Source organism: Homarus americanus, unplaced genomic scaffold, assembly GCF_018991925.1.
Source record: "Homarus americanus isolate GMGI-L3 unplaced genomic scaffold, GMGI_Hamer_2.0 scaffold46973, whole genome shotgun sequence".
Classification (NCBI taxonomy): domain Eukaryota; kingdom Metazoa; phylum Arthropoda; class Malacostraca; order Decapoda; family Nephropidae; genus Homarus; species Homarus americanus.
Window position 1 is genome coordinate 999,693 of NW_024735516.1, and position 57,808 is coordinate 1,057,500.

A 57,808-nucleotide genomic window follows, 5' to 3' on the forward strand; every position below is an offset into this window, starting at 1 on the left:
GTGGAGCGTCTCGCTTACACTCCTCTTTATTGGACTGTTACGTCGTGTTGTGGTGTGTTTAAGAGACTGCCGCAGAATTCACAAGCGCTTCTTGGAATGTTTTGACGGTAAATGATATGACATGGTACGCTTCGCTTTAAAGAATTCTTCTATTTGTTGACTATTCTCTCATTTTGCGCACACTCGCTCTTTCTCTGTGTATAGTTTATAAAGGTAATGTATAAAATGTAACACACACACTGGTCAGGTGCAGGGTGACCGGGTAGGTGTTAAACTCCATTATTGTTCTGAGGCAGCAGCTATAGTCGCCATACAGTACGGTAGTATACAGTACAAGCTCCGTCTGCATAATCGAGCGTGTGGTTGACCTCCATATATATTTACTCACGGTACGATTTTAACAACAACTTTGATGCGTATATGACATATTTTTTTATATATTTCTCTAAGTGAATAATAGTTGTAGATGTGAGTGTTAAGGTCCCATAGATTCATACAATTGTCTTATGTTAATAAGGCTTCAGGAATAGACACTAGTGTAGCTCCCATCCAATGATTAATTAGTTACCCAGGGATATGATGGGTGGAGCTCAGATATCCCCTGGGCTTATCTACGAGCATTATAGTGATTTACCTCATCCCACGGCAGGATATTAGTCTACTGAAGGTTGTTCAATCCTCGGCAGCAGTATTCCCAATTGTATAATCATCATAAAATGTATAACCCGTTTTGACAGCTGACAGAGACAAATTTTGAGGCTTTCGCTGAGGCCTCTTACAAACAGTTAGTAATGGTAATTTTGGTTATCCCTCTATAAGTAGCAGGAGAGACTAAACCAATTCTCTCTATTCATCTCTATCGTCAAGTCTTCAAAAGGAGTGTCGCCGTCAACAACACTTTCTAAAGTAGTATTACAGTAACTTGTAACAGACACACACATTCACACTAGTTATTATAGAACGGAGAAACCATAAAGATAAATACAAAGACAAACACTGTATCCTCAACACCTCACCTGCAGGATGACTTACAACAATAATCACTGGGTTCATTATTATTATTATTATTATTATTATTATTATTATTATTATTATTATTATTATTATTATTATTATTATTATTACTAATATTATTATTATTACTATTGTGTGTGTATTATTATTATGATTGTATTATGTTATTACTATTTATTATTATTAGTATTATTATTATTATGATTATTATTATGTTATTACTATTATTATTATTATTATTATGTTATTACTATTATACATTATTATTATTTATTATTATGATTATTATTATTATTATTATTATTATTATTATGTTATTACTATTATTATGTTATTATTATTATTATTATTATTATTATGATTATTATTATTACTAATATTATTATTATCATCATCATCACCATCATCATCATCATCATCATCATCATCATCATCATCATCATCATCATCACCTGTCTAGAGCATCATATGGACTGTTCTCAAAGGTTCTTACGATGGATATTCCTCGTAAGTGGAGACGAAGAATACTGTACCTTTAACTGGCTGTCTTCATCTATACTACACAAACAAGGTCCAAATAGACACCGGCATTATACTGTGACTTTACCTTAATGAGCTACGTTCACTTATCACCGGAAACGATACAAAATGAACCCCCTGACGATTAACCACCCAGCTTATTTCACCTGACGATTAACCACCCTAACGCTAACTTAACCGAACTTAATCTAATCTGACCTGACATTGACCTAATTTAATCTAACCTTACCCAACCTAATCTAATTTATCCTAGCCTAACACAACCAAACCTAACCTAACTTTACCTAATCTAATCTAACCTAGCCTATCATAGCCTAACCTAGTCTAACATAACCTAATTTAATATAACCCAGCCTAACCAAACCTAAACTAAACTAATCTAACCTAATCTGGTCTAACCTAACGTAACGTAACCTAACCTAACCTAACCTAACCTATCCTAACCTAACCTAACCTAACCTAACCTAACCTAACCTAACCTAACCCAGGTATAGCATAAAGATATTGAATCAAGAGGTGAAATAAACTCGTGGGGAGGGTGGCTAATTAAACCCATTCTATTCGGTAGAGAGATTTATGAGGAAATTACGAGACTATTTTTAGGTGTTGTGTTGTAAGTGTGTTCTTCTGTTATTTGTTACGTGGGATTATTTTGTTTTTTCTTTCTCTGTCTCTCCCTTTCGTTTGCATATTCTTTCTCGTCTGGTGTTTTTTTTTCGTGTTTTTTATTTCTTTGTGTCTGTTTCTCTTTTTTCGATTTTCTTTCAAAAATTTCTTTCTCTCATCCTCTCTATTTTCTTTCTCTTCCTCTCTCTCTTTCGCTCTCTTTCTCTCCTTCTCTCTTTTTACGTGTGTTATTTGTGGCAGTACTGTTAACAATTTGCGTATGATACATATATATATATTAAACTAAAATATTAGAAGTATTTTTTTGAAGTTTTACAAATCTGACCAATTTATGATATCATTTAATTAATCCACATATACATAGGTTAAATATATAATAAAGTAATAATAGTTAAAAATGTCCAATAAATGAATAAAGAGACAGGTAGATGTTTAGCGTCCAGGTGTGACCTTTCATCCGCTGCGCACAACACTCCACGCGGCTCGCCCTAAAAACCTGACTTAATTAAAACATGTTTGGCTTCACAACTTGCTATGTACACAGGTCAGCGTCCCCCACCCCCCCTACCTCGCGTGTTGACACTCTAGGGGCACCCACCCACCCACCCACACACCGTCTTGATGGATCTCGCTGGTAAACATGTTTTCTCATTATTTGTCGGGGGGAAAAAAGCTATACAATGTACTAGTGTTTGTATCTCTCTACCAGTCAATCCACTGCTCTCCTCAGTACCAAGCTCCTCTCAACTCCACCAAACATTACACAGTCTTTACCACCAAACCCAAGTGTGTTTTAGTATACGTGTTTGTGTGTGTGTGTGTGTGTGTGTGTGTGTTTGTGTGTGTGTGTGTGTGTGTGTGTGTGTGTGTGTGTGTGTTTGTGTGGTGAGATTGCTTATGTGTGTGTCTGCTTATGTTTGTGTGTGTGTATGTGTGTTTTAGTGTACGTGTGTTTGTGTGTGTGTGTGTGTGTGTGTGTGTGTGTGTGTGTGTGTGTGTGTGTGTTTTAGTGTACGTGTTTGTATGTGTGTATCTCTCTCTCGCGTCTATGTGTTATCCTTCTGTCATTTTTCCTCTTTTTTTTTTTAAGGAGAGGCACTGTCTATTCCCGTCTCCGTTTTCTGTTGACTTTCCATCCTCTGCTGCCCGCTTCTCTTCTCATCCTCTGCTGCCCGCTTCTCTTCTCATCCTCTGCTGCCCGCTTCTTCTCATCTGCTGCTGCCCGCTTCTCTTCTCATCCTCTGCTGCCCTTCTCTTCTCATCCTCTGCTGCCGCTTCTCTTCATCCTCTGCTGCCCGCTTCTTCATCCTCTGCTGCCCGCTTCTCTTCTCATCTGCTGCTGCCCCTTCTTTCATCCTCTGCTGCCCGCTTCTCTTCTCATCCTCTGCTGCCCGCTTTCCCATCTTCTGCTGCCCGCTTTCTTCTCATCCTCTGCTGCCCGCTTTCTTCTCATCTGCTGCCTCTTCTTCTCTGTTTCTCTTCATCCTCTGCTGCCCGCTTCTTCTCATCCTCTGCTGCCCGCTTCTTTCTCATCTGCTGCCTTCTTCTCTTTCTCTGTTTCTCTCTTCATCCTCTGCTGCCCGCTTCTCTTCTCATCCTCTGCTGTTTCTCTTCATCCTCTGCTGTCCCTTCTCTTATCATCTGCTCTCCTCTTCTGTTTCTCTTCATCCGCTGTCCTCTTATCATCCTGCCCGCTTCTCTTCTTATCCTCTCCTGTCCCGCTTCTCACACTTCTTCCCATTCCTCATGTTTTTCTTCAGCTTTCTACCCACGTCTTATTTACTCTATGAAATAAACTTTCTTTGGCCCACACTTCACCGGTCTTCAGGATTCGTGGCGTATATTTTTATAGCTTCATCTAACCTTTTGATAACTATTATAACAACCTTAACTTAACCTAAACTAACTAACCTAACCTTTTGATAACTATTATAACAACCTTAACCCAACCTAACCTAACTAACCTAACCTTTTGATAACTATTATAACAACCTTAACTTAACCTAACCTAACTTACCTAACCTTTTGATAACTATTATAACAACCTTAACTTAACCTAACCTAACTTACCTAATCTAACCTAACCTTTTCATAACTATTATAGCAACCTTAACTTAACCTAACCTAACCTAATTTAACTTAGACTAACCTGTGGGTAATTTTTACGTTAACCATAACCTAACCTAATCTAACCTAAACTAACCTATTGATAATTTTTTCGATAACTATAACCTAATCAACCAACCTAACCTAACCTTCGGAAAATTTTAAACTGTAACTTAACCTAACCTAACCTAACCTAACCTAACCTAACCTAACCTAACCTAACCTTACCTGATCTTATCTAACATAACCTTTCCATAACTTACGACAACCATAACAGTAGTTATAACTCCTCGTATGTTGTATACAGTATAGTACCTGCAACATACCTATAAGCGCCACACAGGGATATGACACTACCACACTGTTCGCCACACAAGGATCTGACATTACCACACCTCGCCACACAAGGATCTGACATTACCACACACTTCCCCACACCACGAACTGACACTACCACACTATTTGCCACACTGGATCTGACACTACCACTGTCATACTCCACCACACAGGGATCTGACATTACCACATTTAGCCACACAAGGATCTGACATTACCACAATTAAGCCTCACGTCACCTTGTCTCATGTGTATCGTCTTCGTACTGTCCACAATTACCATATATAATCCCTTAACACACACCCCCTCCCACAAGTTGTAGTACATAATCTGTTTACAGTACAACAGTTAAGGGACATGTACTACACCCCCTCCCACAAGTTGTAGTAATAATCTGTTTACAGTACAACATTAAGGGACATGTACTGACCCCCCAGTTGGTATACTTAACAGTAAGGACATACTTACCCCCCTCCCACAAGTTGTAGTACATAACTGTTTACAGTACAACAGTTAGGGACATGTCTGTACACCCCCCTCCCACAAGTTGTAGTACATAATCTGTTTACAGTACAACAGTTAAGATGTACTGTACACCCCCCCACAGTTGTAACATAATCTGTTTACAGTACACAGTTAGGACATGTACTGTACACCCCCCCCAAGTTGTAGTACATAATCACAAAAGGACATGACGCCCCCCTCCCACAAGTTGTAGTACATAATCTGTTTACAGTAAACAGTTAAGGACATACTGTACACCCCCTCCCAAGTTGTACATAATCTGTTTACAGTACAACAGTTAAGGGACATGTACTGTACACCCCCTCCCACAAGTTGTAGTACATAATCTGTTTACAGTACAACAGTTAAGGGACATGTACTGTACACCTCCCAAGTTGTAGTACATAATCTGTTTACAGTACAACATAGGACATGTACACACCTCCCACAAGGTAGTACATAATCTGTTTACAGTACACAGTTAAGGACATGTACTGTACACCCCCTCCCCAAGTTGTAGTACATAATCTGTTTACAGACAGTTAAGGGACATGTACTGACACCCTCCCACAAGTTGTAGTACATAATCTGTTTACAGTACAATAGTTAGGGACATGTACTGTACACCCCCTCCCACAAGTTGTAGTACATAATCTGTTTACAGTACAATAGTTAAGGGACATGTACTGTACACCCTCCCACAAGTTGTAGTACATAATCTGTTTACAGTACAAGTTAAGGGACATGTACTACTCCCACAAGTTGTAGTACATAATCTGTTTACAGTACAATAGTTAAGGGGACATGTACTGTACACCCCCCTCCCAAGTTGTAGTACATAATCTGTTTACAGTACAACAGTTAAGGGACATGTACTGTACACCCCCTCCCACAAGTTGTAGTACATAATCTGTTTACAGTACAACAGTTAAGGGACATGTACTGTACACCCCCTCCCACAAGTTGTAGTACATAATCTGTTTACAGCAACAGTTGGACATGTACTGTACACCCCCTCCCAAGCTGTAGTACATAATCTGTTTAGTACAACAGTTAAGGACATGTGTACACCCCCCTCCCACAAGTTGTAGTACATAATCTGTTTACAGTAATAGTTAAGGGACATGTCTGTACACCCCCTCCCACAAGTTGTAGTACATAATCTGTTAATACAACAGTTAAGGGACATGTACTGTACCCTCCCCAAGTTGTGTACATAATCTGTTTACAGTACAACAGTTAAGGGACATGTACTGTACACCCCTCCCACAAGCTAGTACATAATCTGTTTACAGTACAACAGTTAAGGGACATGTACTGTACCTCCCACAAGCTGTAGTACATAATCTGTTTACAGTACAACAGTTAAGGGACATGTACTGTACACCCCCTCCCAGTTGTAGTACATAATCTGTTTACAGTACAATAGTTAAGGGACATGTACTGTACACCCCCCTCCCACAAGTTGTAGTACATAATCTGTTTACAGTACAACAGTTAAGGGACATGTACTGTACACCCCCTCCCACAAGCTGTAGTACATAATCTGTTTACAGTACAACAGTTAAGGGACATGTACTGCACCCTCCCCACAAGCTGTAGTACATAACTGTTTACAGTACAACAGTTAAGGGACATGTACTGTACACCCCCTGCCTCCACCCGCCCACATGTGTACGATGCTGTGTGTATATTTTTGGTTCACCTGAAGATTGAACACCTGAGGCTATTTCTGATGATTGAACATTCTAACCTAACCTAACCTAACCTTATCTAACCTAACCTAACCTAACTTAACCCAGTGATCACCTTGAGATTAGACACGAGCATATTTCACCTGATCTTTTTTTTTATTTATTTGTGTATGTGTGTGTGTGTGTGTGTGTGTGTGTGTGTGTGTGTGTGTGTGTGTGTGTGTGTGTGTGTGTGTTTCTCTCTAATAGAATTCAATAAATTTGGCCCACTCCTTCCCCCCCGCCACAGCTCAGGGGTTGAGGTCGTGAAGGCAACTTGCCGAGGGGTCATAAGAAGAATTTATAGCTCACAGTCTTAACACTCTCCAACTTTTTCGCACCAGATTTTTTTTTAGTTAAGAGTGAACGCAAGTCGGTAGCGGCAGAGGTAACGGAAATACCAGTCGGTGATTCTGATTGTTCGTGGTCCTCAGCCCAATCAGGTTCATAGGTTATTAAAGGGTAATGTACAGTATACCCCCTCCCACACACACACTCAATCCCCACTGTAAGAAGGAATGAAATGGGTTATACAGGTTAGGGACTTATCGCGGTGCAGTTTGGAGTGAACCATGTCGTATTGTCGTAACTTAAGGCCTCCAGTTAGATATGTTCTCTCCCTGCTAAAGTTAAGTTGAAAATATATTACAAATCTCTTGAGAATATAAGCCCAGCGGATAGGACAGAAGGCCAGCGAGATCACTCAGATATTCATGAAAATATTCTATTTCTCTAGACTAAGTAAACGTAAGTTAGTTCATGTATACATTATATGTGTTTGTTGCTGTCAAATATTGCGGACTGTTGGCAATACGATAAAATTACACTCTAGTATTATAAACTGAAGATAAATGGTGATTCTGTGAAATTTTATGACTGTCTGCCTGTCTCTGTCTGTCTGTCTTATCGTTATCCCTGTCTCGTTTTACCAACCCAAGCATCAGTCTGTAAATCTCCCGGTCTGTCCAACTCCATCTCTCTGTTTCAATCTGTCAGTGTGTCTGTCTGTAGTGAGCTTCCCTGGGCTATACCTTGATTGAACCGACTTACCGTGTACCAGTGTTTGTATAGCTGCCTGCATTGTCTGTGTATATACATGATGAACCAGTGTGAGGTTATATGTTGTTATTACTGAGTACAGAATATTTTGTCTGTCTGTCTGTCTGTCTTTGTTAGTTACACACAACACCCAGGTCCACGTTTGCATTCTTGTTCTCCCTCGTCTACAGGTTCACACTTTTGTTCTTCTCCACACACACACACACACACACACACACACACACACACACACACACACACACACACACCTAAAGTTTACTCTGTTGGATCGTTTCTTTTTAACGCCCGGTGGCCAAGTGGATACAGCGCTCGCCTCCTGGTCCCTGGTTCACGCCCAAGGCACCTTCCAGTCCACCCCGGCTGTGAATAGGGTATCCTGGTTTTAGAGTTAGGGGGGAGGGGGAATGAAGGTGGATGAATAGCAGGCTCGGCTCACACTGCTTCTCTGTGTGTATACCGATGGTTGATAGGTGGTTCAGTGTGCTATATCCCCACCGTTCGCCCCTGAACGTCCCCGCACGCGTATCAGGCTTTTTCAGAGCTACTTTTAATTTTGATGGTTACTTTCACTTTTGAGAGCCATTTTCACTTTTGAGATCTGATTTCACTGTTTTTCGTCGCCGTCTCACAGCCTGCCTGTTTCTCTCTATCTCACTATCTCTCTCTCCCTATCTCATTGTCTTTGTTTCTCTCTCCCTCGTTATCTCACTGTTTTTTTCTCGCTATCTCACCGCCTCTCTCTCTTTCTCTTTTTTGCTATTTCATTTTTTAAGTCTTTGTGTTATCTTCGCGTCCTCCTCTTCCTCCATGCTCAGAGGTAGTGTGGCGGTCTCAGCTGGTCTGGCCAACCTTCTGCTTAGTGTGGAAGTTTATCTCTGTTTTAATCCATCAGGCGGTGTTTTAATCTGTTAGTCTCTCTTTTAATCTGTCAGTCTCTGCTTTAATGTGTAAGTCTGTCTTTTAATCTGTCTGTTTCTTTTAATCTATTATTCTTTTCTAATCTGCCAGTGTTTGTTTTAATCTGTCGGACTCTGTTTTATTTTGTCGGGGTCTGTTTTATTGTAATTTTCTGTTTTAATCGACCAGTATCTGCCTTTTAACCTGTCAATCTGTTTAATCTGTCGGTATCTGTTTAATCTGTCGGAATCTGTTTAATACCGTCGGAATGTTACAATATTCTTTCTTTGATTTAGCTTCGCCCCCACGCAGCGAGGGGCTAGTTTATTGGGCACTCTTTACAGCGCACAACAGGGAAGCATGCGGCGCTCATGATTACCTTCTTTAGTGTAGATAATGGATGGGTGAGAGTGTGAGGGGCCATGGATGATAGGTGGGTGAGAGTGTGAGGGGCCATAGATGATAGGTGGGTGAGAGTGTGAGGGGCCATGGATGATAGGTGGGTGAGAGTGTGAGGGGCCATAGATGATAGGGTGGGTGAGTGTGAGGGCCATGGATAGATGGGTGGGTGAGAGTGTGAGGGGCCATGGATGATAGGTGGGTGAGAGTGTGAGGGGCCATAGATGATAGGTGGGTGAGAGTGTGAGGGGCCATGGATGATAGGTGGGTGAGAGTGTGAGGGGCCATAGATGATAGGTGGGTGAGAGTGTGAGGGGCCATAGATGATAGGTGGGTGAGAGTGTGAGGGACCATAGATGATAGGTGAGCAAGAGTGCCTGAGGAGCCATTGGTTTTGTTTGCAAGATACATGTAGTGAAGTAAGAATAAATGTACAGGTATATAGAGAAGAGTCCCTGTCCATATTTTTACAAGGCGTGGTAGGTAATAGGGAAGGAGGAGGAGGATGAGGGATATTTGGCCGGGAAAGGATATACAGTAGGGGGATGGTCTCGCTGGTAGGGGTGAGGGAGGTACATTAACTTTTGACTATGTAGTGAATCCTCTCAATAACAGACTTCTCAATGATTGGATGGGATGGTCAGGTTGATGAAAGGAATAAAGGAGTGTGTGTGTGTGAAGGGAGGAGGGATGGTAGAGAGCCAGGGAGGAAGGGTCTGTATATGTGACAGATCGATGTGGGGAATGTCAGATGGAACGGAACGGTGGAACTAACATCACATTACCTAGGGTTCAGTGGATCAGTTAGGGGCAGCGTGGATATAGTACACTGTAGTCTAAGTTTTTTTTTTTTTCAGTACACGAGGAGACAGTTTGACCAGCACTATACTGCCTTCACTTCCCCATCTATAAAGTCAGGTACCACATCACAGTTTTTTTCGACTGGGAGACCATAGCTCAAACCAATGACCCTTAGGATAGGCAGGGAATGTTGTATCCACTCGACCACCACATCCCCCCAAAAAATCACACATAGGGTGAAATAGACCAGTGAATGAAACATGCCTACGTGTATATATTGACTTAGTTTATTGGAGAACAAATATGGATCACCTGAAGATTAGCCATCCGTCATCTGATTAAACACTAATGCTACTTGTGGTGTTATGTTTGATATAAGGATGTTTATTATAGGTTAGTTTTAGCTTAGGATATGTTTATATTATGTAAGATTAGATTATGTTTAATTAGATTAGTTTAGGTTAGGTTAACGTCAGGGAGGTCACTTTCAGGGTGAATATACCAGGATATCTAATCTACAGGTTTATCCGCCCCCCCAAAAAACAATAAAGAGAGCAAAAAACAAGATAACACTAAAGCCAAAAAAAGCACAAAAAAACGAAAATATGGTGGAGCAGCGTGTTGTAGACGGATGGACACACACACACACACACACACACACACACACACACACACACCTCACACACACACACACACACACACACACCTCACGAGTCACGCCACCTGAATATTACATGAGAACACCTCGACGCTGCCCTGTTTTTACGAGGCCCTGTTGTAAGGTTGGTGGTGGTGGCAGGTAAGGGAAGGTAAGGGAAGGTCCTCCGTTATCACCCATAGAGCGTACTAGGTCTCCCCTCCTCCCCCTTCTGCTATCCCTTCGTCGTCCCTTCAGTGTAATTACACAAAAAAAGCGTGTTGGTGGTTACAGCATTTCCTGCTGGGTAAGGTGGCCACAGTGTCCTTGAGTAATGTGGCCACAGTGTCCTTGGGTAAAGTGGCCACAGTATCCTTGGGTAAAGTGGCCACAGTGTCCTTGGGTAAAGTGGCCACAGTGTCCTTGGGTAAAGTGGCCACAGTGTCCTTGGGTAAAGTGGCCACAGTGTCCTTGGGTAAAGTGGCCACAGTGTCCTTGGGTAAAGTGGCCACCAGTGTCTATATTATACTGTGGTGTTTCGGGACTGAGTTAGTTATAGTTCTTATATACTGTAATTGAGTGACTAGGAGTGAGTTACTAGGCTGGGCGAATGGTGTGTTGTGATGTTGGTGTGTTGTGATGTTGGTGTGTTGTGATGTTGGTGTGTTGTGATGTTGTTGTGTTGTGATGTTGGTGTGTTGTGATGTTGGTGTGTTGTGATGTTGGTGTGTTGTGATGTTGGTGTGTTGTGATGTTGGTGTGTTGTGATGTTGGTGTGTTGTGATGTTGTTGGTGTTGTGATGTTGTTGGTGTGTTGTGATGTTGTTGGAATGTTTTTGTGTGCTATAGGGCGTTGTTTTGTGTGTGTGTGTGTGTAATGATAAGCAACACTTGGGTGGTCATGAAATAGGGTCCTTGATAAGGTTAGACAAAAAAAAAAGGTTTAGTTCCATATTTCATCCCAATTAGTTTTATTTTCACTTTAACTTATAGAGGAAATGTTGTTTTACTTACCGAGTTCTATTAGAAAACCGTCTGAAACTTTCCAATTCCAGATATATAAACATTGTAAAATCGAATGATAATTGAATCACCAGCCGCTCGGAATGTTTACCCAACCATCTTGAACGGTTTGTCGTCTCTCTCTCTCGGCCACCGTCTTCCCTTTAACTCTTTCTTGACTTCGGGGAATCAAAACAAACCATCACTGAACTGAGTCATTTTAGTAGGAACGGACCACTGAGCTTGACTAATCATAATCCTTTCCTGGCAAACTCGGACACAGTAGAGTTATGGTTTGGTGCCCAGTTGTGGAAGGAGGTGAGTGGCTGGGGGTCACTTACTACTGGGCTTAAAGTTACTAGGTTTACCGGCGACATTTTACATAAAGTCACTGTTTTAGGAAGAGCATAAGTGTGTTGGTATAAGACGAGGGAGAGAGGGAGGAAGTGTGTGTGTGTATAACGAGGGAGGTAGAGAAGTGTGTTATAGGAGAATATAAGTGTGTGTATAAAGAGGAAGGAAGGAAGGAGGGAGGGAGACTGCCATGGGAGGACGTGGGTGTGTGTATAATGGGGAGGGAAAAGTGTGTGTATAACGAGGTGGGGGTGGACGTGTGTGTATAACGAGGAGGGGGGGGGGAGGATGATATAAGTGTATGTATAACGAGAAGGAAGGTGGAGGTGAATGGCCTGGGTGCGACACAGGTGCAGCTCGACCTACTGACCTCTTGACACCTGCACGACACATGTGCCAGCAGCTCACACACACACACACACACACACACACACACACACACACACACACACACACACACCTGTGCCACAGTTATGTAACCAATCCTAACAATTGCTTTGCCTGTTGTACATATATAGTTTCCCCCCATTTTTGTCGAATTCACCTATACACAATTCTGTATTTAAATTCACATACACGTATTTCCTCTCTGTGAAAATTCTATTCAGTTTTCCGCCTGTATACAACTGTTGCTATACCTGTTGGCATTTTTGTTGATATCGAATTCAACAGTTTTGTTTTAATTTCCTTTTGGTATCATTTGAGTTGATTGCATCATCTCACCCGCATTTCAATCGAAGAAAATAATGCTTTATGTGAAGATTAGACCATCAACTTATTTCAATTGGTAATTAAACACCTTAATATTACTTGGTGGGGTTAAGTTAGGTTAAGGTTGGATTGGATTAGGTGAGGTAAGGTAAAATTAGATTAGCGTTAGGTTGCTCAATACTCAGATGCTCAGATGATGTAAACTAAAGGTGATAATCTTCATATACTCGATTTAGTTCTGTCGAACAGAGAAAACCTCATCAGCAGTGTCGAGGTAGGGAACGAACTTGCAAACAGCGATCACAAAGAAATTAGATTCCAGCTAGATTTTCAGGGCGGACGAAAGGAAAATTCCACTAAAGTCCCAGATTTCAGAAGGGCAAGCTTTGATAGTTTGAAGAGGCAGTTGAGGGAAGGGGTATCACGACCTCACCCCACCCCTGAACCTGACGGTTGACACCGACCTGATAACACGATCTGAGATTGCACAAAGGCAGAACATACAATACAAAAAACTCAGATCAGACAACAATGACCCTAAATGGATAAATAATTATTTAAAGAACATTATTAGCCAAAGGAAGGCTATAGGTAGAAGGATAAATCGTGGCGAAATTTACCCCCGGGATTATTATAAGGTATTGGCAAGTAGGGTTAAAACCGAGATAAGGAAGGCCAAGAGGAATAATGAGGTAAGGATAGCAAGGGAGGCGAAGACAAACCCCAAAGCATTCTACCAAATGTATCAAACTAAAACACAAGAAAAGATTGGACCAATACGGTCAGACACCGGCGAGCTCACTGATAACGACGGAGAAATGAGCAATAATCTGAATAAATATTTTTCATCAGTTTTCACCACCGAAAATTTAAACATGATACCCGAGGCACCGACTCTATTCAGAGATAGTGAAGAAAACAAATTAAGCGAGATAGTAGTGATTAGTAACGATGTTAGTAAGCAAATAGACAAACTAAAGCCTAATAAGTCACCTGGTCCTGATGAGATATTTGCCAGAGTATTAAAGGAATGTAAGGAAAAGCTTAGTATGCCCTTAGCCAAGTTGTTTAACATGTCATTAAAAATAGGTGTAGTACCAGAATCCTGGAGGATAGCGAATAAAGACGAAAGCTAAGGTGCTCCGTTGTTTCCCTTTTCCCGTGTGATTTTATCAAGATATATATATATATATATATATATATATATATATATATTGCTTTCTACGGCCTTTTGATCTCCCGCTATCAAGTGTCATGCTCGAGTTATCAGTCGGTTCATTGTCTCTACTGTGTACCTTCATTGGGAAATCGTGAATTGAGAAAGAATGTGTTGAAAAGTCACTGCAGGTCATGTTGACACCCGCCTAGCAAACACGGTCTTAATGGGTTGGGTTGTCGAGGTACAGGGTGATCGAAAACTCTCTGTGCACCAGAAATAGATAATAGTATGAGTAGGTGCACAGGGACTTTTCGATCAGTGTACAGCTACCACCCACCTCACTAAAATACAAACATCACATGACTTAAGGTTGAGTTGTCAAGGTACAGGGTGATCGAAAACTCTCTGTGCACCAGTAATAGATAATAGTATAAGTAGGTGCACAGGGACTTTTCGATCAGTGTACAATTTAGTTACCTCCTCACTTATACTACGACTGGAGGCTGTGTGTATAACTAATGTATGTATTCAAGACACACACAATACCATGTAATAACTGATGTGTATATTATTAATGTTAATATTCAGTCAGGTTATGTTTACCCTATGTTAACTTTGTACAGGATTGGTTGAGAATTAGTTATGGTTCGTTAAAGTCAGTTTAATTAAGTTATTACACAGTTGTATTTAGTTTGTTAAAGGCCTCTAGACAAGCGTATTATAGCACTTAGGTTATTATTATATATCAGTAATATATATAAGAAGTGTTGTAGGAGAAATACGTACAGGGAAACCTCTATTTTAACGGGCTATATGGTGATGAAAGTCCGTTATATCGAGGATCCATTAAATGTGAAGCCCCCCATCTAACGGATTATATGGAGAGAGGTGTCCGTTATATAGAGGTTTCACTGTAGATACTGGATCGTTTGATGATTAGACCATCAGTTAGCGTAAGGTTAGGGTAGCATTAGCTTAAGTTAGTGTTTGGTTAGGGTAGCATTAGCTTAAGTTAGCGTTAGGTTAGGGTAGCATTAGCTTAAGTTAGCGTTAGGTTAGGGTAGCATTAGCTTAAGTTAGCGTTAGGTTAGGGTAGCATTAGCTTAAGTTAGCGTTAGGTTAGGGTAGCATTAGCTTAAGTTAGCGTTAGGTTACGGTAGCATTAGCTTAAGTTAGCGTTAGGTTAGGGTAGTAGTAAAGTTAGGTCAAGTAAAACTGTGTGAGGAGAGGTAAAAACTGTGTGTGCTGAGGAAAGTGAAGTTGGCTGAAAGATTTAGACATAATTGAGACAAATTGATGTTATGTAAGTAGGAGTGAAATAAGAAGAGTGATGAAGAGAAATGGACGAAGATTAAGATAATTAGATGTAATAATAATAGTAATGACAACACGTCTATTTATAAAAGCTTGATATGTGAAGTCTATTGAGAGACTTACAGACGGAACATAGGATTAAATAGAACATTAATTCATAAACAACAACTACACAGATGAAATATAAAACTCATTATATTGGTACAGAAATGCTAAGGAATCCAGCAGTGTTGTTGTTGAGAGAAGACCAAGCGATTACATGTCAATAAAACACAATGAATAATGTTAGTTTGTGATATAGTTTAATCCCAAAAGGATTTATTACGTAATTTGGGTAATGACAGAGTGGCGGCCTGGGTCTTGAAGTTATTGTGTGTGGAGGCTGAAGGTGCAGCAGGAGACGTGAGAAATTGTAGCACCGGGCAGGTGGTGAGGGAGGGAGGCAGCACGACCTGCCAGATGGTGAGGGAGGCAGCACGACCTGCCAGATGGTGAGGGAGGGAGGGACGACCTGCCAGATGGTGAGGGAGGGAGGCAGCACGACCTGCCAGATGGTGAGGGAGGGAGGCAGCACGACCTGGCAGGTGGTGAGGGAGAGAGGAAACAGGTGATCACAACTTAACATCAGCTCTTCAGTGTTTACAAATAAAACTCCTCTCGTCCAGACAAGTAAAAATACAGTATTGTAGTGTGTTCCTGTAATGACTGTGACAGCCCTTTTCGTTATTGATTCCAGTGAGGACGAACTATTATACAACAGGACAAAACATTACACGAGAGAACGAAAAATTTCACGAGTGGACGAAATATTACAGGAGGACGAAACTTCCTTGGCGTTGTTAGTGTGGAAGAGCCGCTTACACAACTTATTAGAATAGTCTCTATAACATCATGCTAATTGAGTCATGACTTCAACTATGACTCCCAGCAAATTTTTTAAGACGTGACGCAGGACCGAGGAGAGCTTCAGGGACTGTGGGTGTCGTGGCGAAATGAATAATAATGGTGTACAGTGATTCCTCTATTTAATGGATTTAATAGAGGGATAATTCCGTTAAATCGAGGGCTAATTAGATGTGAAACTTTCATCTCACGGACTGTATGGAAAGGGAAGTCCGTTAAATTGAGGGTGCGTTAGATGTAATACCTCCATCAAACGGACTATTTGGAGAAGGAAGTCCGTTAAATCGAGGCTCCGTTAGATGTAATACCTCCATCAAACGGACTATTTGGAGAAGGAAGTCCGTTAAATCGAGGGTCCCTTAAATGTGAAACTTTCATCTCACGGACTGTATGGAAAGGGAAGTCCGTTAAATCGAGGGTTCGTTAGATGTAATACCTCCATCTAACGGACGATTTGGAGAATGAAGTCCGTTAAATCGAGGGTCCCTTAAATGTGAAACCTCCATCTAACGGATTATTTGGAGAAAGAAGTCCGTTAAATCGAAGATTGTGTTATGCCGACGAGTTCACTGAGCACTGTTATAAAGTCAGTCTCCTTTAACTACATGCAATTTACTAACACAACCAATGGTCCGTCAGGCAACCACACCCGTAAATTGTATAACTGAAAGAAAACAATCATGAACTGCGCATATTTCCCCGTTGGCCGCTGTAATACCTCTGTGCTTCGCCTTACGTAAGATATGAAGGGGTGCCCAATAAACTAGCCCCAGCTCTACGTGTGGGTAAAACTGAATCAGAATCTCTGTTGTTTACTTTTTTCTCAAATGGACCAGAGACTTTCATTAGTAAGAGGTAATCCACGGGCAGCAGCAGCAGAAGTCACACTCGTATTTGTTGCTCAGAAATTCGATATAAATTGAAGATTGTGTGATTGATAAGCATAATGTCTCCTTGTAATCAGATGTTTTATAACGTTGTCATCCAGGGTTCATCATCTCTTATGTTTCACTGACCGCTAGGGGGAGATGCCGGTACGTTATAATCGGAAACTGACGGAAAGAAATGAAGAGATGTGTAATTTTCCCCCCAAAGAGTTGTGTTGTAAAGGATCATTTGTAACAGTTAACGATCGTGTTGTGACGGCTTTAGTAACGTTAGCCTGGTGGTCATCAAAGCCCAGTGGGGTGCAAATCACTGTTCGACGTCCCGTTCTGTCAGAGGGAGAGAGAGAGAGGGAGAAAGGGTAATTCCAGGTGTTTATCAGTATATATAACATCATGGGTATTATCACCGTACGTTGAACTTGGTAAATAGATTGATGTTTATTCAGAAAAATCATTACACATTTGCATCGATTCAACATGCGTATGTCAGTGCAGGTATACAATATACATAGACAGTGTAGGTATACATACGATGTACCATGACAGTGTAGGTATACAAACAATGTACCTAGACAGTGCGGGTATACAAACAATGGTAAACAGCATCACTAATTGTTTGCCTTCAGAAGTTGTAAAGCAAGTCACTGAGGTCGGCCATAATAACAGTGCGAGCCCGTGGGTTTAAAGCTGTGATGTTAACGTTTTCGGGGAGACCTGTGTGAGGTGCATGATGAGCCACAAATGCCTCTCTCACCTCCACCCACAACACCTCCACCCACAGCACCTCCACCCACAACACCTCCACCCACAACACCTCTTACACCCACAACACCTCTTACACCCACAACACCTCTCAAACCTCCACCCATAACACCTTTGGATCCTCAGGTACAACAACACTTTATATACGTGGGACAAAAATATACTTGATAAAGCTCTCTACATCACCACCACCTCCACTCACGATAGCCAGTAAAGGGCGACAGGTTCCGGGACGACACTCCACGACTCACAAATAACTCAGAATGTCACTTGTTATCGAGGACTATATTAACCCTGGCAAGTATTGACTACAGCTGATGCAGGGTGGGAGATTGGCGGGTGGGAGGCGGCAGGCGGGGGATGAGAGGGGGTGGCTGCGGTAGGGGTTGGTTCCAGGACTTAGCCAGTGTGTAGGTAAATGAGGAGGAGGAGGAGGAGGAGGAGGATAAACTGTGCTCAGTCTCCGAGAATTCTGTCAAGCTCTCAACACAGATTAACACAGTAATTGGTTTGCCAAGTTCTCATCCTACCCCCCCCACCCCACCCCACCCCCACCCCACTCCTCCCTCGTATGATGATTTCCATGTCTTAGATTACGTCAACGGAGATTATAGCTTTAGGTCAGCTTCTGGGAAATCGTGACATCAGTTTATAAGTCTAATTCTGGTCGAGGGACGCTGGACATACAGGTAGTCATCTGTGTCCCACTTGCCAGCTGCTTATCCCAAGTGTATTAAACGTAGATCACCTGAAGATTAGTTCCTCCGTCGCGAGATTATATCACCGAATGATTAAACACCCTAACGCTCCCAGGGAGGCTTTGGTTAGGTGATGTTATGTTAAGGTAGTATTGGGGTAGTTAATCTTTAGGTGAGGTTAGGCTAGGTTAGATTAGGTTGGGTTAGGTTAGATTAGGTTGTGTTAAGTTAGTATTTGGGTGTGTTAATATTTAGGTTAGGTGAGGTTAGGCTAGGTTAGATTAGGTTGGGTTAGGTTAGATTAGGTTGTGTTAAGTTAGTATTAGGGTGGTTAATATTTAGGTTAGGCTAGGTTAGATTAGGTTGGGTTAGGTTAGATTAGGTTGTGTTAAGTTAGTATTAGGGTGGTTAATATTTAGGTTAGGTGAGGTTAGGTTAGGTTGGTTGAAATAAACTGTGGGGGTTAATCTTCCACCAGGTGATACATCAAAACTAAACGCTATATATTGTCAGCTTTCCAGGAAGTCACTTTACCCGAACAATTATCTCTTCTACTTTGAACACTGTACTGAACACAACAATAACTACGGGGGGTCGGGGAAGAGTCGAGTGAGGTTAAAATAATAATAAAAGAAACTCTCACAGTCTAGGTTATTAAAGAAAAAGAAAAATATATTGTGATCCAACATGAGAAAATTGCCTGGTGCTCTGTTTTGGTGGACAGTTTAATTTCGGGTAAACTAAAGCCTTCCTAAAATATTACAAAACATTTGATAATAAAGGGGTAAAGGGAGCTGTGTGTGTGTGTGTGTGTGTGTGTGTGTGTGTGTGTGTGGCATTAACAAACCCCAAAAGTACGTGAAATTCAGATCAAAATAATGATTGAATATTATCTTAACGCAGCAACAAGGTTAAAATAAGATAAAACATAACGTTACAATACACATACTCTTAAAAAAAATAACATTGGAACATTACAACACTCGTACACAGACTATAGGAAAGTGTGTCAAGACTTTTTATCATTCACAACAATAACAACGTCAAAACACATGTAAGGATTGTAAGCACTATTCTATACACCCATTCTCTCCCCTATAACCATTCAACTAGGTTACAAACACAACAAAGACTAGATCAGAAGACACGTGTTTTCCTATACTAACTCACTAAAGTACAATACAGTCTTGTAAAAGTTCAGATGAGGTGTGTATGTGTGTACGAGTAACTAGGAACGTAAGAGAGAATGTTGGGATGATAGGCCAGGAGAAGAGAGAGAGAGAGAGAGAGAGAGAGAGAGAGAGAGAGAGAGAGAGAGAGAGAGAGAGAGAGTTGTAGGTTCATACGATAAACTGATGATGAAGGAAGTGGAGGCATACAGCAAGATTAGAAGGAAGGTAAAGAGAATGGCGAAACAAAAGTGCACCTGGTCAACAGATGAGAGACGGGGAGAAGCGTTGACACAAGGTTTTAAAAAAGAGAACAAGAAGCTTTGTTGGAGGGACTAAATAGGGTGAGAAAACGGTGAAAATAAATGGAAGTGTAAATAAAGAATATACGAGGGGATATACTGTACAGCAGGGAAAAAAAAGAAGTAATGGGAAATGAGAAGAATATTTTGAGCATGAGCTAAACCTAATAGGAGAGGGGAGGAGAGAGAGATGGATGTGTTATTCTTCATACTAAGACGTGGGTAAATGAAAAGATTTAAGTGAAAGAAAAAAATATATGAAGTGGGGAGATGAGACGGAGTAAACCAGGTTGAAAATGGTGAGGCAGCAGGAGTGGGTGGAGGACGAGCGAGATGTGAAGGGGTGGACGTCCAGAAGGCAGCAGTGTGTAGTGTTTTAGTTTAACAAATTTATTGACAAAGCTTGTAGTACAGTTTGTCTATTCTGAGTAATTCAGTCAGGTCTTGACACTGAGGGTGGTATCACTTCTCACTGCCACGCAGGACAGAGGTTCATACACAAAGATGCATTATATTCATTAACAGTATATATATATATATATATATATATATATATATATATATATATATATATATATATATATATATAGAGATCAGATTCATGTGGGCAGTGTGTAGGAGTGATTGGAGAGCTTAGCGATGATGATTATATTATTATTATTATTATTTTTTTTTTTTTGGTGGGGGACGGGGGTAGAGCAGGTAGAAATGTTGACAACAAATACAATGTGTGTTTACGCCTACCCTTCAATATAGCGAAAGTCTGCAAGAGTTAAGAGTTGGCTATAACAGGCCCCGTGCTGTCCAAGGAGCTCGCGACATAAGTGAACTAATCCGGCTCTCAACTCAGACTACATTCTCTCTCTTCTTCGGTTACATCTGAAGGCCATCCTGATCAGATTTTCAGATTTGCCCCGCGAGAAGGCTAGTTTATTGTGCACCCCCTTGCATCCTGTGCAAGGAGAAGCGCAAAAGCTTTGCAGCGCCTTACAGGAGTTCATGCTTGCCTTCTCGACTTGTGCAATTTAGCACGAACGTGCCTGAAGGGCTATGGATTATGTCGCCAAGTTACATATAGTGACAGGGTGAGTGTGTGGAAGCTTTCTCGCCCACGCGTGAACCACTTGACCCACCGTACTGAAGTGACATAGGAGGAGGCATCTGTGGCACGCAATCCCACAACACATCGATAAATTTCCTTATCTGTGGAACCTTCTTTTGTTAGGGATTTTCTGACACATTCTCAGTTTGGCCAAAATCGATACATTTGTCAGACGACATTCTTTAAATTTTCACCCTGAAGCAAGAAATTGTATCTCGTCGGTCAAACTAAGTGAAACAAATACCAAAACCAATGAACTTGTTACCAAAAATTAGAGCTCTGCTGTATCGCTTTACCTCTGAATTGCAAAACCTTTAAATCGTTCCTCGTATTATCATGTAGGCCAACTCATGAGCTCATTTATAAGTAGATCATATTGCAAATCGTTTAATTCACAATATTTTCAATTATTCTTAGAAGAGTAAAACAATGTGTTGTACTCGCGTGAGGCCACGAGTCACTGAGGTCACGGGAGAGTCCAGCCCTCGGTTTACCCTGCCACTATACACACAGGCCTGGGGCACCAGATCTATAGTGTCCCCGCCACCCAGGCCTACGTGTGTCATAAATCATGTCGTCGGTGTATATACTGTACACCTTCAGCTTTGTTAAACCTTTGGGGTCAACGACCATTTAGCCGCAGGTGGCCTGGCACAAGAGCCTCTCTCCACTTCTCGTAAGGACCAGTATCGACCAATGGCCTGTTGCTGTTATGTGGAAGAATAAGCAGTCAGTGTCACCGTTCCAGGATAAGGAGACACAGAGGAGGCCAGAGGTAGTTCACTGTAAACTTGAGACTCCTCGAGGAACCCAACAGACCCCCAACAGACTCCATCAAATTTCACCTGACTGTTGTGGACCCATCACATGACACCACATCATTCACTGGCTCCTCCACAACCAGTGTTAGCGTGGGACCGTGATGTGGTCCTTACATCACCTCACTCCAGGAGACCCCCAGTGGCTCACAGGTCAATACGTGACTTCAGAGACCTAAAGTAGCGAAGTCCTCTTGAGTCCAAATGAGTCCACGAGAACCTTATGTGGGAGATACACAACATGAGGCACCTGGACCACTGTAATAATAATAATAGTATCTATTTGTTTGGAAATTCAGCATCCATAAGCTAAAAATATACACAGGACATAAGTGATACATAAGTACAGTAACTTACAGTATAGTGATGGGGGAGAGGTTATATGTATGTATGTATATATGGTATGTATGTGTATTTATGTATGTGTGTATATACGGTATGTATGTATGTTTATGTACACACACTCATGAAATTAGTATTAAATTATCACATTGTTATATTTCAGGATCAAAGAGAGTGTGTGGTAAATTACCTTGCCTAAATACCACTGTGACCAGACCACGGCGCACTACTGCTGTGGCCCTGCGTCATGGTCTGGTGGTCATGATGGTCTCTGTCTGTTGGGTCTTTTTTGTCTGTTTCTGTTTATCTGTTTCTTAAATTGTTCTGTTTGTCTGTTGTCTGTCTGTCTGGTCTATTGTCTGTGTTGTTGGTCTTTGCTTTACTTGTCTGTCTGGTTTATTGTCTATTTGTCTTCTTTGTGTTGTTTGTTGACTTAAGTGCATCAAGTAAAGAGAGAGAGAGAGAGAGAGAGAGAGAGAGAGAGAGAGAGAGAGAGAGAGAGAGAGAGAGAGAGAGAGATACGGTAACTAATGGGCGTGGGTGTTATTGGTATGGTGGTGGTTGTCATGGCAACGGCAGGTGAGAGGATTCGGAGGCTGGGAGGGGAGAAGGGAGAGGGAGAAAACGACACAGAGGGGAGAGGCAGGAGAGAAAGAGAGAAAACGACATTGAGAGGGGAAAGAGAGTCTAATAAACGAATGGATAGTAGGAGGGAGAAGGGAAAGACCAAGAAGGAGATGAAAGAATGAAATGAAGAATGCAGAAGTGAAGGGGGTAGGGAAGTAGACATCCAGGAAAAAGTGATGTGCGTGAAGGAGTGGATAGCATGGTGTCGTGTGATGTTGTGCTGGGTTGGGGATGACCGTGATGTTGTCGGCTGATATTGGATTGTGTGAAGTAACGGAGATAGAATCAGGTAGATGTATATATACTGCATGTCAAAGGGTTGGTTATGAAAAGGGAATACCATAGTAGAACATATTTATTACAGGAGAGGGAATGAATGAATGAATGAATGGCAGTGATTGAAAATGGTGAGTTTGTATTCTCTTGAAATTTGTCAACTTGTATTATAGCGGATGAAATATTGAATGAAGAATGTATTATTATTATTATCATTATCATCACCATCATCATCATCGTTATTATTATTATTATTATTATTATTATTATTATTATTATTATTATTATTATTATTGTTATTATTACAGACGTCTTAGAAACTCGCAACCACTTGTCTGTATACCACCTTGAGAAACCTTATATAAATCTTCGCTAAAAAAATACCATTAATTTCTGGCAGTGTTCGTGAGCCCAGTGTCCACTTCTTCTTGACCTGACGGTATATGGTATTCGCGCATGAGGGAGTCTTTTCAGTTGTGGGTAAATGTAGGTTTGGGAGTGGGATGGATTTATTTGGCTCCGTAATAAGATAGAAGTAGAGAAATAGCTTTTATTTATTGGTCTGTGATTGGTTGTAAAGTTTGTTATGTAATGTACGTAGGGACGGTGTGTATAAGAGAGAGAGAGAGAGAGAGAGAGAGAGAGAGAGAGAGATATCTATACAGTGACGTGTGTTGATAATGTGTGCAGTGTTGACTATGGTGATATGTACATTGGTTTGTGTACTGTGGCATGTACAGTAAAATGTACAATGACGTGTACTACAGTCTGTACAGTGACATGTATACTACGGTCTGGACAGTGATACAGACAGTGAGAGTAAGTGAGTCAGATGGTAAGTACACACCCGATGACGTCATGAGACAGGAGGGTGCAGGTCTGCCCTCACCTCTCGTTAACTCCCGTCAACATCATTAACACACCTCACCTGGCCGCTCCCAGCAACACCCACACTCTGGCTCTCCCGGGGTGTGGAGCATTAAATCCGATATAAAAATGGCCTCTTTAATGGTCCTTTGAAATATTTGACGAGAGAGAGAGAGAGAGAGAGAGAGAGAGAGAGAGAGAGAGAGAGAGTTACGGGGTTTGGTTCACTATGATAGCCTTATTGTCAGGATGTGTCTTTAACAAATCACCTTTCCACCATTTCAAGACTCAGAAGAAAAAGAAGAGGCCAACAGGAAGTACAGTACATATTTCATTTTTTTTTGTCTGTAATCCTTGACATTTAGACCATTTAGTTGACGACTCGGGTTGACTTGTAGTTATTTTAGAGGCAGCTTTAGCCCTGTTGTTATTTACTTTAATACGCCATCTAGAGTGCAATATTTATCCCTTTAAAGATTATGTATCTCTCCCGCACCTTATTTCACTTAATGATTGAAGACCCTGACGTTGCCTGGAGGGATTAGGCTAAGATAGGTTAGATTAAATAAGGCTAGATTTGGTTAGATTAGATAGCATATATTAGGATAGGGTTAGGTTAGGTTAGTATGTCTAAATTAGCATTAGGAGTGGTTAATCTTAAGGTGAAATAAACTAGAAGGGATTAAAACTTCATGTAATCCGGCTCTTGGCTACTCCTAATCTAAGACCCAGCTGGAACATTACGCTAAATCGTCTCGGCACATACAATACAGTCACTATTACAGAAGGTGTTACAGCTGTAGGTAAGAATAGAAAGTTAAAGAGGTGCTGGCGGAAACAGAACCCCTCTACCCCATCCACTCCACCCCCCTAAAAAATCAGGAAAGAACTTGCAGAGGAATTTGAACCACGCACACAGATTCAAACAAGCGCTTTAGTCAGCTTTAGTCATTCCATTGTCTACCATGATGGATTGTATCAAGTGACATGTATGGTGAGGAAGGTGTGGTACAGACAGTCAGGGTGTTGTGGAGGTGAGGCAACTAACACTCGTGTCCGGTTTGTGATGAAGTAACTAATATAAATGAGAAAGTAAGTACGTGAGAAAGTAACTAATATGTAAGAAAAACTATTATGTAAGAAATTGACTAATGTGTGAAAAGTAACAGAAGGTAAAAACAAATATTAATGGGCTCAAAATCGTGGTTTTACATCAGGGATGACTTGTGAAGTGGCTCTTGGTCCTCTTGCTATTAAATGATGCATAAAAACGTCAAAGGGATAACTGAAGATTACCTCCCAGTTTTTAACCTGGTGATTAAGCAACGTAGCGCTTTGGGTGGTGTAAGGTTAGATTAGATTGTGTTAGGATAGGTTAGTGTTTCAGTTGGAGAGAGAGAGTGGGGGACGGGGCAGTGGCAACTTAGCTCCTCTCTGGACTCCTATACAGTAATACAGGTACAGTACAATGATCTGAACACATTAGAATCAGAGGGTCAGAGGTCAACCAGAAACAGAAGCAGTCACCAGTTATACTGACCACTGTGCAACTTGAGATGTGTGCAGCCCTGTAAGAAAGCCTATTATCACCACTCACCAGAGTATGACACAGTAGTTCACATCCATATCTATATTGAACAACCACAGGGACATAGTACATCCCTGTCTAACATCCACATTTATTTCAAATGTTGCCCCGTTGTCCTCACAGCATGATTTTACTGCATTTAATGGCCTTCCTCCCACCCCATACACTTGTAATGCCTCCCACAATGCTTTTCTGTTCACTCTATCATACGCCTTTTTCAAATCTATAAATTATCAAAACCATTTGTAAGAAATAAAAACCAACAAAAACATATTAAAACCAAGAAAAAAGGCATAGATTAAAAAAAGTGTTTCTGTTTTAATCATTGATTTAAATCGGCCGACCCTGGTACCTGTATAGACAATTTTTTCTTTCCTTTTCCGATTGTTTTTGCTAGATCATTAGCCTCTTTAAGTAACTTTCTAAAGCATTTTCCCAGTTTTAGCTTTATTTTTCTGTTGAAATTGGATTATCATCTACTGTACAGGTGTATATCTGAAAGAACAGCAGAATAGAGTTATCAATACCATTTAAGCAATATAAAACAAGCAGACTGTGGGAGAGAATGCTAACAGTTCAGTCAAATTAGCTGACCTTCTGGCTGCAGATGACATTAATTAATGTAAATGAACAAGTCACTATCAATGAATCAATTTCACATTCCAGCCTGATATGCAGAACAAATCCTGAACATCATTTTGAAAATGCAAAATACTCAGAGTTTATATGGAATTCCCTGACTTTTCTCTAAACTTAGAAAAAATCTTTGACCTGCCATGAAATTCCCAGGCTTTTTTTGGCATGTGGCAACTTTGTAACTGTTTGATTAAGTTAAAATAAAAAGAACATCCCAAAATATCATCAAAGCTGTACTGAGACAACCTTAACTAGATACTGTACATTCACTTGACACATATAAAGTAAATCAAGATCCACCTGTGATGAGAAACTTAAGAACAAGGATTTTTTCAGCTTTTAAATCCATATGCCATGACTCAATTAGGTAAAGTAAATTAAAATCCACATTGAAATCCATGTCAAGACTGAATTTAATTGTTTTTCTCATAATGAGTCATCAGGCCTTGTGACTCACTTTTCTTATAATATTTTAGACCAAGTTAAAGTTTATATATCAACAGTGAATTTTAGGAGTTTGGATAGGTTAGATTAGGTTAGGTTTTATTAGTTAAAATCCAAATATCAAGACAAAATTTGAAGAGTTAGGTTAGGATAGGATGGTTAGGTTAGATTAGGTTTCACGAGTGAAAGTTCAAATGTCATGACACAATTTTTGGAGTTAGGTCAAAGTTTATTTGTTTATCATCCATATAATATGAATAAGATAGGAGTTAGGTCAAGATTTATCTCACAATCCATACACCATGAGTAATATGACTGTTAAATTGGATTATTGTAAGTTAAAATCCACATCAAGAATGAATTTCAGAGTTAGGTGAGAATGTCCAATGTTAAAAGTCTTATGAGGAGTAATTTTATGAGTTGAAATCAATGCATTATCGGTATATGATTAATTTCAGAGGTAGGTAGGAGTTGGTAGTTAAAATCTAAATACTGTATCATGGTTTAATTCAATAGTTTGGTTGGGTTTATTAATTCAAATCTAAGTATAATGAATATATTAAAAACTAGGAAGGATTTATTAGTTAGAATAAATTTATCAAGATTAATACTAAATTTAGTTAAGGATTAATTAATTTAGAATATATATATATAGTATATTAGTTGACACAAGAGTTAGTTAAGGATTAATTAATTTAGAATATATATATATAGTATAATGACACAAGAGTTAGTTAGGATTTGTTAATTAAAATTTATATCCTGACAAGAATTATGAATTTGAGTAAGATTTGTCAGTTAAAATCTAATCACTATTTAATCATGACTGGTATGGGCTTTTGTAAGGGAGAAATGTATGCTAAAAAGAGTTTATTGAATAATTAAAGGAATTTATACTTTTCTAAATAAACAAGGTTTGGTTAGGTAAAGATTAGTTAGGTTAAACTTCATTATGGATTACAGAAGTGAGGATGGGATTTACAGATAGGTCAGAGATTTAAAGAAGGAAACCGTAAGATTACATAATTATATACTGTATATTAATAAACACATAATGTTAAACAAGCCTCATTATATAAACTTGTAATTCCTCTCAAAATCTTGACATATTTCAGTTCGACACCATCGCTAAATTATCTTGTTATTCGAGAAATATTGTACAATAGTTCATTGTAGCACCATCTGTGGGGAACTGACAGAGTTATTAAGTATTACCTGTACCTGTAGTTAGATGGGGAAACACTTAACGCCATCTATTGTCATGTAAACACACTAACGAATTTGCCAACAGCAGCCCAGGGCCATAAGAAGTGTTGCTGTGTTGAGCATGGAAAACAAATGTTTTCAAGAAGTTTGTAAAAGTCATGTCTTTTTTAATGAAACAAAATACGGTTAATTATGAACTTCCTCTGTTAGAACTGAATTTTCAAATTTGGATTTACTTTAGATAAAAAAACAGTTCCTCTTGCTTGTATTTTTATCTGCCAATGCCTTTACATTATTTCATATTACAGTACAGTATAAATATTACGTCAACTTACAATACGGGAAAATTACTCAAGAGGTCAAGCACTTTTCTATATGAGGCTCATGTGTTGATATCTGACGGATGATATGAATGACATTTTTACACCAAACAAATCATGAAACATGGAACCGCTATATCAAGAATTGAGTACCACTTCTCTTGTCTTTTCTGTTTAACTTGTATTTGTATTGAATAGAAGAGTTCCAAGTAATTCCTTCGTGTTCAGAATATATGGTTGTTGTAGCAATCTTATTTTCCTTCTTTCATTCTGATATGTTTGGTGGTACACATTAAGTATGATATAAAATGATACTGTGCTACAACCAGGAAAATTCTCTCATCAGATGTTTGGGGAAATTTCACCATATGAGTCCTTAAGATTCAGGACACAGGTCGAAGGATAAAGAGATCAATTGTTTTTCTTGAGTAATATTGGGGGTGAGTTTGAGATGACCCACATGCGAGGCATTGCAAGGACAACAACAACCACCATCTTCCTGTACCCATGAAAGTTATAAACCACAACAATCAGTGGCGGCTCGTCCATAGGGCTGCAGTCCCCCCAGACACTCACTGCCAGGCGTATGATTCCTTTAGAGAGACAGCTGAATAATACACTACCAACAAATATATCATTTTATATGTTATTTAATTATTTTCAATACGTTGCTAAGTGAATTTTCATTAAAATCAGACCAAAATTTAAGTTACTTTCATAGTTGCTGTCAATGCTGTACGATTGATGTCTGTTATTAATTGGCGCCGCCGCCGCACTTGAAGCAGCTCAGTCTCGTACAACGTGTGGACGGTGTGGTTAAATCGTGTGGTTAAAAGGTGCTTTTCAACTTTGAAGAGAATTAAAACTTTTTTGCGCAGTACCATGGTGAATGACAGACTGTCTGCTTTAGCAGTGATATCCATTGAAAATAAAATGATAACAGAAATAAAGGATTTTAATGAAATAGTAATAAACAATTTTGCTACATCGAAGAGCAGACACGCCGACTTTATTTTCAATTAATACTGGTCCATCACCACCAACACTACTACCATGCCCTGGGAATTAGTGGACATCAACTACAACTCATACCTGAGGTAGGTCAAATTTGTGTATCCTACTGCTGTGTGAGGCTTGCAGTCCCTCCATTTTATTTTTCACGAGCCGCCACTGACAACAACAATAACAACAACCACCTTGACCTTCCTGCACCTAAGAAAATTGTAAACCACAACAACAACCACCATCTTCCTGCACCCATGAAAGTTATAAACCACAACAACAACAACCATCACCTTCCTGTATTCTGGTAGATAGATCCACTTGACATGACTCTCTCCACCTACCTCCCACCCTTAAGGAAAATTGATTGATCTTTACCCTCCAGCTCCAATTGACTGCTCGAGTTATTGCTCTCTCGAACACATTCATATTATCTCCTGAAGTGCATGGTGATAACCCTCGTGTAATATGTTCTATTTAGCTACAGATACAGCGGCTAGGAATGTTTCTCTCTCTCTCTCTCTCTCTCTCTCTCTCTCACCCTGATTGTAGTGGTTAGATTAAGTTGGGTTAGGTTAGGTGGAGTGTGAGGTTGGGTTAGGTTAGGTTAGGTGGAGTGAGAAGTCAGACACAGGTATAAATAATGAGAAAGGGAATTAAACTGAAGATTCTAAGGCGTCCATCTCAACACCTCGATAGTTACACGACACAACACAAACTTAACACAAACTCTCAGCTTCAAAGACAGTGTTGTATATAATTTTAGTCTGTAACAAAACTCTTCTCTTCGTAATTCATAAAAAAATTAGAATTACACTTTAAAAACCTTGATACACTCAGACATAACTCACAAGAGAATGTCCTAGTCCATCATAATGTAATAACCATATAATTTGAGATGAGGAGATAATGATAGAAAAATTAATGGGCAAAATTGGAGGTAGGGGGGCCGGGGCAGGGGAAGGCAGTGGCTGAGTGGATTAATGAAATTAAAAGCTGCGGTCCCCGGAGAGATGCAAAGGCTGGGAAAATTGGTAAAGGCAGCTTGAAAATGTCTGAAGGTCATGGTCACCAGCCCTGAGACATGAGGATGGTATTTAAATTGATCGGTGATGTAATGTGTGGAGAGAAACATATATATGAAGCAACAAACACTGTGAGCAGACTAACACGTGTAGCAAGAGCTAGACTAGGTGCTGGTTAAATGTACAGTACACGTGGCAGGTCAGTGAACACACACACAATGTAAAGTCAATAATGTCATACCCAGAATCCCTAGAAAACTTGTAAACGGTATAACTTGTAAACTTGTCGACTATAAAACTAATACTTATCTGTCACTGAGGTCTAGGTCCCAGGCACGTGCAGTTTACTGAGCTACCGTCCACGAGATGATCATGGGGTGCACAATAAACTAGACGCCCAGCGGCAAAAACAAACTGATTAAATATTCATTGAATTTCGCAGCTCGTCTTTCACTCCATAAAATTCATGAATTTTTCTGACACCTCATCCTTACTACCTTCTGTTGTGACAGGTAGTGAGGGGAAAAAATTAATAAGTGAGACAAAAAGAGGTAGGAGATTTTACATAATATTATAAGATTTAAATAAAGTGTGAGGGAGGATGGAGAGGCCATAGTGTATAAAACCAGCTCACTTGTAGACCAAACACATCCTCACTCACCTCCAGCACGCGAAACACGGTGGAGATCAACACCTTATATATAGATGAAGTTAGCAAGGCTTCAGAGGGCAGGGAGGAAGATGGAACTATGCTTGTGGAAATACTGTACAGTATACGGAAACCTTCATCCTGCGGTGAATTGATAATGGCTGATGGATGATAATTATGTACTGTACCATCGTGTGTCACTTTCTCTCCGGCTGTGTTTTTTTCTCTAGCTCTATGTGTGTGTGTGTGTGTGTTATATGCAGTATAAGTATGTGTATATTAATTTATTATTTATTCTTATTTTTTCAGTATAAAACAAAGGTAGAGTGAAGCGACGTTAGCAAAGTGCCTCAGCTGACACTTGAGAGAAAGCTTTACCTTACTCACGAGGAGAACAGTCGTTAACACAGTCGCTGGGAGAAGTATAGTGGACGGTGTACCAAGGAAGAGCTGCAGGTAATGTAACTTGATAATACCTTCATTATGCAAAGCTGATTGGCTGAAATGCTCATGGGAGAATTTCCACTGTTTACCGCCGTGTTTACAGTGATCTCATCCCCCAGATGGTGATCGTGTCTTAGTTATGAACACTTGAGTTGAGGTTCACTGTGTGTAAATGAACTTTCACCACCTTATCAACTCAAACCTGTCTAAGTTGTGTGTTGACGGTTTATGAAGTACCGTCATCATATACAGGAAATGTTACTATACGGATATTTTCAATAATGTAAACAGGAGTACTCAAGACCACATTAAGGCAGTGTTTATGGTGCGTTGTTTTAGCACCTTAGACCCATTAAGAAGTGATTTTCACCGCATACTTAGAGGGAGTTTAGGTGAGAGAGAGAGAGAGAGAGAGAGAGAGTTGTTGAATCGAGGACAACTGTTAATAGTATGAACCTGGGAGCCTTAGGACGGGAGGCGGACACAGTATCCTCTCTGCCACCGCACCCTGTATTCCTATAACATATTGAACATTTGCTGTGTCAGTTAAGTGGTCTTTAACTAACCCTAACCAAACTATATCTTAATTAGGTAAGTTAAGGATAGGTCAGGTTGTGTTCGGTTACTAATGGTGCTCTTCATCCACTGTTTGTATTCTGATTATCTACTTGTTCCCCCACACAGACACCTATTTGAGTTAATTGCCGTATTTAGAAATTAACATTATTTCGTTAATATCCCTATTTAAAGTGACACGTTAAATAGGGATAGGGATAATTTCCTTACAGCAGTAGCAATAACCTCTACAGTATGTACTACCTTTTTTCTTAAACTTACTAACTTACATCACCCAACTTACTTTGGCTGTCTGATGATGGCTGACTAATGACTTCTTAATGAAATACAAATTCTACGGCATAGGAATTAATTTCAATTAAGTTGTCGTAATAAAAAGAAAACGTTATCTTTGTTTGGCAAAAAGACGTCAAGTGCTTTTTAAAATTTAATTGGCGATTATCCCAATTTAGCGTGACAAGTTTATATATATATATATATATATATATATATATATATATATATATATATATATATATATATATATATATATATATATATATATATATATATATATATATATATATATATATATATATATATATATATATATATATATATATATATATATATATATGCAGTGATGTAGTGTACATGGTTCACCTGATAATTTATCACACCCTCTTCCTATACATCTGGCACTCCAAATTTCTGTTGGCTGCCTCTGGATTTCCAGGAACCTGGCGCACAAAATCTCATGTTGGTGTCAGTTATGTTGTTTCACTCATTTGTGTATGTTAAAAAGTTGTAAAGATAGAGAATGAAAGTTGTGTACAACACACTAAGTAATATATAATACTATAAGCACGGGCATATTGCGTAAAACAGTAAGTTAAGGATATAAAATGAGACGAAGTCACGTCCAAATTTACAGTTCTGAACACGTTGTTCCCGGATAAACAAACTGTTGCTGGAGCTACAGTGATGCCAGGGAATTATTACGCTCACATAAACACTCATATACACCCACTCATTCTGCCAACCCTTAATTAATATAACATTAAAGACGCTTAGTCTTCATTTAGATACTGCGATATGGCACTAAAACACCAGGAGCTATAAGACTTAATGAGCAAGGAAGTGTAAGAAGGAGCGTGAAGATCGGCAACGCTGTCCTGGGGCTGTGGGCGCGGAGGCTCCGTGAACCGGTCAAAAGGGCAAGGTGAGGGGAACTCCCTCTAGTTAACTCAGAAAAGAACAACTTATTCACGCTCCTCCTAACACTCTCCTTACTCTTCAACCTGACCTTTTAGACGACGGCAATAACAATGCATCATAATATCAAGCTGAGAGGGGGAGTGGGGCCTGACGAGTGACTACGAGGGCGGAAAGTTAGCGCAGGATGCTGGTTGTATACGTGATCGCTCGCCGTCAGCTGGGAAGTACTGCCGGCAGAAGGAGAGGTGGCTGGCTCCTCCCGACGCTGATGAGAGCTAAGCATCGGGCAGGAACCTGTGTAGAGGTCTGAGTGCTTGGCGTAATGTTCCTCGTCGTGATGTGGCTCACCTCCCAAACTTCCTCAGCATATTGATTTTCTATCGGCGTTTACTGCCATTCCACAGCGGCCTCCCTCCATCCCTCCCTCACTCCCGCCCCCTCACACCGCCTACCTGAGTGGTCTACCTCTCTCTCTCTCTCTCTCTCTCTCTCTCTCAACTACGCAGTTTTCCGACAGTTCATCTCTTTTGGATCTCTCTCGTTGACTCGCTCTCAATCTCTGCCACACCCCACGGCTGTACCACCCACGTTATCCTGTGCTCCGCCTCACTCCCACGCATTGTCATTCTCCCACGCTGCCACACGCCCACGCCATGTCGATCTTCCTTATTATAACATACATCTACACTTACAATATGTCATACTTCAACACTGTCACACTCCTACACTATGACGCACTTTATCACTCCATGACATATTGTAGGCGTGACAACACTTACAATATGTCATTCTCCATCACACTATGACATATTGTAAGCGTGGCAGCACTTATAATATGCCACACTCCAACACTATGTCACACTCCACTCTATGGCATATTGTAAGCGTGGCAAGACTTATAATATGCCACACTCCAACACTATGTCACACTCCACTCTATGGCATATTGTAAGCGTGGCAACACTTATAATATGCCACACTCCAACACTATGTCACACTCCACTCTTTGGCATATTGTAAGCGTGGCAACACTTATAATATGCCACACTCCAACACTATGTCACACTCCACTCTATGGCATATTGTAAGCGTGGCAACACTTATAATATACCACACTCCAACACTATGTCACACTCCACTCTATGGCATATTGTAAGCGTGGCAACACTTATAATATACCACACTCCAAAGCGATATTACACCCTCCCACTGTCACACGCCTAGGATCACGCCCACACTGTCTGACAACTGCGCGTTTCATGTAAATGGTTATACAGTAGTTTGTTAGGATACCCTTGTGTGTGTGTGTGAGTAATGTTTGTGTTATTTTACTATTTATGTGGACATACAAGCTTAGAGAACCATATGTGTGTGTGTGTGTGTACATTATTCACGTATATGAGCGTGGATATGTATACTACATCAACCTTAAAACACACACACACACTACAAAGTTGTCAGTAACCACGCAGATAACCTGTCCTTACAATGTCGATATATACAATGGTTACATCAGTCAGGTGATCGACCAGGCTCCATGATCACTGTAGTGGACTCGGCTTTTATGAATGACCAGCTTTAAGTCAGGTCGAGAGTGGAACAAACATGTGCATTGACTTTGTGTACAAGGTGATGTGCCATGATAGTGTACATTGATCTTAAGTACTGTTTGTGTATTAGATGTGTGTGTCTGTTGTGTGTGTGTGTGTGTGTGTGTGTGTGTGTTGTGTTGTGTTGTGTGTTGTGTTGTGTTGTGTGTGATTCTTAAATATGAGAAATGACTCGAATGTACTGATGAAATATTATTATACAGTACATACATCTGCGGCGGTCCGGGAGAAAAAAAAAATATATATATATAGAGAGAGAGAGAGAAACGTCAGATAAAGCTGTAAAGGTAAGGTATAATAGAGATAAGACTACTACCACTATTATTTTACGTGGCCTCCAGCCTCCCCCAATAGTCACACATTCGCCACCACTTTACTACTACTACTAATAATAATAATAATAATAATGATAGTAACAACAATAATTTTAATAATAATAATAATAGTAATGACAATAACAACAATAATTTTAATAATAATAACAATAATAATAATAAATTCAAAGTGTATTGATATCACTCTTCATGGGAAATTTATACCACTAACACAGTATAGAATATTCACCTTTGGTACAAGTACAGATATACGCAATAATAATGACCAGTCAATCACGGGGACGGCCTGGTGGTAGCTGTAGGGGTCGTCATAGCAGCACAGGTTAGGGAGGTCAGGAAGAGGGGCAGGTGTCGCGCCTCGTTAGATGTGTTTACTACTTGTGTGGCGGCAGGTGTGTGTGTGTGTGTGTTGGTGTTGTTGCTTCCCTCGGTTGGTGGTATTGCTTCACTTTACTAGCGTCAGTATAGTGTTGTTCTGGTCAGTGGTGGTGCCAGTGGCGTTGACTCACTAGACGATGATCTGGGCGTTGACGATGCATATTTCATCATGCAGTCTAACCAACTAACGCCCATTGCAGTGACTGATCTAGCTGACTTGTGACTTGTGACCCCTGGGCATAGATACCCTGGGTTGGGCACTACTCCCCCAGGTCAGTCACAAGCCACACACACATAACATATTTAATAAAACCTAACCTAACCTAACCTTATTACACCTCAGTTATCATCTTTCCCCCGAGTATTGGCTGGCCCGGGTTGTGGTTGTGTGCGTAAGGTAGATCAGAGGGGCTAACCAGATCACTCCCACACGTTACAGTATCCAAGAACTGTTCTGGTTTATTTATTATTTAGTAGTATGGAATAAAAGTGAATTTCTTGTGTGTCTTAACGTAGGACATCATGTGATATAAAATAAAATAATAACAATAATAACAGTAAAAAATAAGAACAATAATGACGACGATGATTGATGATGATGATGATGATGATGATGATGATGATGATGATGATGATGATAATAAAAACACTTGGTGACGTAAGACTGAAGGCTGTGAGAACAATAATGTGAAAGTTAATTTAGATTCCTGCTTGAGACACCTGTAACCTCCTCTCCTCTTTTTTTAACACTGTCTTCTCCATAATCAATAAACATCCAGCCAACAGACAGTTAACACATAACAGACTGACAGACATGACTGACAGATAGACACATTCGACGAGTTTTATCCAAATGATAAATACAGTATTACATATTTACCAACACGGTCATATATTCATGGATCTCTCTCTCTCTCTCTCTCTCCCCAAAATGGTAAATCGTAGTTGCAATTTAGGATCACCTGAAGATTAGGCACCCTAGTTTATTTCACCTGAAGTTTAATCAACCCTAATGTTACAGTACCTGAAGGGTTAGGTTAGTTGAAGTTGGATTAGCGTATGTTAGTTTAGAATGAGTTAAGGTAGATTAGGTTAAGTTAGGTTAGGTTAGATAAGGTTGGTTTAGGTTAAGTTAGGTTAGGTTTAGCATTAGCGTTAGAATAGGTTGGTTTAGTTCAGATTAGGTTCGCGTTAGGTTAGGTTAAGTTATGTCAGGTTAGCCTTAGGTTGGTTAATCTTCAGGTGAAATAAACTTGGGTGGAATCTTCAGGTGAAGTGGAATTTAATCATAAAGTTGAAGGTAAAAGCTTAAGGCAGACCGAGCGACCTTTGGCTCAGTGACCCTGGCTGTCTGTCAAACACAAAACAATTCCAGGAATAACTCAGGATTTTAGTCAAGAAGTATGAAAGGAAAACTGAGAGTGTGTAGGTGGAGGAGCTTCAACACTACCCTCAGATGCTTGGACTATTGAGGTCAAGAACTACATCGTATATGACCTTAACCTTTGACCTACCTCAGCCACATAATCAACCTTGACAGACATTTTAGGGCAATATCTTAGGATCGTGTCAGGATTAAACACCCTAACGTTACCTGGGGTTAGCGTTAGGTTAGGTTATGAAAATATGACCTAAAACAATATAATTCGTCAATGTATTTTAGAGTTACGTGACTTTGGTGTTATTTATTAAAAGCAGGGTTGGCAAAAACCATTGTTCTAATTTTTTTAAAGAAATTGTTTTAAAAACATTGTTTAAAAAAAAACTATTATGTTGGTTTTAATAAGTTTTAGGTATGTGTAGCCCTTTTTGTAACTTTTTAGTATGCTATTAATCATAAACATTACATTCAGGATGATTTAACAATTATTTATACTCTTTTGGCATCTCAAAAAATCACTGTACAAAGGTCTAATTTGAAAAACGCAGCTTTGATAAGTCACCCAGACTCATCCTACTTGCTTAAAGGCAAAAACTAAGTTTAAGTTCACGTTAATGTATGGAATAAACTATTCTACTTTTGCAGATGAAAGTTTAAAGAATTCATTTATGTACAGTTGAAGAGAGCGAGATAGGCAGTGGCACCGTAGCTCCCCTGGACCCGTATAATATTATATGATCTGAACACATTAGAATCAGAGGGTCAGACCGAACCATAACAGAAGCAGTCACCAGTTATACTGGACGGTGGGAACTTGGCTCCTTTATAATTTGGATTTGAGCTGTATGCAGGGTTTACTCACAGACGCTTACCAGATTGTTTGTTACACCACAGACACAAGTGAGCGTCACACTGTAAGGAAGTTGGCGGTAGCAGAGTGTATCTCTCAACATGTTTACTGCTTGTTGATGGACCATCTTGGCTCTTTCACACACACACTGATAAAGCTTCCCGTTGAAACTAGCATTCATTACGTCGTCGCCTTTCAAGTCTGGTAGGTGGGTGTGGACCTGCTACAGTGACGCTGTTTGGTGACTCCTGCCACTTGTATACGTGATGCATTTGGCTGGCGTCGCCCCTGGCTCTGATGTAAAGGTGACCCGCTCGAGTGAGACAGTGTGGTATGTGCTGAAGTGACAATTCTGGAGTATGCACTCTGGTGACCCCACTACCTCAGGTCCGAGGAACAGTGCCTTGACTCACTGTGGTTCTGTGGGGTGAGACCGGGATCACACACTTAATGGTCACTCACATTACACCTCCTTGGGCCAGGGTGAGATGAACACTTTGTTCTCCCACACCGTCACAACAACAGGTCACAGGTCAATAGGCATTCCCACGGGAGCTGCACGTGTCGAGGTCACCAGTGGCAGTGATCAATAACTACCGTATCAGATTTAGTGAGGTGATGTATGGCGCACATAACCCAGTGTGTGTGTGTGTGTGTACGTACACAACCCGAGGGGAGATATTAGTGTGTATGTGCTGTCTCTGACCAGTGTCTGGTGTTGTACATGACAGTCATATACTTGTGGGGTGAACACCTTGATATGAGGAGTCGGCTTGCTGTTGTAAACTGCCCCGCGGGTTGTCACTGAGTCGTGGTGTTGTAATATTACCACAAGGGGTTGGTCTGAGTTATGTGCTCGCTCTTTGTAACACTTGACACAGGGAAAAGCAGATGAATAAACAGAGAAACATAAAACAGATAGCAAGAACATTAGAGAGGGAACATATCTAATACAGTGCTTAATGTAAAGCGACAGGAAAGTGAAAGTGGCTCCCTTGCCTACAGCACACTGAATACTAAGCCTTTGGCACTACGTGACCACCTTCACTTCCCCAACAAAACTCCGGTATATCTACACAGCTGGGTAGACTATGGGAACCCCGACCATGAAAGAACGGCCCTTAGGATAGAAAGTGAACGGTCTATATTTTCGTCCAAAAGAAGGTTAATTCATCGTTCTCAAGGGTTTAAAACCATCGCCCTCAAAAAGTTAAACCATCGTCCTCAAAATAGTTAAACCATTGTTTCTAAAGGCTTAAACCATCTTCCTCAAAGGGTTAAACCATAGTCCTCAAGGGGCTAAGCCACAGTCCTCAAAGGGTTAAATAACAGAAGTTCGAGAATTTAAGTATAAACCAACAAACAGTTTACCTTCGATCATCTCAAGTTGATCCCTGAGCCACAGCATCACACCTAGTAAACCAAAATGATGACAAGCGGGACAAAACAATAAAAAAAACACAGACAAACGGAAGAATAAGTAACAAAAAACACAGACAAACGGAACAATAAGCCCCAAAAAAAATATTGACAAACGGGACAAAGTGATAACAATGACATGGGAGCAAAAACAAGAACTTATTCAATCGAGACAGAGCAATGACAGATAACAAAAACATTAACAAACAAAAACAATGGTTAACAACAAAAGCAATAAACGACATAATAACAAATTACAAAAACAACAACAAACAACAAAAATAATAACAAAAATATTAACAACAAACAAACAACAACAAACAATAACAAAAATATTAACAAACAACAAAAATACTAAACCAGTGCGAACTTTTATGATTATTTACGTTTATAATTAACTGTTTGTGTTGGTGGTGGTGAGGTGTGGTATGAGGGAGGTGAGGGTGAAGTGTTGGAGACGTGTTGTGAGGGAGGTGAGGTGAGAGTGAAGTGTTGGAGACATGTGTTGTGAGGGATGTGAGGTGAGGGTGAAGTGTTGGAGACATGTGGTGTGAGGGATGTGAGGTGAGGGTGAAGTGTTGGAGACATGTGGTGTGAGGGTGAAGTGTTGGAGACATGTTGTGTGAGGGAGGTGAGGTGAGGGTGAAGTGTTGGAGACATGTGTTGTGAGGGTGAAGTGTTGGAGACATGTGGTGTGAGGGAGGTGAGGTGAGGTGAAGTGTTGAGACATGTGAGGGAGGTCAGGGTGATGTTGGAGACATGTGGTGTGAGGTAGGTGAGGTGAGAGTGTTGGAGACATGTGGTGTGAGGGAGGTGAGGTGAGAGTGAAGTGTTGGAGACATGGTGGAGGAGGTGAGGTGAGGGAGGAAGTGTTGGAGACGTGAAGTGTTGTGAGGGAGGTGAGGTGAGAGTGAAGTGTTGTGAGGGAGGTGAGGGGTGAAGTGTTGGAGACATGTGTGAGGGAGGTGAGGTGAGAGTGAAGTGTTGTGAGGGAGGTGAGAGGTGAGGGTGAAGTGTTGAGACATGTGGTGTGAGGGAGGGGAGAGTGAAGTGTTGGAGACATGTGTTGTGAGGGAGGTGAGGTGAGGGTGAAGTGTTGGAGATGTGGTGTGAGGGAGGTGAGGTGAGGGGTGAAGTGTTGGAGATGTGGTGTGAGGGAGGTGAGGTGAGGGGTGAAGTGTTGGAGACATGTGGTGTGGAGGGAGGTGAGGTGAAGGGTGAGTGTTGGAGACGTGGTGTGGGGAAGTGAGGGTGAAGGTGAAGTGTGTTGTGAGGAGGTGAGGTGAAGGTGAAGTGTGTTGTGAGGGAGGTGAGGTGAGGAAAACAGAAGATCGAAGCAAAGAGGAAAAGTGGAGAAAAAATCTTAAAACACTATCAATACTCAACAACTATTTACTTAAAGCAACAGGCTAACATAAATTAGGTTATGATATTCAGGTGCAGTAAGGAGGGGATGAGGAGGGCGAGGGGTTGGGGAGTGGGGGCAGTTCTCAGGTGATCCCAACTTACGTGTTTCTCTCATATAGTTTGTCATCTCAGTTTTTTTTTTCTCACAGTCCAGATATTTTAGTTTTGCCGCCACACGAGCACCTTTGTTTAGCTCTCTCTTCCCCCCCCCCCTCCTTGTATCTCATGCAAGGTGAAGCGCGAAGTGATGCAGCCACCAACAGGGGAGTCAAAGTAGTTCATGTTTGTTTTGTTACACTTAGATGGTGTAAGGTCGAAGTTACCTGAGGGGGCTATTGAGTGTAGTGAAATGTTGGTGCTGGGGAGGAGACTCTGATGGGCAGGTGACTCTGATGGGCAGGTGACTCTGATGTACAGGTGTATAGGCTGTCTTCCTCCAGCCAAGACATATAGACAGGGAGCAGTGCACCTAGTTAGACACAGTGCCCTGTTAACGGTACTTGTAGCTGTATGTCTGTTTAGTGTGGCTTTGAATTTGAGCGTACGGTAATTAGGAGAGGATTCGAGTGTAACAACCTCGTGTATAATGACCATATCTGTGACCATACTGCAACAATAATATAACCTTTATTATTCCTTTTTCATTTTGTTTATTTCTTTTTTCTTTACTTTTACTTACTTTTACTCCTTCTTTATTCTCTAATTCTCCTTTCTTCTGTTCTTTCTCTGGTCTTTTATTCTCGTGAGATGGGGGAAGGTTAGGCACCTCCAGCGGCTGTATCAAGTGTCCAGACATAAGCCCGTGATGGTATTCATTTATAAGGTTGTTCCGCTGTAGAGGTTCACAGGGCATCACGTATAATACTCTCTCGCACTTTACTGAGGAATACAATTCACTTAATTAACGCCTCCGCTTTGTGTGTTTCTGTCTAACAATGTGTGTGTCATTTCCCATCTGTTTAATTTTTACATCACTAACTCGCCCCTCCTTCCACCTCAAAAAAAAAAATCTTCCTTTTCTATCCATCATCTGACTGACTCTTGGGAAATGAATCATAGTGATCGATACTTCAACTCAGATCATGATTCATTATCTCATTATTACCCAACATTTAACATTTGTTTTATGAGTTTGAAGGATTAGCTGTCGAATATTACACACTTTACTGTCTTATCGATTGAAAGTGTCAATATTTGTAAACGTATATCTTTAAACCACACCTAGTAAAGCAAAGATGGCGCCTAGCCTCTTAACAAATCCTAACCCGTTACATCAGCATTAGTTAACTCATCTACTCCATCCACGATACTATTGAGAATGTGGTCAGTTTAGAGGATGTTTATGCAGTCTGGGTGGCAGGTTGTGGGGTCGATCCAATGTTCCCACATACATATTCATCGTGTTCCCCACCCCCTTCCCCCATGGCTCACTTGCCTTCACTATTTTCTCTCTTGTATATCCACTAGTCTCCATTCCCCATTGTTCTTTGACTTCTCTCTCTCTCTCTCTTCTGCTTTAGGAGTTTCTTCTCTCTCTCTCTCTCTCTCTCTCTCTCTCTCTCTCTCTCTCTCTCTTTCTCTCTGTGGCGCTCCTGTGTGATGGGGGCTCAGGGAAGTGTTCACAAGAGCTCGGTGTTGATCCCTGGCTGAGTTGTTATACCTATGCAGTAACATGCCACTGTGTTTTCTCATGCTCTGCTGTACACCCCCGAGAAGACGTGGTTTATTCTGCAGCTTCTCTCACCTATCCTGGCTGCTGTGTTTGGGACGTGGTTTATTCTGCAGCTTCTCTCACCTACCCTGGCTGCTGTGTTTGGGACGTGGTTTATTCCGCAGCTTCTCTCACCTAACCTGGCTGCTGTGTTTGGGACGTGGTTTATTCTGCAGCTTCTCTCACCTAACCTAACCTAACCTGCCTACTTTGATTGGGAAAATTTTGGTAGTCTTTATAGATTGTTTCGAAAAGGGATCAAGTCATCGTACTCAATGGATCAAGTTATCGGAATCAAGAATCAAGTCATCGTCCTCAAGGGAATCACAGCCTCCTGAAGAATATGAATCTCCACCTAACCTACATCACGTCATGCCCACTCACAAGTTCCACAGACACGTGCATAGAGCCAACTAATCTCTCTCTCTCTCTCTCCCTCCCTCCAGTCACCTTCCTTGAGCTCTGACAACAGCACTCTCTTTAACACATTTCTGATTCATTAACCATCCAGGAGCCAAATACCTTTACCACCTGACAATCTGACTTAAGGTTCTTTTTAATGGAGATTATTAACATCGTCATTAGCCCAGGTTACACGGTGGATTTGGGGGCGCCGTTAATACTGTTATTGTCCTGTGTAATCTTTTATTCTTGTAATTAAATGTCAATAGGTTTCTTTGTTGGCCGCGTGTATGTTTATATCGTGAATAGAGTTAGTGAGTATTTTATTAGCGGTCGAGAGGGGTATTGTGTTAATAGTTGTTCATCTGATCACATGAAGATTAGACACCCTAGTTGATTTCATCCAGGGATTAAACACACTCTAATGCTACCGAGGGGTTAGGTTAGGTGTCGGGAGTCTACCATGACACCTCACCCTCCACCATGACACCTCACCCTCCACCATGACACCTCACCCTCCACCATGGCACCTCTTCCTCACCAGGACACCTCACACTTCACCACACCTCACCCCCACCATAACCCTCTACCATGGCACCTCACCCTCCCACTATGACACCACCCTCCACCATCACCCCTCACCCCCACCACTGCACCTCACCCCCACCACCTCACCCCCCACCATAGCACCTCCCGCCCACCTGGCACCTCACCCCCCACCATGGCACCACCACGCCCTCCACCATGGCACACCCCCACCATGGCACCGCACCCCCACCACTGCACCTCACACCTCGCCCCCACCCCTCGCCCCACCACTGCACCTCAGCACCTCCACCCCCCACCCTCTGCACCCCCACCATAGCACCTCGCCGCCCACCACTGCACCCCCCCCACCACCACCCCCACCATGGCACACACCCCCCCACCATGGCACCACCCTCCCACCATGGCACCTCGCCCCCCCACCATGGCACCACACCTCCCACCATAGCACCTCGCCCCACCACTCACCTCCACCCCACCATAGCACCTCACCCCCCACATAGCACCTCACGCCCCACCACATGGCACCTCACCCCCACCATGTTTCCTCACACCCCCCACCACACACACTGACACCCTCACCCACCACCACCATCACCCCCCTCACCCCCACCACTGCACCTCACCCCACACCTCCACCCTCCTACGCCAGCACCTCCCACCCCCCCACCATAGCACCACACCCCCCACCATGTACCACACCCCCCCCTACATGGCACCTCGCCCCCCCCACCACACCACCCCTCACCTCCACCTCACACCTCGCCCCCTACCCAGCACCTCACCCCACCATGGCACCTCACCCCCCCACCATGGCACCTCACCCCCCCACCATGGCACCTCCACCCTCCACCAGCACCTCCCCCCACCATCCCCTCACCCCTACCATGGCACCTCACCCCCCACCACCCACCACCTCACCCCCACCATCACCAACTCACCCACCACCATCCCCCACCATCACACCTCCCCACCATGGCACCTCACCCCCACCATGGCACCTCACCCCCCACCATGGCACCTCACCCCCACCGTGGCTACCAGTTCGCCAGGCGTCTACTGTCGGACAGGTATTGATCAGTGGGCGGCGCGGCAGTACCTGTTGCTCCGCCCTCATATTTTCCTTCACACCTGTTGCTACTCTACGCACTCCTCCTCTTCCTCTTTTTCCTCTTCTTCTTCTTCTTCCTCTTTTTCTTCCTCTTCCTCTTTTTCCTCTTCCTCTTCCCCTTTTTCCTCTTCTTCCTCTTCCTCTTTTTCCTCTTCTTCCTCTTCCTCTTTTTCCTCTTCTTCCTCTTCCTCTTCTTCCTCTTCCTCTTCCTCTTCCTCTTCTTCCTCTTCCTCCTCTTTCCCTTTTTTTTTACTATCCCTGCGTTCTTTTCTTTTATGTTCGTCTTTATTTATATCGTAATCTTCATCTTTTATCTCTTCCCACACTAGTTATTTTCTCTTCCTTTCTCTTTTTCATGTTTATTCATTCTCTCTTATCTATTATTTATGATATTGTTCTCACGTTGTTTACATTCTTCCTTGTTTCTTCTCTTATTTCTTCTATTTTGGAGTACTTCTCTTTCTTTCTTTTGTCTCCTTCACCCCATCCTTCACTTCCATCCTTCACCCCATCCTTCACCCCATCCTTCATCCCTATCCTGCACTTAATCCATCCATTCTCCATCCTACTCCCATCCTTCCATCCTTCACTCCCATCCTTCACTCCAATCCTTCACCCCATCCTTCACTTTCATCCTTCACTTCCATCCTTCACTCCCATCCTTCACCCCATCCTTCACCTCATCCCCTCATTTTGTTCCTCGTTTCTCCTCTTCCTTCCATCATTCACCTCTGCATTATACACTTCTTTAGCTATAATCTTTCACATCCTGTTCTTTCATTCTGTTCATCAACCTCTGTCCAGTTCTCTGTTCAATGTTTTTTTGTTCATTTTGGTTCATCTCCTTGTACAGTAGTTGTGTTTCATGTGCAGGTGTGTGGGTGTGTGGGCGCATAGGTGCGTAGGTGTTTGTGTATGTGGGTTTGTCTGTGAGTGTGTGGGTGTGAATATAAGTGGGTGTATTGTATATGTATGTATGTGTGTATGTGTGTGTGTAAGGTGTGCAAGTATGTTGTTGTGTAAGTGTGTGGGGGTGTAAGTACGAAGTCGTGTAAGTATGTGGTCAAGTAAGTATGTAAAGTATGAGTATTAACACACACACACACACACACACACACACACACGTCATATGGAAGACATACACAGTTGTACATGGTAGCGAGGGAACACTCCAACAAACAACCCAGTTCTGATACAACACTCTTGAATCTGTATACCTGGACGTGTGGTAGTACCTGTGGTGTCGTCTCTTAGATTAACGCAACGATAAACACTGAAGTGGCTGCGTCCTGTGGGAGTAAGTAGAGAGCAGGGACTGGTTTTCTCCGTGGGATGCATACAACATGAACACCCATAAATCAGTTTTATTGATTCCAAGATGAGAAAAATAAGGCTCTGATAGTCTATATTTAGTGTGTGGTTTGTTTACGTTGGGGAGTGAGAGACGCAGCGGGAAGTAAACTATTCCTCAACTCTCTCATATCTAACTTGGCTCTCGGAATGATTTTATGATTGTCAGGTATCTAGAATGGAGTGTGGTGGCTGAGTGCATCCAGTGCTCGTCTCCTGTCCTGAAGGTCACTGGCTTGTACCCGGGGCACTCCTAGTCTACCCAGCTGTGAATGGTACTTGAATTTACAGCTGAGGAAGTGAAGGGGGATAAAAGCAACAGCCAGACACAATGCCTTCCCTGTGTACCGAAGGCCTATAGGACCCACTTACCTGTAACTATGAAGGTAATTAAACTTCAGAGGACACTGTCGAGGCGCCTCCTTCACCAGTAAGACGCATATCTATGACGCTCCACACCAAGGACGGGAAGGGGAGCCAGCGTGGGGTCAGGGAGTACTCTCTCTCTCTCTCTCTCTCTCTCTCTCTCTCTCCTACCCACCTTCCTCAACCCCCTCCTCCGTCCCCCCTATTTTTCTTAACCTCCCTTCCTCCCACTCTCCGCCCCCTTCCCTACCAAGCTCCCTCTCTTTTTAACTCCCTCTCGCCCACACTCTCTCTCTCTCTCTCTCACTAGCCTCCCCTCTCTCTCTCACTAGCCTCCACTCTCTCCCCTCTCTATCAAGTGTTGTTTACACCTGTATATGTTTAGAGGCATTTCACCTTGTATTCATATTGGTATGTGGGCGTGTATGTGAGTGTACTAGTATGTGGGTATGTAAGTATTGTATGTGGGTGTACAAGTATGTGGGCGTGTGGGCGGAGTAGATGAAGGTGATGGACGGGCGGCCTAACTGAGTTGTTGGTTCATTATGTGGTCTAATGAGCACCGTAATGACGTCACCGAGGCACAGGTGAGGTAAAGGTGAGGCACAGGTGAAATGGTGAGGTACATGTGAGGTACAGGTGAGGCACAGGTGAGACAGCGAGACACATAACTGATATAGGTGAGACATACTGTTGATAAGACACGAGACACAAAGAGACATAGATAACGGTAAGATAGGTGAGGCACAGGTAAGACAGGTGAGACACAGACACACAGGTGAGACACAGGTAAGACAGGTGGGACACAGGCACAGGTGAGACACAGGTAAGACAGGTGGGACAGAAACACAGGTAAGAGAGGTGAGACACAGGCACAGGTGAGACACAGAAACACAGACACAGGTAAGACACTGAGAGACACAAACAAAGGAAATACACAGGTGAGACATAGAGAGACAACAGGTAACATGAAGCTCCTCACTTTTCTCTCCCCTCCCTCACGTCTCTTGAAAAACCTTGATCAAAGTTATAATTGACTTTCTGGGGGGCAAGAGAGTGCTGTAGGCTTATTGTAGCGGCAGATGTATTTATGTCGACGGGGGCAAGAGAGTGCTGTAGGCTTATTGTAGCGGCAGATGTATTTATGTCGACGGGGGCAAGAGAGTGCTGTGGAAAGCTTGTTAGTAGGGCAGATGTATTTAGTCGACAGGGGGGGCAAGAAAGTGCTGTGGAAACCCCATTGTAGCGGCAGATGTATTTGCTTATGTCGACGGGGGCAAGAAGAGGTGCCGCCAGGCTTATTGTAGGGCAGATGTATTTATGTCGACAGGGGGGCAAGAGGTGCTGTGGAAGCATTGTAGAGCAGATGTATTTATGTCGACGGGGGCAAGAGAGTGCTGTAGGCTTATTGTGAAGAGGCAGATGTATTTATGTCGACAGGGGGCAAGAGAGTGCTGTGGAAAACATTGTAGAGGCAGATGTATTTATGTCGACGGGGGCAAGAAGAGAGTGCTGTGGAAACATTGTAGAGGCAGATGTATTTATGTCGACGGGGCAAAGAAGAGAGTGCTGTAGGCTTATTGTAGCGGTAGATGTATTTATGTCGACAGGGGCAAGAAAGTGCTGTAGGCTTATTGCTTAGAGGCAGATGTATTTATGTCGACAGGGGCAAGAGAGTGCTGTAGGCTTATTGTAGAGCAGATGTATTTATGTCGACGGGGGCAAGAACGTCACTGTAGGCTTATTGTAAGAGGCAGATGTGTTGCTGTCGACAGGGGGGCAAAGTGCTGTGAAGCTTATTGGCAAGGCAGATGTATTTATGTCGACGGGGGCAGAAGAGTGCTGTAGGCTTATTGTACCGGCAGATGTATTTATGTCGACAGAACGAAGAGTGCTGTAGGCTTATTGTGGCAGCAGATGTATTTATGTCGACGGGGGCAAGAGAGTGCTGTGGAAGCTTGTAGAGGCAGATGTTATTTATGTCGACGGGGGCAAGAGTGCTGTGGAAGCTTATTGTAGCGGCAGATGTATTTATGTCGACGGGGGCAAGGGTGCTGTGAGGCTTGTAGGAGCAGATGTATTTATGTCGACGGGAGCAAGAGTGCTGTAGGCTTATTGTAGAGAGCAGATGTATTTATGTCGACAGGGGGCAAGAGAGTGCTGTAAACCTTATTGTAGCAGCAGATGTATTTATGTCGACGGGGGGCAAGAGAGTGCTGTAGGCTTATTGTAGAGGCAGATATTTATGTCGACAGGGGCAAGAAGAGTGCTGTAGGCTTATTGTAGCAGATGTATTTATGTCGACAGGGGGCAAGAGTGCTGTGGAAACATTGTAGAGGCAGATGTATTTATGTCGACAGGGGGCAAGAGTGCTGTAGGCTTATTGTAGAGAGGCAGATGTATTTATGTCGACAGGGAGCAAGAGAGTGCTGTGAAGCATTGTAGAGGCAAGATGTATTTATGTCGACAGGGGCAGAGAGTGCTGTGGGCTTATTGTAGCGGCAGATGTATTTATGTCGACGGGGAACCGAAGTGCTGTAGGCTTATTGTGAGGCAGATGTATTTTATGTCGACGGGGAACTGAGGTGCTGTAGGCTTATTGTAGGGCAGATGTATTTATGTCGACGGGAGCAAAGAGAGTGCTGTAGGCTTATTGTAGAGGCAGATGTATTTATGTCGACGGGGGAGCAAGAGAGTGCTGTAGGCTTATTGTGGCAGCAGATGTATTTATGTCGACGGGGCAAGAGTGCTGTGGAAGCAGCAAGGCAGATATTTATGTCGACGGGGGCAAGAGAGTGCTGTGAAGCTTATTGTAGAGCAGATGTATTTATGTCGACAGGGGCAAGAAAGTGCTGTGGAAGCAATAGCAGCAACCAGATGTATGTCGACAGGGGCAAAAGGATAACAGGCTTATTGTAGCGGCAGATGTATTTATGTCGACAGGGGGCAAGAGAGTGCTGTGGGCTTATTGTAGCGGCAGATGTATTTTATGTCGACGGGGGCAAAGTGCTGTAAACTATTGTAGAGGCAGATGTGATTTATGTCGACGGGGCAAGAGAGTGCTGTAAACGGTAGCGGCAGATGTATTTATGTCGACGGGGGCAGAAAGAGTGCTGTAGGCTTATTGTAGAGAGCAGATGTATTTATGTCGACAGGGGGCAAGAGTGCTGTAGGCTTATTGTAGAGGCAGATGTATTTATGTCGACAGGGGCAAGAGTGCTGTGAAGCTTATTGGCGGCAACAGATGTATTTATGTCGACGGGGGCAAGAAGAGTGCTGTGGAAGCGGTGTAGAGAGCAGATGTATTTATGTCGACAGGGGGCAAGAGAGTGCTGTAGGCTTATTGTAGAGGCAGATGTATTTATGTCGACAGGGGCAAAGAAAGTGCTGTGAACAACCCAGCAGCAGCAGATGTATTTATGTCGACGGGGGGCAAGAGAGTGCTGCTGCAAGGCTTAGTAAGCAGCCGCCGTTGTATTTAATAATCGACGAGGGGGCAGAGTGCCTGTGGGCTTATTGTAGCGGCAGATGTATTTATGTCGACGGGGGCAAAGAGAGTGCTGTAGGCTTGTGTGGCAGCAGATGTATTTTATGTCGACGAAAAGGGCAAGAGGTGCTGTAGGCTTATTGTAGAGGCAGATGTATTTATGTCGACAGGGGCAAGAAGAGTGCTGTAGGCTTATTGTGGCAACGAATGTATTTATCGACGAAACTGAAAGTGCTGTAGGCTTATTGTAAGACAGATGTATTTATGTCGACGGGGGGCAAGAAAGTGCTGTAGGCTTATTGTAGCGGCCAGATGTATTATTTATGTCGACAGGGGGCAAAGAAGGTGCTGTAGGCTTATTGGCAGCGGTATTAGATGTATTTATGTCGACAGGGCCAGAAGTGCTATGAAGCTTATTGTAGGAGCCAGATGTATTTATGTCGACAGGGGGCAAGAGAGTGCTGTAGGCTTATTATGAGGCAGATGTATTTATGTGTCGACGGAAAGTGCTGTAAACGGTAGCCAGCGGCAGATGTATTTATGTCGACAGGGGCAAGAGAGTGCTGTAGGCTTATTGGCAAGAGGCAGATGTATTTATGTCGACAGGGGGCAAGAGAGTGCTGTAGGCTTATTATGGCAACCAGATGTATTTATATCGACAGGGGGCAAGAAGAGTGCTGTAGGCTTATTGTAGAGGCAGATGTATTTATGTCGACGGGGGGCAAGAGAGTGCTGTAAACTATTGTAGCGGTAGATGTATTTATGTCGACAGGGGGCAAAGAAGAGAGTGCTGTAGGCTTATTTATGGCAGCAGATGTATTTATGTCGACGAGGGGCAAGAGAGTGCTGTAGGCTTATTGTGAGAGACAGATGTATTTATGTCGACAGGGAACCCAGAAAGTGCTGTGGAAGCCTTGTGTAAGGAGCAGATGTATTTATGTCGACGGGGGCAAGAGAGAGTGCTGTGGAGGCTTATTGTGGCAAAGGCAAATGTATTTATGTCGACGAAGACAAGAGAGTGCCTGTAGGCTTATTGTGGCAGTGGATAATTTATATCGACAGGGGCAAGAGAGTGCTGTAGGCTTGTGTAGAGACGGATCATATTTATGTCGACAGGGAACAAAGAGTGCTGTATGAAGCTATTGTGGCAGCAGATGTATTTATGTCGACGGGGGCAAGAGAGTGCTGTAGGCTTATTGTAGCGGCAGATGTAGGTGTTGTATGTCGGCAGTGTGGTACTTTTTCCCCTCACCACAGCTCGCCCACATCTCGCCCACCAGCTCGCCCACATCTCGCCCACCAGCTCGCCCACATCTCGCCAGGTCGTTATGATAGAGGTGATGGCAGGACGGTGTTTATGTGTGGTGACTTCATGTGATGTTGTGTTAGTTCTCTCTCTCTCTCTCTCTCTCTCTCTCTCTCTCTCTCTCTGATTTTCTTTAAGTCTCATTCTTTCTCTTTCTCAACTTTTTTCTCTGTTCATGTTTTCAACTATTTCTGTTACTCTATTTCCTTTATTTTTGTCTCGTTATTTTTGTTTCATAATCTCTCTCTCTCTCTCTCTCTCTCTCTCTCTCTCTCTCTCTCTCTCTCTCTCTCTCTCTCTCTCTCTCTCTCTCTCTCATTTACCCTGATTCATTATCTTCTATATTTACCTCATAATCAACCTCATATTTTATTTGTCCACTTCCCTGGGGTTTTTGCTCTCATCTTTCCGGGTTATTTTCGCATCAGAGGCCAGATTTTTACAGATTGCCCTGGAGGCTAGTTTATTGGGCACCCCTTATCCTGTGCAAGGTGACGCAGAAGCGTTACAGTGCCCAACTGGGAAGCATGCTAGTTCATGCTTGCCTTTATGACTCATGCATTAAGGGCTTGGAAGCCTGAAGGGTCATGGGTTTTGTCAGCAAGTTACATAAAAGTGACAGAATGATGAGTGTGGGGGGACATCAGAGGCCAGTCATGTGACCCCTGACCTCTGATCTCTGATCTCTGACCTAAAATCCAGCGGCTGGTTTTCCCCTTTTGGTGGGTCAATCCGCCTAATGGATGTTGGCTCCGTGATCCAGACCTGCTGTACTGTACTCTATATCACCTATGGCACATCTGATGATTAAACACCTCGGGTTAAAGCGCGTGATGATTAACCTCCTGAATACTAACCTAAACTAACCTATAGCCTAGCCTAATTTAACCTAACCTAACCTAACCTAACCTAACCTAGCCTTGTCTAGCCAGCTGTTTGTACCCCATCTTCGTGCCAGTTACTGAAAATGCAGCCTGGCGTCACTTTCTGGAGGAGACGTGTGACGATGTTTGGTTTGTGTGTGTGTGTGTGTGTGGAGGTAGTCGTTGCTCGTAATAATAATAATAATAATAATAATAATAATAATAATAATAACAACACTACACCACCACCACCACCACTACCACCACTACCACCACTACTCTCAGGGAACAACACCATAAACAATGAACAGATATAGTGAGATGGGCAGAGACACACGACGCATGGAAAGCTTTAAGGCGTGTTATCACAGCTACAGTATAGCCGGAGGATGTGACGACTCTAGACGTGACTAGACTTGAACGTATCCGGGAGTGGAATGTTTTCTTCAGGGTTTCTCTACATACATACATATCACCGCTCCATACATACACACTTATATTTTCACCTTACACGTAAACTCTTTCAATACACCGTTATTGTACCATTACACATATTATTACACATACACTCCATACATACACACATACATTACACGTACACTACATACATACACATATATTACATTACCTCCATTACATACATTACACATACACTACATACATACACACATATATTACACGTACACTCCATACATACACACATACATTACACATACACTACATACATACACACATATATTACACATACACTACATACATACACACACATATGTAGTACACATACACTACATACATACATACACACCCATATATATTCCACGTACACTACATACATACATACATACACATATAGTACACATACACTACATAAATACACATATATATACTGTTTATTACACATACATTACACATACAGTATACACACATACGGTACACATACATACATACATACATACATACATACATACATACATACATTAAACACACACACACACACACACACACACACACACACACACACAGAAATGTCAAATAGAATCATTTTTCATTATTATTACAAGTCAAGAGAAACCTATTATTAACCCGAGAGAGAGAGAGATAAATGTAACCCGGCATTAGTTTTATTTTTGTTCAGGGTTCCGTAAATATGCACCTCACTCGCTCGTTAAGGAAGCCCTATAGTGTAGCGTGAAGCCATCTAACCGATTGACATAATTAACCTGTACACAATATGTCATTATCAAGTCAGGAATAGATTGGTAAGATTATATTTTGACTGTGTGTGTGTGTGTGTGTGTGTTTTGTATCGACGGTTCTTTTGTCTGTCAAGTTGAATCTTTTTATCTCGTGTGCTAATTTGAAAGGGTGGTGGTGGTTGTTGTTGTGTTATCTGGTTCTATTCCTTTCAGCTATTTATCGATTCACTAGTGCCACCCTCCATCCATTCACTTATTCACTAGTGCCACCCTCCATCCATTCACTTATTCACTAGTGCCACCCTCCATCCACTCATCCTTTCATTAGTAGTGCCACTCTCCATCCACTCAGTCATTTATTAGAGCCACCCTCCAGTCATCCAGCTACTAATGTCACATTCCTCACACCCACACCTACTCACTGTCACCCTCCTTTTATCCACCCCCCCACAAGTGCCACCCTCCACCCATTCATCTACCCTCTAGTGCCACCCTGGACAGTACACAACAAACCCTACCTCACAGAAAGATTCATACGTTCCCTATTTATACTGTGAACTTCCCCGACGCGTTGACTGATTCACAGGTGGGTAGGTAGCTCATTCAGTCATCGCAGGTAGGTAGGAAGGTCATTCAGTCAACACAGGTAGTTAGGTAGGTAGGTAGCTCAGTCAACACAGGCAGTTAGGTAGGTAGGTAGGTAAGTCAGTCATCCACAGGTAGGTAGGTAGCTCACTCAGTCAACACAGGCAGGTAGGTAGGTAGCTCACTCAGTCAACACAGGCAGGTGGTGGGTGGCTATCGTCCCAACACAGGCAGGTGGGTAGATGGGTAGCTCACTCAGTCAACAGAACATATACGTTCGGGAGTAATTGGTGTGTACTGGGTGTGTTGGTGCACAAATACTAAAACCAATGCATTCGTGTGTGTCCTGATGCATGGTGGAGCTCAGGTATACGTCTTCAGCGTGCTAATGGTCCCCCTCCCCTCACACTGGCAGCTTGTGACCCGGGTATGTCGTACTTATACTTTGAATCAGTTTGACGTTGAGAAAAAAAAGAAAGAACTATCACTTCATCACGTTAAGGGAGAACTACTTGGAGACTTTTGGAGATGTTGTATTGTTGTTTACCATCAGCTGTTGTAAATTGAGGACCCAAGACTCCAAAAAAGTCCCAAGTCCCACAGCATTCAGAGGTCCACACATACATTAATGGGAGTGTAGTTAGCCCCCACTTAATACCATTTCCTTAGAGTTGAGAGAACTGTGATAATCATTGGAAGGAAATGTTAGCGAATGTTTATCTATATATAATATTCATCAGTTGTCTCAGTGGGAACATTGTCTGCCTCGTCAGTGTCCATTACAGAGTCAGAAAACAGAATTTGTGGAAGTTCCTCTGCATCTTAACGGAAATCCTGCTGGTGCTAACATGTGTGTGTGTGTCTCTTTGTTCCTTCCTTATGTTTCTCTTTGTTCCTTTTGTTCCTTCCATGTGACTCTTTGTTTCTTCCATGTGTCTCTTTGTTCCTTCCATGTGTCTCTTTGTTCCTTCATTGTGTCTCTTTGTTCCTTCATTGCTGTCTCTTTTGTTTCCTTCCACTTGTGTCTCTTTATTCCTTCCTTGTGTGTCTCTTTGTTCCTTCCATGTGTGTCTCTTTGTTCCTTCCATGTGTGTCTTTTTGTTCCTTTTGTTTCATCCATGTCTCTCTTTATTCTTTCCTTGTGTGTCCCTTTGTTCCTTTCATGTGTGTGTTTCTTTGTTCCTTATGTGTCTCTTTGTTCCTTCCTTTTGTGTGAATTGGGTTATACAGCAAGACGCTTATTTAACACACACTATGGGAGAGTGTCCTATATCAAGGTTCGTAATATATGAAACCTCTATTATAACAGAGTATAGAAATAGTACAGTCCTTTATATCGAGTTCCATTAGATGTGAAACCTCCATTTAACGGACTAGTTAGATAGATGTCCGTTAATTGGAGGTTTTACTGTATGTGTGTTTGTTATTTCTGTTTTATTTCACTTTGCTGATGATGTTTATTCAATTTGAAGTTATCTAAACATTCCCTCAGTTAATTAATGTGTTTAAGGTGGTTGTGCTGTCGTGATAGATAACAGATGTGGGCCCAGGCTGGTGTAAGGGACCAGTGTACAGTCTTGGGCAATACCTGGCATCCTTTGCAAGTCTGAGCGCCAAGCAGTACAGTCAGTTGTCCAAACGAGAAACATGAGCTGTCCATGCTTGCCTTCACTGACTGAGAGGAGGAGGAGAAGGTGGTGGTGATGTGGTGTCATAATGAAGAAAGTAGAACGAGGGTGTGAGGAGGAGAAGGAGTGAAGAAAGTAGAACGAGGGTGTCAGGAGGAGGAGTGAAGAAAGTAGAACGAGGGTGTCAGGAAGAGGCGGAGCAGTAAGAGGAGGAGTGAAGACGGGAGAGCGAAGGGGTCACCGTGGTCACGTTGATACTCACGTACAGCATATGTGTGTGTGTGTGTGTGTGTGCATGGTAACCTCTCTCCACCCTGTCTCGTCCCCCGGTCACGCCCGACACGACACGCGCCACAGGTGGACCTCGGTGTTGTGCCTACCATACATCACAGTTTGTTGTGTAATCACCTAACCTAACCTAACCTGACATGACCTAACCTAACCTAACCTCACAACAACAAACTTCTAGGAATCCATTTTCTGGGTGCGTGGTGGTGTTAGTAGTAATGGTGGTGAAAAAAAAAAAAATTGCGGTGGTGATAGGGGTAGTGGTAGGGACAGAGGCAGAGGTAGTACTGTAAGACACGATGGCTCATCCTTCTCCATAGTTCAGGGCAGATTAAGTCAAATAGTGTCGGCATTAGATAACAGGTCATCGTGTCACACTCTAAGGTCAGTGACTTCATCAAGGTAGAGGTGTCATCTCAGGTCATGCGTTAGAACATAAGAGTAGCTGTAACAAGAGTAGGTTTATTGGCCCACGTGAAGTAGTTCCTAATTACACCCAACCATCATCACTCATATACTACACAGCATCCCTTCGACTTAAATTTGACTCTTCCCAGCGTAAATATTGGTGATAACTTGTTCGTGTCTTGTGCAACTTATTTCTGAACTATTGTGTACTTTTTCCTCTCTAAATCTTTAATTCTTGGATCACCTGGAGATAAAGTACCCAAGCTTATTTTTACGCCTGATGATCAAGCACCCAATTGTTAATCTAACCTACTCTTACCTAATTTAACCTCCCCCCAGGTACCAATAATGTTTATTCAACAGATGAAATATTCTGATTTTAATTTTGCCGCAGACAGTAGCTAGTTTATTGTGAACGGTAGCACAAAGAGGATTACAGAACAGTGGTCACAAAGGGTGATTATCAGACCCAGTGTTCAGGGTATTGTGGCGTTGAATGTTACAGAGTATTTCCAGTACATTGTGCTGTAGTTCAGTTACACAGGAGTTTACTAAACGAAATATGGATACAGTTTTTGTATATCATTTGTCATGTCATCAGAGATAAAGTTCTGTACCATTGCACTCACAGTACACTTGGACCTATCCCTAAAAGGTTCTTGTTTTTTCAGTCTAAGACGTAGTATTGGAGTGTGTGGCTATATGTCTGGTCACACACTTTACATTTAGTCTTGTTCATGTCTGTTTGAGGGATATACTACCAGAGGGACTTATATCCTAACCTTAGTGTAGCAGTTACATCATCTTGTTACTTGCTCCATATACTGTACATGTTTTACTTGATACTTCTCATCATGGTAGACAATGGATTGACTTGTATCTGTTTGCACTTGTCTGTTGCCTCAAATTCATCAACAAGTTTCTTCCTGATTACATTTTTAGGGTTCTGTTTGGCAGACCGAAATTGTATTTAATGGTGTCTTTTGTTAGATGTGAGTTAAGACATCAACTCATATCATGTTTACTGAGGCTTATAGTTGATCCTGATACCGGTCAACAAGGCACGCATGTTTGTGTCTGGCTCCAGTGAAAATTTGAGTTGAGGGTATCATGAGCAAGTAGTGAGGATAAGGAGTCAGTGATGATGAGACTCAGTGGCAGTGTCTTCAACAAGTTTCAGGGCTGTGAGTATGTGGCAGTGTCTTCAACAAGTTTCAGGGCTGTGAGTATGTGGCAGTGTCTTCAACAAGTTTCAGGGCTGTGAATATGGCAAATAGTTTATCATGTAGAGTGGATGCCCAGTTATTAATTCTAGCCTCTTTCTGTATTGTATTACCGTTAGGCTGAGTTACAATAACAGCACTTTCAGTCCTCCCACAGACAGTGTTTAGAGGACCGTCAGTGTACTGTACATGGTTTGTGTGATGTCATTTTTAGTCTGTAGGTTAGGTATGTGTTCAAGAGCCTCCTTTGGCAGTGTGCTAGAAATATTGTTTTTAAAAGTGTGGTTAGTCGTTTAGTCGGGTATGTTATAAAGTGGCATAAGTATCAAAGTGTTGAAAGGAGTTTGTCTTAAAATAACAGTGTCAATGAAAAGTGCTGTTAAATGTGCCATGGTGAGTGGTAACCAAGGCGAGACACAGGGTTTGGTCAGGGTGGTGTTGATGTTATTGTGTGGAACAGTGTCTTGTGTATGTACAGTCACTTAAAAAAAATGTGTTTACAAAATCGTGTTTGACACTGATACAACGGACGAATGATTTTGACAACCCTACCGAGACAACAGGAGTCGCAGTGTTCATTCTGAAATTCATCAATCGCCCCAAGTACATTATAGTTCTTTGAGTGACGCACCTACCATCAAAAACGTACGGATCACCTGACAATTAACCTCCCTAGCTTATTTCACCTGAATATTAATCAGCGTAACGTCATCCTAACTGAGCCTAACATGACCCTAACCTAATTTAACAAAAACTAACTTAACTTAACCCATGCTAATCTAACTTAACCTAACCTATTTTAACATATCCTAAGCTAACAACCTACCTAACCAAACCAATCTAACCTATCCTAACCAAACTGAACTTAACTTACCCTAACCTAACACCCCCCCAGGTAGCATTAGGGTGATTAATTATCATAGGT

At 42.0% G+C, this 57,808-nt stretch overlaps 1 protein-coding gene across 1 annotated transcript; it reads right to left on the reverse strand.

The window, feature by feature from the left end:
- Positions 1-10,941: 10,941 nt before the first annotated feature.
- LOC121871274 lies at positions 10,942-41,266 on the reverse strand. The gene is made up of 2 exons (XM_042373496.1): positions 41,093-41,266; positions 10,942-11,181 (listed from the first exon to the last, which is right to left on the reverse strand). Exons 1-2 carry the CDS (start codon positions 41,264-41,266, stop codon positions 10,942-10,944), a joined length of 414 nt encoding a protein of 137 aa, XP_042229430.1.
- Between the last annotated feature and the right edge of the window lie 16,542 nt (positions 41,267-57,808).

Coding starts and splice junctions, on each gene's coding strand:
- LOC121871274 (XM_042373496.1), bottom strand. CDS start 41,266: ATGCCCTGTGAACCTCTACAGCGGAACAACCTTATAAATGAATACCAT. Junction 11,182..41,092: donor AGAATAAAGAAGGAGTAAAA/GTAAGTAAAAGT, acceptor GAAACACCACAG/TATAATATAGACACTGGTGG.